The sequence below is a fragment of the Melanotaenia boesemani genome, chromosome 9 (genome assembly GCF_017639745.1).
Source record: "Melanotaenia boesemani isolate fMelBoe1 chromosome 9, fMelBoe1.pri, whole genome shotgun sequence".
NCBI classification, from domain to species: domain Eukaryota; kingdom Metazoa; phylum Chordata; class Actinopteri; order Atheriniformes; family Melanotaeniidae; genus Melanotaenia; species Melanotaenia boesemani.
The window spans coordinates 9,563,688-9,635,776 of NC_055690.1; the positions used below are offsets into that span (position 1 = coordinate 9,563,688).

The following is a 72,089-nucleotide window of genomic DNA, read 5'->3' on the forward strand; positions in this document are numbered from 1 at the left end:
AATATCATATACATATTGTCAAATTTGGTAAACATTACAACTTGCATATTACAGTATTTATTGAAAACATCTTATGTTTCAGACCTTCAACATCTATTATTTTCCCTCTCCTCACTCTTTACATAATTATCTAAAACAATAAAACAGAAAAAAGGATTTGAATCACATTTAGACCTTTCTTGTTTTACACTGTGTCCAATAGACTTTGGGCATCATTAACATAACAAGCTCAGAATGATAGAGTCTGAGGAGCTGTAAGACAAGAGCCATAACAGGACTCATGAACATTTCTGCTGTTTTTTAGTGTTTCTTGCTCTTGACACTGCATGGTTAACAGGTAACTTCACTTTAACACACCTGAATTAAATGAATGGCTCGTTGACGTGTTTACAAAGAACTTGATGAGGAAGTTCATTAATCTGAATCAGGTGTGCTGGAGTAGCAACATCTAAAAAAAAAAAGAAAAAAAAAGTCAAACCCCTTCATCTGATAAAGTCAGAATGATTTGGTCATGGTGACTAAGAGCATGTGAAACCTGACGCTGCGCATCACTTGATTAAAACCACACAATAACAAAAATCCCTACACTGAAACGTGTCTGAGGCAGCATCGTTCTGTGGGGATGTTTCTCTGCAGCATGAAGGGGACCAGGAGATGGATGCAGAAAAACCAAGAGCAACCATGAGTGAAAATATTCTCCACAGTTTTAGGGTCCCAGCCTGGGCTGAAACATTTCAACAAGACAAGCAAAAAAACACAGGAAAAACACAGATGAGTGGGAAAGCTGCGCCGCACAGCACACTCAAACTCAACAGCTCCATCATCTCCATACAGACACAACTAGTTAATATCCTGATGCCAGATTGAATTATTTCTAATGAATTAGAAGCTGTTATTAGTCCCTCAGTGGGGAAATTGCTTTGTTGCAACAGTACAGCTGCAGTAAGCAGAAGCACACAGGTGATATCAAACAGCACACACACAAACGCAAATAACAATACACAGTATACGGTCTGACAGGGTGGGTGCAGTAGATAAATATGTACAAAAACACAGTTTACATGTGTTCTCATACAGATGTGATTTAAATATTGGCATCCTAACACTCCTTTGTGGCAAACTCCAAACTAATTAATACAAAGACTTAATACAAAGAAGATAGAGACAAACTTTCTGGAGCGACATGAACATGTCTGAAAAATGAGAGACTTGGTTCAGCTCAAAGGAACAGGGTGCCAAAACTTGTTTAACTTGAATATTTTCAGCCTTTTGCTTTTAATGATGTAAATGTCAGTATGTCTGAGTATATTAACACGATATTGAGAAAATTAGTTAATCCAAAGATAAATCTGAAACACAAGATGTAGAAATGGTCAACACATCTAGCAAAATGCTCAAATTTCATAAAGGGAACAGATGGGTTTTACCAAAAAGAATACATCCTTGCTCAGTTGTTCCTTTGCTGTTCTTTCTGAGCAATGAGAATGTTCCCCAATAGCTTTCTTCTCTGTCAACATGGTGAAAAATCATTAACTTTACTGCTGGGGGTGGGTGTGTGTGTGTGGAGGGGAGATGGTTATTATTTTTCTGAGCTTACAGTAGTAGTTAAGAGTCTGTCTATGAGGAAATTGTATAAACCTACTGGTAAATCTGGTTAAAGGCTGCAGGAAAAGATCCTGCTTTTCAACCATCAGGTGTGACCTGCTGATACTAATGAACAGGGGACATCCTAATTAACTCTGATTACGCCACAAAAACAAGACCAGCAAGTCAAACAAAGTAACACTTTTACATTTATTATCTCATAATTCTGTGCAAGAAGACAATGTACAAATAATCATCTGTAAATATTAAAATTTATACAATAGTTAAGGTTTGTTGCCACAAAATTAAACAGTAAATACATTCAAGGTCTGTGAAGGCATCAGCCACTCTGCAGAGTGATGAAGAGGAGCGCTGCAGGTGAGATAAGACAGGAAGGTTCTAAAATCAGTCTGTTTCAGGCCATCTGAGGGATGTGGTCCCAAATCATTTTTTGCAAGTTGTGGAAAAAAAGTCCACGAGTCTTCACTGATTTACAGACAAATAATTCAGTAAATAAAGGAATATTTAAAATACTTGAAGCTGTAAATTCAAATCCAACATCAAATAATATTCATCCACACACACTGATTGAACACAGGAGAAATTCATTTGCTTTTCTTAAATCTCTACATACATACAAACATCTGCTGTACACAAAATAAATGTCTATATCTATTAAAATACCACAACAAGCCGTTGTGACAAAGCCTGTACACCATGCTGGCTTTAAATCTGCAGCCTTTGCACTGCAGTCTGATTAGACCTAAAGAGAAACTGTGCAAAAGTCTCAGACACTAGTGGTATAGTCAGTTGCCATGGAAACACAGGTTTCTGTAACAGCACACCAGTGACTTCACAAAAGAAAGCCTCCAATTAGCCCCGTCACTGACGGGAGGGATAGACGACGTCTCCAGAACAGCACTGAAAACACACAAACACACACTTACACCTCAACATCACTGCTGTCTTCTAAAAACCTTCTTGTACACCATTTTCTTTTTCCCCTTCCAGTCTCACCTAAATTCATCTTAATTACATTAAAAACTGATTTTTTTTTTAGCAGGTTTCCAGCAGACAGCAGACTCGTGTGCAAATTACACCCCCCAAATGCCACAATACACTAAATAACATTTCATTTATAAGTGTACTTTAGTCCTCCTCAGGCAGGCCTTTACCTCCAGACATTTGGCCAATCAGAGCTCATCAGCTTAATCTAAAATAGCATGTGATAGGTCCTGATGCTGCTGAGTTGCAGCCAAGCAGGAAAAGTGCAGGCAATATGACAGTCAGCTGTCACCTTTGCTGTTTTAACTGGTGAACCATCTGCAGCCCTAACACCGCAGATTGTAAGCTGTCACAATCTTTCAAAACTAAAAGTTTAGTCACGCGTGAACCCGTGGGTCATCAGTCAAGTGTCCTTGTCATTGGAGAGGTGATGCTGGACCTCCGCATTGCTCATCCTGTCTCTTGGATGTGACGTTTGGACCTCTTCGTATGGGGGTGGGGGACTGTCAGGGCCTTGGTTGGACAGGAGGGGGTGGTGGCTGCTGTCCGACTCGCTGCTCAGGGATGACGGGTTGCAGCCAGGTGACTCCTGAGCCAGCAGGAGCTGTGTGGGTCCCGGAGCTGAACAGGGAGGGATGCGCTGCCCCCAGCTGCCGTACACCGCCTCCTCGTAGGAGGGGAGAGAGACAGAAAGTCCGTCCACCATCAGGTCCAATTGGTCTGAGGAGCGTCGGCTGCTAGGAAACAGAGAAGGAGTTAACCTAAGCTGAAAGTTCTACATGATGTGCAGATAAAACAGATTCGCTCCAGAGTAACAGATCCAAAAGAACAGACGGCCTCGCTACTTTCTGGATGATAGCATCTGTGACAATATGAGATCTAGAGTTTCAGAGATTATTGCTTTTCTTTTCCCTCACCTATTTGACTGACAGGGGTAGAGGCGGGACTTGACGACCAGGCAGGCGGTGGTGGTGAGCAGGAAGATGGAGACGCCCACTGCAGTTGTGGCCATGCTGGGCATCGACTCATTCACTCTGTTGTCAGACTTCATGTAGGGGCCATCTGAGAAGAAGGACAAATGCTAAACAATGAAAAAAAACTGCAAACGCTGATGTGAAATGTTATGTAGAAGTTTAGATTAGAAACTCATAAATAACCAGAATAGCTTCCACACCATCACAAGAACATCTCTAATGCTGTTAGAAAACATAAGAATGGGTGTGGGGTCAGAGCACTATGCAAAGTGTTTGCAGCTGAGTTGTTTTGGTGGCTCATGTTGGAAGAGTTTCTGAATGAAGCATGTGTGTGAGAAAATTCAAAGGGAACATAAACCAATTATCAGATAAAAGATTCAGTTTTTATTTGGTACGTTTCCATCTGGTTCAGATGGCATCAACATACAGGAAGTGTCTAATGGTTATTATGGTGGCTTTGCCCACTTCCTCTTTCGGCGCTCCAACTTCCTGTTGCAGCGCCTATGACTGAATGGCGACAGAGGAAGTCGGAACTTGTTTGAAGAGGGTGAAGCTGCTAGTTCCCCCGCAGAGTCTGATCTGTTAAGTAGGTCAAAATATCAACCTGATAAAGCTGCTGTTGGGTCACTATAGCTGAAAAAAAGCTTCGCTGCTCAGATGCTGCTCAGATTAATGGTTATGAGGATTAATGCTGCAGGAGTGAGATTACACCACCCTTAAAAGTTAAACTTTTCCTTTTTATTTAGCTGATTAAAGGCATTAAAATGCCAGACAACCCATGTACACCTGATGTCTGAAATAAGCCTTAATGCAAATTTTAACCAAAAGAAACAAGGAATGAGGCCTTCTGCTTCCTTTATACTGTAAACAAGAATAAACTGTCATAAAATGACTAAGAAGACTTTAAACTGTCAGAGTCCAAACAGTGGGGAGTAGTGAGTAGATAAACGGAGGTAGTAAACGTGGAACGCTGTCAACACTGCCGAGAAATATCATGTAATGTTTAAAGTTTCCCAAGAGCCTCTGCTTTCTGTTTCAGAGGAGATTAAGATGACACAACTTCCAAACTCCAGCCGGGCTGCCAACACATCACTACCTTATTTAACTGTTTTAGCTACAGTCTGAAACCCAGTACTAACATTCTTGTTAGTAACATGCACCAAAAAAGGTCACTTGGTACTCCAAATGCCACTATCCTGCAGGTTTTGAATGTTTTCCTGCTGCAACACACCTGATTCAAATGAAATGGATCCAACTGCTGGTTGTCAAGCTCTGTACAATAACTCATTAAACTTGAATATGTGTGTTGTAGAAAAAAAACATTTAAAATTTGCTGGACAAAAGCCTTCAAGGATCGGAGTTTCCCCTTCCCTGTTTTCTCAATAATCTGTGGAAGACTCATTTTTCCTTTGCTAACATCTCTAATTCACATTTCTTTATACTCTGTTTCTTGTTCTCTTTGTACTCTGTCATTTAAATTGATTTAGAGGTTAATGCTCACACCACAATTTCTCAATGTACTGGAGCTTGGGCACGAGTAAGAGCTTGTAAGTCAATTTAGATAAAAATGACTTAGATATGAGACAAATACTAATCCAGTCACAAATATCTGTCCTGCTTAATGTGTTTGTAAAAAAGGGGAATAAAGTTGTTTGGTCTATTGTAGAACTCATTATAGATTAATGGACAACTCTGTTCTGCCTTTCATTAACAAGGGCAGCTTCTTGTTTTGGACGATTACCTCTAAAAGATCTGAACATTTTCTGCACGCAAACATGAAAGGAAGCTGCAAAGTTTCACACTTAAAAAAGCTGAAAGAAAAATTATTTCACATTTGATCTGAACATTTATGAATGATTCTAACTGAAGTTGGAGTGACCCTCTGTCCCTCCTACTCAACATGATTAATCTTAGTTGAGCTACTTCACATGAAAGATTTTACACTCTGATCTGGTATATTCTGTTGTACCTTTTATGGGGATACATGCAGGTATCTCTGACCACCTCCCGTGGTGGCACCGGGAGATAGACTTCTTGATATTGATGATATGGTACCCGGGCTCACAGAACAAGCGGATGTTGCTCTTATGAGGAAAACCGCGGCATGGACTCGGATCACAGCGGAAACCTCCATGTTCTGGCAGCACAGGGTGAGAGCAGTTGCTCAGTCTGCCTGCAGAAACACAAAACACAGTGATGAGAGGAGCTGCTTTCACTTCTGGTTTTAATGTTCATATTGACCAGAGTTAAACCCGGTTTCTCCTCTCCCCTCCTCCATCCCTGCAGCAATGCTCAATGTGCATTTTTTCCTAATGGCTTAGGATAAACATTCTCATGGTGCTTTTCTCACTGCTTCCTTCCTTTCACCAGCTGCACCAGCAGAAACAGATTTGCTGACTTGTGTTGTAACTGTAGATTTCTACTGTGAGCAGACTTCCGATGGTTCAGACCAGCACTGGCCACCAGTCAACTATTCCCCATCTTTTGAGGATAATGTCATTATTTTGTGTAAATCCCAGAGATTTTACCTAAAGGCAGGGGTGTCCTCAGCTTGGTTGTTGTAGTGTCATTTGAATCCTTACTGAGATGTCAGGATGAGCATGTGATGGATGAAGAGTCCACGACCCCAGTAGGGTGGTGTGAAAGGACACTGAATTAATGTTGTTGTTACAAACTAAAGCTGACATGTGTGAATAAAAGCTTCTCTAGCGGGTTAGGATTTCTGACCAGTACCTATGCGAATTTAAGCTGCATACCAAGGACAAAAAAATAAATCCTCTACTTCACGTGTAGCCGAAACAACTTCTCTTTACTCATCTTTCACCCTACACGTCTGGAGGGTGTGAAGGTGGTTTCCACCACCTCCACACCCTCCTTAACCTCAAACGCCAACCCATTTAGAGTGGGACAAATGTGTAGCTGAGAGCTGAAACATCACTATATGTGCTGCAACCTGACTGAATTCAATCAAACACATTCAAAGACTTTTACTGATCTAAGAGAACATTTTGAAGGTTTGCCTTCAGCTTTATAAACTAAACTGTGACCTCCACAAGAACAGAAACTTTTGATGACAAAGAAGAAACCTGATGATTTGTTGCAAAGCTTCACAACACGTGTTGAGTCAAAAAAAAGGACAAACTCCAGCTTAAAGTTCATTTAATGCTTTTATAATTAGTCACAAACTTCACCGCTGCAGGGTTTTTTCTGTTTATCTTTTCAGAAAGATTCCATTGAAATTAATGTCACTGATGATTATTAAAACCTCTGCTAATAAATAAATGAATGTTGTGTCAACAGTGTGTGAGGTGTGAGCAGACGGGTGGGTTCAAAGGTCGTACCTGCAGCGAGTAGCGGCAAGGAGGCCAGGAGGAAGAGACCGCAGACCAGACTGACACGTCCACACGGCCGCGGATACAGGACTGATGCAGACATCAAACCAGACTTCCTGATGACACAGCAGAGATGAAGAGTCAGAGAGGGGGAAGAGAAAACACACGCAAATTCACCAGCAATCAATCAACTAAACAAACACACACACACACACACACACACACACACACAGAGTGTCTCTGAACAGGACGCAGATAACACACCTTATTTATCTGATTAAAACTTTTATTTACAGTAAATGTCCACAAATATAAATGACATCACAGGTGTGAAAGTTGGATGTTTTTTTGTCAGCTGTAAACAGGATGATGGTGTGAATCTGCCGTCATACACTCGTCAGCTGGTGAGTGTCAGCACACCTGCTCTGGCTTCTGCTCTCCGAGCAGCTGAAGCAACAAAACTCTTCATCTGAAATAAATCTTTATAAAGCAATCACATGTCCTCCCTCAGGTGCGACTCTGACAGCAGCAATAAACCCGACAGCCTCTGCAGCAGGTGTGTTTAAAGTGCAGCTGTGCCTGGATCTCATTAACAGATGTATTAGCAGTTGGCTCATCACGGTGCTTTAAAAGGTCAATAGTTTGACTTTCTCTTTTACTGTTTTTGATTAAAAGAGAAACCTTTGAGTTTCCACATCCCATCAGCACAAACACAACACGAGATGATGTTTTGAGGGATGAGTTGTATGTGTAAAACATGATCATTTTAGCTGAAGCCATTTTTATGTTCAATAAAGTAATTGATTTAGTTATTTATTTAATTATTTTGCAACATATTTTCTCCATTTTCAGTCACACTTTATGGTCTCTCAGTTTTTATTTGGACATTTAAGCACTTTAGATCCGATGAATGACCCCAAATGGTGCAAATGTCTTTTTTTTTTTGTCTTTTTCTGATGAAAACTTTCCAGTTAATATAAAACAATCAATTTACAAATTTCCTGCTCAAGTCATTGTAAATAACGCCTTATAATGAGATAATTAAATGGAGGAATGTGACTCAACACTGGCTATGTTAAATTGACAGAAGTATAAAAGCAAACTAACATCTTTATTTACAACCTATAATTACAACTAATCTATATTTACAACCACTGCTGCATGAAATCTGCAAATAAACTTGTTTCACAACTCCTGAAAGGGCACATTTCCTATAAAATTCTACAGACTTTTTATTTTTTTTCTGACAACCTTGTTTTCTTTTGCACAAGTTGCACAACTTAAATGTCGCTTACTGGATTTAATCTGCTCTCCCTGCTCTGTATAACTCTATTGTAGTTTGAATTGCTGGATTTACACTTTCTTTTCTAATATTTTTTTTTTTATTTTGTTTTTTCTTCTTCCCAAGATACATTAAAAAAACTAAAATAAATCTCATGAGATACAGCGAAGCTGCATCAGTCATTACTTATATTTTCATACTGTACTTCATTATGCACTTAACTTTAACACTACAAAGTTCGTCTTAAATGTTGCTCCTGCGTATGACGTTGAATTCTTATCTTCTCATCAGACCTTTCAACATGGCAGTGACGCTCTAAAAGCAGCCCGACTTCAACCTTTCAGTTAATTCATAGTGAAACTATCAAAACTGTTCACTGTTTCAACACTGCCCATTATTGACCAACACCTGACAGCTGCAACTAAACTTATTACACAGAAGAGAAACCCAATCACCGCAAAACTCTTTTCACATCACCATCCCAGAGACACACATCCTGTGATGAAGCAGGCCCAGCAGAACCAGATCCCTGTTGGCCAAAATGCCACAGAGTGTGAAAATAATGTTTGTGTAGGTGTGCTCAACTGCCTTTAATGTGTCTTGTGTGATTTCAATATAAGAGAGTTGCCAGTCATCTTTAGAGCAGCAGGGGAGGGCCCGGTGCCCCAGAATGCCATTGGCACACAATTTAAACCTTACAGAGGTTTAGTACAAACACACACTGAAACATTCACAGCTCCATCTTATGTGACCACAGTCTGCGTGGGAGGCCTGCATCTTAGTCATCATGGCCCTCTGTGGTATTATAACTTCTGCTGTAATGTTTGGCAAGTCAGAAACGAGGCGGCGACAGAATTATTGTGACAGCTGAAATTAAAAATGTCTTTTCTCCATAACTTATAAACTGATTCAAGTGTATCTGTATCTGAAGCTTTGATAAATCAGGATGGTCCCTCTTTAAACAAGCCTTACCATTTAAAGTTGTTAAAGCATGCGGCACAGGCAAAACGACTGCATTTGTCACTTTGGTGAGCCATTAATGTTCACGGTGAGCTGATACAATCTGCCATCCCTTTGTTTCACAGTCCTGAACAAATTCTGATTGAAAGACTTCACACTTTGGAGGATTTATGTCACTTTGAGACAGAGAATAAACAAAGCAGTGCTTGCACAACGATGCAGGTTTTGCACCGTTCACCTCAAATACCCCTTTATTGTTCAGTTAAAAGAAGCTCGCTGGAGTTGTGGTTACATGTGCACATTATATCATGGAGGAGAATGATTGTGATGAAATTCATGTTTCCATCCACGACAGCGATTCGTCTGCCACAAACACAGGAAGTGCCAGGTAAGAGATGGCAACACAGATAAAAAAAAAAAAGAGGCTAACTTTCAGTGGAAATCCCTGAAAACGTGCAGCAGGATAGACAAAAAAAGGATTATCAGTTTTAATCCACTTTGATTCATTCATACGAGTTCAGTAAGACATGTTGAATGTCTTCACTTACAGTCTGGTTGATCACTATCTGCGGGGGAGACTCCCCTTCTCCAGCCTGAACTTTGCTCTTTCTGCTCTGCTGTGGAACAAACAGGCAGAAAGCCTACAGACGGCTTAATCTGATGAGTAAAGGTGACTTTTCTTCTCATTTATTACAAACCGACTAATGAGAGGGTTCAGACATCTCCTAAGAGATTAGATCAGATCAGTTCTTCGTGACTGTGCTAATTTTGTTATGTAAATAAATTTATTTAGCAGATAACGAGGCCTTGTCTACAGTACTGTGACAATTCTTGCGCCACTCATTTCTTGATATTTCCTCCCAAGAAGCTATACTTCTTGTAAGATTTTAAATCAATTCAAGCAACAGGCATTCTGAGGGTCTTCAATTTTCCTTTGGACATTTTCTGATTTTCACCCATTTTTCAATAAGAAAAAGAAAAAATTCTAGTTTAGGATTTTTACAGTAAAAATAGCTAAAACAATACAAATAAAAGGGAAAAGCCACCACCTCTACACTTTTTCTACACATAGATCTTTTTCTCCAGCAGACTGTTTCAGTAGAAGCACAATTGCTCAGTTTAATGATGCACAATGAACAAGGTTGTTTTTCTGCCATCAGTTACACCTGCATTTCCAGCTCAACAATGAAAAACACCTTCAACAAGTAACAGAAGTGTTAAGAGGATTTTTTTTTTTTACGCACATCTGCATTTTAACAAAACACAGACCATCCCTTCATCCACACAATGCACAGACAGACATAGCAACACAGTGAAGTGCTGATGCTGCATTACTGAATGGGTCATGGGGTGCAGAGAGGGGCTCATTTAACCCAGCTCCTGTCCTGAAGCGAGCCATTTAAATGTTTTCTGACCTGAATTATAAATTGATCATGTTGAAAGTAAATAAACTATAAATCTGGAATGATATCAAAATCAGCAGTGCTGGTCTCACACTTCCTCCTACATGTTCCTTCAGCTAATTATCGGGTAAAATCATATTCATCCTGTCTGCCTCCTCAGTTCCTTAATATTCATGTTTATTTATTTTTTAACCTGTAGCAAACCCACATCCAGTGGGCAGGAGGATCATTTCTCCTCTAACCAGACGGAAAACATACTTCAGCCAGGATTAGGGTCAGCTGCAGTTTTCAGTCTCTGGTGCTTTCAAACTGACCTTTTTGTTCAATAATCTGTCAGATCATTGCATTCTTCTGCAGAAAGAATGAAGCATTTTATCACTTATCAATCTAAGGTTTAGTGACAGTAGAGATATACTCAGTCCAAGATTTATTTCAGCTCAAAACAACTCAAATGAGCTCTTCAACATTCTCCAGACCTCTGTTTTGCTGTAAAAGTCAAACAGGAGTCCAATTTAAGAGGCGGTGGAACCTTGTCCCCTTAGTCCAGTGAGACTGGACCCTCTGAAAGGTTTCTGATGCATGGTCTGCATTTGAAAACAGTTCCTACTTTGTTCCTCGGCAATATCAGCAGGAGGGGAATATTTATCATGATTCTGGTGATTATTATAACCAGTCGTTTCTGGTGGATCTCACCTTTTACATCGAGAATGTAAACATACACTTTGCACTTCTTAATAACAGGTAATGTTTCTCTGCATGAATGGAAAACTGAAATAAAAAAATACAATAAACGCAAACCGTCCGTGCGTGTTTCTCACGCACCAAACCGGAGAAAATAAGTCCGTGTTTAATTTCTCTTTATGTTTTAATCAACAGCTCTGACCGCTGCTTTCGCAGCCAGGTAAAGTTACCTCCTCTTGTTAAATGGAAAAAAAAGTCTTACCTGAGGGCCGATAGCGAAGCAGTCGCTGGGGGACAGACGCAGGCAGGCGGAGGTGCGCGCGGACAGACGGTCCGTTGTTCCGTTTACCGACAGGTTGTAAACACAAAGTGAAGCAGGAACGAAGCTCCGCGGTGAGCTGACGGTCGAAGCTCCTGCACAGCAACAAGTGAAACCCTCTGGGCAGCTCTTTACTGACTCATGAATCAGCTGTGCTTGACAAGAACACCCAGGCTTTCTATTGGCTACTGCGCCCGCTAAACTCCGCCCATCGCCTCCGTCATATTCCGGAAAGGAAATTGTGGCCTGGTAAAACTAAAAAAAACTTAAAATACAAAGATGTTGGTGTGGTTGAATTAAATTAACTCTGAATTCTCCATAACATATATTCCCAGAACCCTTAAAAAGGAAATAAAAGGGCTGAAAACGAAGATGATTTACTTCGCCTCTTTAAATAAGTTCAAACTTAAGACTGCTTGCAACAGACATCAAACAATGTATATAACTTTTTTTTTTTAAATTTACGGCTATTTATCTAAAAAAAAAAAAAAACACTTAAAAAATCCTAATGCTAATGTTGAAATAAGCAACAGCATTATGAAATTATTGATATGATCAGAGATATTTCAGAGGACTTATTGTCAGATGGAAAAAAAAAGATTTAAACATCTGTTTTCTTGATTCTGCAGACAGACTGGTTTGAGTATTTCTGAAGCAAACCTCTTGAATTTCCACCAGGATGAAGAAAAGCAAAAACATCCACCTAACAGCAGCTCTGTGAACAGAAATGTCTCCTTTGGTCAGGCTGGTTGGATCTGACAGACAGAAGTAATTCAGACAATCTCTCTTTACGCGGTGCTGAGCAGAGAACTGGTTACAGTTCACCTGTTACGTCACGCGAGGATTTCTGCTCCCATCAGAGCAGAAATATGAGGTCTATGTAGATGCAGGCTCTCCTGCACACCAAATGTTGGAAAAATGCATCATGATCTAATGAATCTCTGTTCCTGCTGAGACCGCAGATGTTAACTTTAGAATAAACAGCATGGATCCATGAAGCCGAGCTGCCATCTGTCCAGGCTGCTGTAGCTGTTTCAGGGGTCTATGGGTGTTTTTTTTTTTTTTGTTTGTTTGTTTTTGGCACATTTATGTCCAGAAAAGTAATCCCAGCCAAATTCAGCTCAAGCTGTCATGAACACCATTGACTTCACTATCTCCTCGGTTGGCTGGCAGATCTATTCTTTTGGGATGTGGTTGAAGTAAATTGGAAGCTAACAAATATGTAGAAAATATGTCATAAGTAAACTTAAAAATATTCAACACTTTGTTCATAACACCAAGAAGTGGAGCAGTTTGGTAGCAAAACAAGGTGTGACCCAGTTTCACTGTGTTGTTCACACTGTTTATACAAACATCACCACGCGTAGCAGCAAGAATAGATTCATCTTCTGATCTGAATGACGTGATCAGAATTGTGGACAAATCAGCAGACCTGTATTTCTGTCATGGTATCCCAATTGTCTTTAGCTTCCCTGTTTGAATCAGTCACAACTCTTAAAGACTGAAAGTAAGTGAAACCTGCATCATATTGATGCATTCTTTGTTGTTTACACCTGAGGTCAAACTAGCAGATGTTTTTCCTCCATGTAGATTCCAAACAGTGAGTCCAGACTTAGGTTTCATGTGTGTATGCATCAATTTTAGCTCCAAATACACAGTTTTAACAAAATGCCCAGATGTCTTCCTCACTATTTTTATTTACTTTTTAGCTTTGAGCTCCACACAGACACACACACACACACAGAGCTGTCCTGTGGGGATAATAGCAGTTGTTTGGAGGGGCCCATTCATGAGGCTGACAGCTCACGGCTGCAGTCTGCAGAGCCTCGCCACTTCCACTGACGGGTAACTTGGCGGATGTGCGAAAAATACATCGTGTTGACTCTGTTGGTTGCACGGAAAAAGTTTTTTAGATTTCCACTGATGTCTGCGTCAGACCATCGATCATCAGCAGGCAGGTTGGAAGCTTATTATTCAACTATGTGACCACACTGTAACCATACTGTAAACTGATTCACAATAAAAAGTGGAAGTAGTGCATGCAGTAAATCCTTCATTCATGTTTCTAAACAACATAAATCCTCACTGACAGCATGATAACAGAAAGGAGTTCAGAGTTTCTGAAAATGGTTCTAATTATAGACTGTGTGGATGTAAAAAAAAACAAGACTCTAAAGTTAGTTTGTATGCCCTGAAGCCCTGAGAGATCTATGTATACATGGATAAATATACTGTAGCCATGGTAACGCTGAATATCTTGAACTTCAGCAAGTCTTTCATAATAAGAGAGCAGAGGAGATTTTTTTCTTCTTCTTTTAGCAGATGTTTAATACAGATTAATACAAGTAAATTCAGTGTGCTGGTAACATTCACCAGCAGTGTCCTGGATTGTGTTCAAGTAGCACTATGGAACGTTCTGACCTTAAAATGAGCGTTTCTGACGACTTTTTTTTTTGGCACAGTGACATTTATCATGTACATTCCTGGCGCTGTTGTTACCTAGCAGTGCCCTGCAGCTGAGAAACCCCACAACACATCTTTTCCTTCCAGCAAACTGCACCACTTGACAGCCGAGTTCCACTTCATCACACATTCTAGCAACTTGATATCAACACACTTGACTTTTCTGAAAGTACACCATGGTTGATTCATCAAAGAAAAGTAAAAGGACATTAGAGGAAGAGGAAGACAGAAAAAGACAGTGCGAGGGATAAAATAGTCAACATTGGACTGACCCTTACTCAGAGAAGAGACAGGATGCAAGACGGAAGCAGAATGAGCTTCCGTAGGGGGCGAAAAGGGTGAAAATCTACTAAAGTTCAGCAACGTGTCCTTAAAGCCACCATTTCATGTGAACTTACTAAATCTTAGAATACATGCAAACATGTTCATTTCCTGGTCCCGCTATAACTGCTGTGGTTTGTGATTAGTGTGCAGGTGCCAGGCTGCAATTGGGCCAATAATCATGAACTCACATTGGATTGGCTTGTGGAGGATCCTCCAGTATGAAGACCTGAGACAATCCCAGATGAGTTACTCATCTTACTCTCCTCCCAGTTTGTCATATATAAGATGTTTCACGTAACTTGATCCAATAACATAAAATTTTCTTTTTATTGTCCTTTTTGCATGTTTTTAGACTAGAACGGTAAGTTTGTTTTTTGGTATAGGTTATCTCTTTTCTTGCTTTGTTTTGGCCTTGACCCATCCTGAAGCCATCCAGCTCCATTTAGACTTTGGGATCACTTATTTCTTGAAAATAAAATTTCACAGCATGAAAATTTAACGTCTTTATGGAAGCTCGAGACATTGGGATGATGGGTCCTTTTCATGTTGTCTTACTAACATTGTACTTACTGCATTTTAAAACCTGGTTTTTAATTTAGTCCCAACATGTAAAACTTTAGAAAAGGGACTTTTCATAAGACTGTACATCTCTTGTTGCTATAAATGAGCACCTTCAGTTTCAGGCAAAAAAAAAAACTACACATTTAAGTCCATGCAACCCTCATTTAAAACACACAAGTAAAACAGGAAACACACAACATAGGTCTTTTACAAAAATTGTATTTGCAAAAAACATCAAATTTGCAAAGTGAATTCTATGTTTTTACAATAAACCAGTGACATTTACAAAACCACATTTGTGCAGATACAGTTGCTTGTCTGACAAAGGGTGTCAATACTGCAACATATCGACAAAAATCAGCTTTCAAAGCAAAGGGTGAATCCATGTGAGTCACAACCCCTCCACACGTTACCGCACAACTGGCTGATTAATCACTGGTGGCCATGGTTTCTGGTAAAGCCACTATGATTATTCAATGTGGAAGCTGGATGGAGGCCCTGCAGGGGTTTCGCAAGAAGCTGGGGCACCAAAAAAATTCTGCTTAGCAGGGCAATAAACCCTGACCAGCAGCATCCCAGTGGCTAATAAAGGAAACCACTGAAAACCTCTGGAAGCTTAGCTAGGAGAAGCTCAGCTTCATGTAAGTTCCTTTTGGACCAAACCTTGTTTACAACTGAGGTGAGGATATAAAAACCCAATCAGAAGTAGTCTCATCAGTGTGAACTTGTGACTGAGCACTCTCACTTTAAACTCATCTCATTGATTTGTGGAGTTTTCTTACACACAAAATGAGAAGTGTGTTTTAACAATTTTTAAGTCATGTTGTGATTAAGGCCTGAACACACACATTCACAGAGGCGCACACAGCAGAAGTATCTAAATCTGACAGCAGTGAACAGATACAAGACTTCACATTAATAAACATGATGAAGATGAAAATAACCAACAAGAGAGTATTTATGCCTGGAAGACACCAAACCTGTTCACTTATATCAATAAATGTTAATTATCTAGGGTTTAGCATTTCAAATCAGGGCCTTATTAATTTCAAATAATTTAAGATATAAAGGCAAATTGTCATGACACAAATAGATCTTTTCCAAGAAAACGTGGAAGCTGTGAAGATGATCTGCAGTGTGGACTTAAATCAACTTCTTTTATGTCTAAATGGTGTATTCTAATCATTTGTTGGTCTATTAATTTTTTACAGAGCTCGTCAGAGTACAGCAGGAAATACATGACTGACGCTTTTTCATCAGAAGGCGAGTTCTCATCTCAACAGTTAAGTCGGGATCAACATTCAACATTGAAATAATGGATTTAGAGGAAATGCTCTCCTAAAGCAGAAAATTAACTATCAAAAGCCAAACAGAACGATCTTACTACAGCTGATAGTCCCAGCTTCCTTCAGCTCTGCTGCTGAGTTTTTCTTTGCAAGCAGGAGGCTGTGAGCATAAAACATATCAACACATTTGTACTCTGACTCATTACTGGCCTGCTACATATCCGACCACAAACAACAGATCCTGAAACCAGCAGATGAAAATTTACACTCTGGAAAGCTGCCAAAGAGACAAAGTACAAATGCCAACAACAAACTTCTACTGAGCGGCTGTTTTGGAAAAGATAGCGTGTTTATGATTAACTCGTATTCAGTAAACTCACTAAATAAGAAATGCAGAATTTTTACAGAAAAACAACCAAAGGGGCATTGTTCATTTGTTTTTAAATCCACCATGACAGAATGGCTTCAGCTATGGGAACTCAGCTCATGAGTCTTATTCAGAAAGAGAAAGTCATGTTTATTGGGGTTAGGGTGCAGACTAATGGAGTCGGCATCATCACATTAACCGAATGACACACCTGTACAGAACTCCTGCTAAAAGTGGCGTAGAAACCATTAAACCAAACGAAGACGGCATCAGTTCACAGGTGGATTTATTTTCCTTAAACCAGCTGGTTGTGCTTTGTAACAACATTAGAAAAATAAAGCATTAGTGTTGATTAAAAGCTTATTTTAGCTGTATCAACCAGAGAGCTGAGTAACTGTTCATCTACAGCTGCTGTAGTGTATGTATAGTAGTACGAAATATCTAACCATGTGGAAAACTGCACGGCAAAGTACAATGTCCAATGACAAAGCTGCATGTCCTCACTCATGTTTTACAGGTCTGGCGTATTTCTGACGGAAATAAGTGTCTAAAAGTCAGAGAAAACGTGTTTGTTTGTTGTGTTAACACACTGGTTTGTGACGTCTTGACTGAAGTCTGGTCTAATGACGAGCGTCTCTGCAGCGGCTGAACTGGAAGACATAGAAGGAATGGAAACAACAGCCTTGGCTGAGAGGAATGTGCCAGCAGGCGGTGTTTATGTGCATCTGCTCTCAATACCATGACTTCATCTTCTGGAGAAATGTGCTCACTGCTACATGATTTATCAGCTTCTGAGTCACCAGGCAGAATTAAATAAAACTAAAATATTTGGTCCATGGTTTTGACTCTTCAATGGGCAGATTTTTTGCATACAGAAAGAGAAGCAGTGGGAAGACATTCCAACTGTATATGGGCAATTTAAATCTAAGAAATCCCATTTTTCCTTGCAGCTCTATAAATCTCTGGGTTATGTTCACTTTCCCTTTAAAGTTCTTGCTGGATGACAAATGACCACCATCTGCTTCTTTCTTGGACTGGAGACAAAGGGGATTCTGGAGAGTCTTGTCGGTTCGGCTAACTAGGAATTAAGCAAACAAGTGGTGAACAAAAATATGATAAGCAGTCCTCTGGCACCTAGTGATTTTCTGAAAACAGCGTCATGGTGTGCTAGCTGCAGAAGAAATCTGAGGAAGCTGACGTGCACCACAGAATAAACTCAACTCGCCGACTGCCCAACAAGCAGCTTGTGTTGGTTTTGTTAAAGTTAGTTTTCTACATCAAAAGAACAATTAGTGTGTGAACTGAGCTTCCTCTATTTGTTGAAATTATTGGAAAAATGTACTCTTCTAAATATACTATAGTAAAAACCAGCTATTAAAAAGAAAGTAAAACAGGGCTGCGACTCATTTTGACTCAGTGTTATGTGATTGTGTGCTTTGTGAGTAACATCTGGTCCAATCTAAAAAACAAAATTAAATGTTTAGTGTACATTATTTGCTGAGCTGAAATCAGCTGAGTGCAGCTTCTATCTCTCATCAACAGTGCTTAAAAACCATCTCACTCTAAAATAAACCATAAAACAAATTATAATAAAAACAATTACAAAATAGAGATGGTAAATGATCAAAACTGATATATCTCTCTATGTATAATGTACTTACACAGGAAAATTAGGAGGAAATAAAAGAATTCATCTGCTACCACGACTCCAGTGTTTACCTCTTCACTTAGTGTACATCTGCTTGTTTACAACAGGAAACTAGGATTATTATGGCTACAAAAAACAATCATACAAAAAAAAAAAAAATACACAGTCCGACTCATTTCTGAGTCAAAGGGCTCCTCTCTCAGTAGTAAGTTCTGGCTATGATGAAGACTGTCCGGGATCTGCCATTGAGCGGAGCCTTGGTTGTGGAAAAAGTTCAGCTTCCAGATTGTCCAAAGGTGAGAATAAAAAGTTGCTCTGGCTATTGCTGAAAGGAATCAGCCTGTTGGCTTCTGGCTCCTTCAAAACATCCGACTGGTGTGCAAAACACCACCTTCACACTTAAAATGCAGCTGCTGTCCAAAAGAAAAAGAATAAACAAGCCAGGGTTTTTAATCTGTCCAGCTTTTGCTTCTCAGTTGCAACAAAAGTCACTCCACAGGCGAGTTGTGGCTGCTCTGATGCTCCTTCATGACTCCAAACACACTCACACACACGCAGTAAAACACTGTAATTAGCAGTGTTGGCAACATGTAGTCACATATGATTGCACACGTTCACACACACGCACACACACAGACACACACACACACCACCTTATTGCCTCTTATTTAGGAAATGTATACTCCACATTTCAGTGACTAACGTAAGGAAAAGAGAATACTCCTGCACATCCGCTTCAACCTCTTTTCTGAATGCTGTGCTTGAAGAACAGGCCTGTTGTGTGACCTCTGCAGCCTTTCCTCTGTGTGCAGGAGTATTCTGTTCCAACTCAGTCTTCACACTTTCCTCCAGAGTCCTGAGGTCTGAGTGTCACATTTCATCTCATCTCATCCTGTTCTGCCGCATCAGAGGCACGATGCAGGACGGCGGCCCCGCCTTCGCCAGGAAGGGGTGTTTGAGAAGTTCGCTGGCTGTGGCCCTCTGAGCCGGGTCTCGCACCAGCATCCTGTCTAGGAAGCCTTTGAGCAGAGGGGAGACCTGGGGTAAGGAGAGAACATTCTGGTTAGCTGGATGTATTTTATTCATAAATACCGCACAGACCAAAAGAGCTAAAAATGTTGCAGCTCAAGAAAGCCTCTTCAATAGTTCAAGAAAAAATTTTTGTATAAACAAATGTGTGTGTGTGTATATATATATATTAGTGCTGGGCAACGGTTAAATTTTTTAATTAATCGCATCGTTACGCGCAAAATGTCTCTTTCCTTTAAAAAAAGGCCTACAGCTATAAAAAGAAAATGCAGTAAGTTTTGGTTTACAAACACGACATCAGGGGTCTCCAACCTGTAACTCTGGAGCTGCAAGTGTCTCTCTGGATCTTCCACAATGTCTCTAAATAAGTGGCTAAAATATTTTTTTTAAATTTATCTTTCTTGTCATTAGGTTGGAAACCATGGACTTTTTTTTTTTTTTCTTTCTTTTACATCATTTTCCACAAATATCTACATTCCTTAGCAGAAAGTCTGTCTGTCCTCTTTATAAAGGTTTTATGTTTTTATTTATTTTAAAACCTTAAAAATGGAAATAAAAATTTGGTTCTTCAAAAATAACAAACATCCTAAGGTGGCTCTTCATTAAAAATATATATTAACTTGCCTTTTTGAAAAGTCTCGTAACATTTGCGTCTCTAAAGTAGTTTTATTTAGCTGGCTGAGGGAAAATGGCTCTTTGGATTGGAAAGGTTGCAGACCCCTGCACTAAACACATAAACAGGTTTAGCAGAATTTTCAGATAAAATATTTCTTCATATATATTTATAAAATCAAATATTTATGACAAAGAAGGATGAAATGTTCAGGATTTACTAACTAAAAGGTAAAAAGTCAGCAGGATGAATTTAAAGCTGTGAAGCTGCTTCCTTCTAAACACAGAAGAACAAATATGTGATGAATATCAGCATCAGGTGAACAGACAGAAAGCAGGATGAGAATCTCACAGCGTCTAAATGGTGAGGAGAGAGAAATATTCACAATATGCACAATAACTTCCATCCATGCACCTTCAGTGCTTCATTATCCAGGTTTCTGGCCTATAATTTCTCTAAACTTTAATTTTCAGCCTCCGCTACCGGGAGTTAAGGGGTTAACATCTCATTCCGGGTGTAACGTCAGGTCTGTAGATGTAACTCTAAACATGCGTGGTATCCACAGAAAGTCCAGAATCTCAGCTACCAGCTCAGTAAAACCATTTCTATCACCAACAAACACAGTTAAGACAACAAATTATTTAAAGAGCAGCTACACAAAGTCAGAAAAATATGTAAACACAAATGATGTCTCCGCGTGTCCACCCCAAGGCATGAACATGAACAAACGACTCCTCTACTGAAAGCTCACATCTCACAGATTCCACAGCTGGAAGTTTCATCTCGCTACGACCAAGATTCACCGAACCAGAGGTAGAAGAAGACCCGATTTATGCTGCACGTTTGTAAAAGTCAGAAAGCATGTCTTACCTTTGCTGTCTTGCATAAATTAAAACCGCGTTTATTAAAAAAAATAATAATAAAAAAGGTTTCCCGTCCAAAAATTACAATGTTCTGTCCATCTGCATGTATTTTGACAAAGAGAAACGTCGGTTCTTTTTTTTCTTCTTCCTGTTCCAGACAGAAAACATCTCTTTATTTTAATAAACCCGCTCTCTCCCAATCACGTCAGACGCACAGCTGCAGCAGGGAAGGGAGACATGGACGCCATGTTTCTGTCATCAAAGCCAGCGGCCAGCAAGAAAAAAAAAAAAAAAAAAAAAAAAAAAAAAAAATTTAACGCGCCATTAAAAAAAATTAATGCCGTTAATTAAGCATTGCATTAAAGCGCGATTAACGCGTTTACGTGCCCAGCACTAATATATATATATATACACATATATATGTATATATATATGTATATATATATATATATATATATATATTTACAAGCAGTTAACAAAAAAGTAAAAAAAAGAAAAACCTTAACTCTGAGATGGTACGTTCTTACATTGTCACAGCTGTATAAAGAAGAATTAAACACACAACTGATAAAAGTCTATTTTAATAAATAAAAACTTCTAACTTTTTGAAAATCAGCATCTTAGTCCAGTTCTGGTACTTTTTTGGGGTGTCTGAAACACCTCTTATGTCATCTGTACCATGTGCATTTGATTAACAGTTTCATTCATTTTAACAGAACTGAAAAATGGGAAATATTTTTTATTTCTGCTGAATACAGAGAAATGGCCCAGCCTTTGTACAGTACCACAGAAATGGAGAAATGATGAAACAGAAAAACTGTTAAACCACAGGCTGAACCAGCTGTAGATGTCTTTCGGATGTAATCTGAGGTCCCCCAACAGATTAAATATTAAGAGACATGAACTGAATGTGGTCTGTAAAAATATGTCAGTGCTTTCTGATTATCACTACTTTTTGCACTAATTGTAATCTAGATTAAAACAGAGGTGAATTTAAATTCCGAATTGTGGAGTTTTGCAGTCTCACATGCTCTGCAGTCGATGTCTTTGTTCATTCTGCTACTGAACAGTGTGTTTGAGAAGTTAGCCACAATACTTTTGTCAAATTAGCTGCTAAATCTGGAGCATGACTGTAATATGGTTATACTGATTACACAGCCACACAGTCTTCCGTCTCTGTGCTTAAGCTGGGAAGAGCACCGTTAGGGACAGAAAGTCTTGAAGAGAAAGTCGTTAAAATTAGTGCAAAAGGACTTTTTTCAGCTGGTGCTTTTTTCTTCTATTAAAGTTGGCAAATGGTCTGAAAAATGTATAAAAGTGGCTAAACTATTTTGGCAACTGAACGGTTAAGTAAGCATTTCCACTGTACAGGATAGTGTATTGATCTGGTATGTGTGTTTGCAGAGGGGTGGGGCCAATGTAACATCTGTGTGGGAGACCGAATCAAAGTGCTGCTGCAGCTGATAGCATAGACTAAGATGGTGTGTTGGTTGCTAGTTATAATTGGACAACTGTAAATATACCGGGCTGCTCGCTCGAGCATCAACATCATGTGGGAAACCAGGTCTTCAATAAAACGCAACAAAGCAATCAAATCGATATACGATCATGGATTAATAAAACATTGTCCAGCTTTAGTCTTTGTCCTTCTACCTTGTGCAGGTTCTTCAGTTTGGGAGGCAGGTTGTCTCTAATCATTTTCATGGCTTTAAGTGGCGGTTCGTTGAAGTATGGCGGCTCTCCATCCACCATCTCTATAACCATGATACCCAGAGACCAGATGTCTACCTGGAAACAGTGAGGCAAGGCAGTCAACAGATGGAGGAGACTGATGGTAAAATCTGAGCTGAATCAAACAGTGAGTGATACCTCAGGTCCATAAGGCAGTCTGGATATGAGTTCTGGGGCCATCCAGTATGGCGTTCCAACCAGAGACTTCCTTCTCTGCACTTCCTTTGACACCTGGGCACAAAAACCGAAGTCCGAGAGCTTCACCTGGGGACAGACCAAACATTGGGAGGGGGGGAATAATAAAAAATAATAAATGAGACAAATGGCATGAGAAATGGCTGAGTAATTTTTAATACAAAACACAGTTTTAACATTGCATTTAAAAACTAATCAACTTTTTTTTCTATTTAATATTAGTCAAAATGGTCAGAAATCCTTTCAGTTTCAGTTAGCTTATATGAGAAACAACTTCCTTCTTTTAATTCTTCAGTCAAGTTGTCCAATGCATGAAATCTGCACCCCACACCCAGATGATGACAGTCAGTCTTCACAGTCATCTGCCTTTCTCAGAAAGTTTGTACAGGGCTGGTTATCTGGTGAACCAGACTCTGATGTTGATCACAAGTTGACAACTAATGTCATACCGAGAAAACCCTGTGAACAAAAGCGATTCTCACATACGATCACTTCCACAGACCCAGAGTGTAGCCTGAGCTTCACAGGAAAAAAACTTTTTTTTCAAACCTACAAAGCTGGATTTATAATAATCCAAAGACGTAAATATTACCCAGAACAAATCCATTGTTTGAACCCGTTTCTAAGAGGTTCCACACCAACTTGAATACCCGACTGGGCACACAGGTGCACTCAGTCACAACAAACACACCCAACCTTCTGCCGAGAAACACTTCAGGCTTGGTTAAGTCTGCTTCCCCTACCAGGCCAAACACGATCAACACCTCACACCCAGCCCAAAACCAAAACACTGCAGCCACAGCATGCAGCTGTTTGTGTGAACCAAGGACAATTTGAAGGTCTTCCTGTAAGCTACCATTAAGAAACAAACATTACACACTGCACAAGGCAAAATCAGAGATTTATTTCAAAACATGTTAAAAACTACAAAAAGATGTGCTAAGAATGTGAACTGTGTTTGCTGAATGGGTTATCTGCTCTAGTTTTTGGAACCAGATAGAATCATGGCCTGATGACGCAGCAGAGGATGCATTAAGAACACCATCTTTAATATTATGTCATTAATATAAGAGCTTATACCTAACCTAACTAGTTCCCAATAACATCTAGTTATGAATCTGATATCTAGTTCTCTCTAACTGTAGACTTTCTATGCTGCCTTCATTGTGCAAATAATTTTCCTCAGTATCTGCAGAACTACCTGGGATTCTTACTCAGACGCCACAGGAAGGATGGGATAAACAGCCGGATTAACTATTTAAGTGCTGAGCTTAAGTTACACTCTACATGGAGACGCAGATTGAGAGCTGAGGACCCCCACCAGCAGCTGAATCAGCAGTGACCATCTCACACCTGGTAGTTTTACGAGCTCTCACCAGAGAAAGCTGGGATAAACAAACAACATCTGTTGCCGTTAAACATCTGCTGCCAAGTTGTCAACACAACATACCTGTCGATAAGCGCAAGTTGCCTGATATGCATAGTTCATTACGGGTTACTAATGCATCAACCACTTGCCCAAATGTCTTAAACACCCAATTTAAGTGTCTCCTACTTAAGTGTCACTGTGATGAACCATCTCTATATTTAATGTTTTGGTATTTTGATATTTGTCCTCTTAGAGCTACCATAATGTAGGCAGATTTTTTTGTGGAATTTGTGGTTTTTGGGGTCAAATATTGCTGTGGAGCAACTGTTGAATGATGTACCTGGTGTCCCTGTAAGTTTGTTGTTATGTAGTTAAACTATTCAGCTTGGCAAACCCAGTAAGCTTGGTGACAATACTATAACTCATTCTGAAATCAAAATAAAATTAAATTAAATAATATTTGGCTATAAGTATGCACATAAATAACAAATTTCCATGACTTAGTTATCTCATTCCCTCACGTTAGTAATGTGGCCATGAGTTTTTTAAATAGATGTCACCAGAGGACATTTGTAAATACACATTTACGTTTGGCTAAAACATTTCAGCTGGTTTGAGAACTGAGCCAGCACCTTGAGCAAACACAGAATACCCCAAACTTCACAGAATGAAAGACAGCTAACAATTATAAAACCTAACTTGATACAGTCGTCCATCTTTGGCTTCAGTGTTAAGGCCTGTCACCTGACTGACAAATTTAATTGCACTAATTTGCCCGATTGAGTAGTTAACTGCAAATCTAATTTTGTAAATAGTTAAGCTTTATTTAAATGCAAGTCTTTAAATACAAACCTACTTTATACAGACACACAGCCTTCCGTTTTAGGACTGTGGTACAGTGGGTAAGCTGGGTGTCATGTAGTTATGGGAAGAGGCCTGTAGCAGAGAAGTGCATGCTGACAGAGGTGATTAAACTTCTTGTAATCAACGAGTAAATTACTGTTAGCTCAATGTTGCTCACCGTGTTTAGCACCTCTGAAGTGTAGAGACCTAACAGATGCAAAGCTGTGCAACTGACTTAAACATTAAAAGTAGGTCAGAGAACATTAAAGGCGACCAGAACACAAACTTTGATATGCTTGAAGTTGATGTGTTGATTCCCACTAAGCACTGTTTGCATGCCATCAGCTAAATTTAACTCTCTAACCCAATGGGTACAGTGCGACTTCACCAGATGGTGAAAACCACAACAATGTATTTTTATTGTTAGCTAGAGTGAACTTAATTATACATTAATGTCTATTAACCTTACTTTTTCCAACATAATTATAACTTGCATACACAGGCTTAACAAAATAAACACCACTAGTTAACAAGTGTATATAGTTATAACTGCAACATTTGTTAGTGCACTGCATATATTTCCAAGCAAATACTGTCTCAATGTGCAGAATGTAAACAAGTAGATGAACTGTACTCCAGAACTGTGGACACTAAATATCTTCTGATAAAATCAAGCAACATAAAATAGATTCTGCTTGATAAAGCACAACAGTGTAGACAGCGGACTTTAGTGTCACTGTGTCAGTGCATTTAAGGTGCAGACCGAGGCTACTGGGGAAAACCATGGCTCATGATTACATAAAACCACAAACACTGATCAGCTCTCATCAAGGACACTGTGGTTTACACAGCCGATCTGCACATCAACTGTGTGAGATGCATGGAAGTTTATGTTACTGCAGTAACAACAGAGGCAGCTGAAACTGCAACTGGGCTGTATCTTTATAATTTCATCTTAACTTCTACATATGAATAAATAAAACTTTGTGGTTTAAAAAACAAAAATGTGAATGAAATGGTAGACATGCTCATTCAGCACACATAACATTTTTAATCATCCAACAGCCACAGTCAGTCAGTAGCAGATAAGGTTTTGTGCACCAACGAGCTGACTATTCCGCAAGAGGCTCGTCTTAACTCATCTTTATCAAATTCTGCAAAGGCACCAAGTAAATGACACCTAACACAGACAGTACTGCAATATTATGTCACATATTACCTTCAATCGTCTCAAATTGACCAAGACTTTGACACTGAAGCCCAGACTGCAGTGTTAAAACTATCCTTCCTGACCTTGAAACATACAAGTAGCCAAGTTCCTTCTTTTCTTGGTTTTGCTGTGCAACTATAGTCTCATTTTCTGTAGAAAGCAGGAACTTCCTGTCATCAGAAAGGAAGTGATACAAAATCTAACCCAGTTCTCAAATAATGTTTAAAGTGGTATTTGGTTGCCTTTATCAGCCACTATTTTCCTTTTATTGTTGTACAAGTGTGAGTTTTATCAGTAAATATGGTGGAATTCAGAGTTTGAGTGATAATCTGTCAGTCATGTGCATGATATAAAACTTCCTGAAAAAGAACTTTTTTAGACACATAACAGGAAAAACTTGTGTTAATGTTAATAGTATCAACGTAAAGTGCAGAAAACAAACCAACTCTGCTATGTTTGTCCACTTAATTTGCTACATTCTGCATTTGATTAAATTGTTAACTTTAAAAACCAACTGACTATACTCCAATAACAACCTCGTACAAACTGATAATTCATTCCTAAAATGCCTAAAATACATCAGTTTCATTGAGTGTTATGTGCACGGCAGCATGAAGAATTGCACATACCCGGCCATCATGAGTAAGAAGGATGGAGTCACTCTTTATGTCTCTGTGGATTACTCCCTGAGTGTGAAGGACAGACAACGCTTTCAGGACAGACAGACACACTGTGGCAATCTGCTCCTCATTCATCCTGGAAGGAAGACAAGGAAATGAATCACTGGATCAAAATAGAAAATATCTGCTATTTTGGCAAAAAACAAAAATAACACAGGTTATGTGGTTTCCTCTCTGCAAAATACAATAACACTGCCCCCCGATGGACATAAATACCTCTGCAAAAATTAGAAAAATACTGTCATGTTTTAAATAAGTATCTCTCGATTAAAGATACTACACTGTAGCAGATCTAAGAAGTGAACATTTTAGGCATTGCTTTGAATGCGTGTCATCAAAAGGTCAAAATCAACCAAAAGGAATCAAAACAAGCTTCACCTTGTAATTACTAGTACAGGGTGCATTTTTATGTAATTTGTTTTCTGCTCTAATATATGCATTTTTACCAAGATTAAAGGCTTGAGAAGTTTTCAAATTGAAGTGACCAACTCTAAAGACAGGTAACATGGCAACTTCACACAAAAAGTAGTTTAAACCAATTTTAAAGCCGAGTACACCCACTGAAATAAGCTGATTAAATTCCATTGCTTATTGCCCGTAGTAGCATGTTTACCCTCAGTGTTTTTATCACTAATGTGTTCAGAACTGGTCCAGTAGCTACCACTGCCTCCTCCCTTTCATTTTGTTGTATTTACACGTTTGCCAACGGGTGTCCTGCAACTCTAATGAAGGGAACATGAAGGGATGACATTACACTGTATCCTACAGGCTGTGTTAGATTAATTCTGATAGTCACAACTTTCTGAGACCATTATTTTACTATTTTTTGACTGAATTGTGGATGTTAGCCCACACAGGAAAAGTGATCTGCCAGCTGTCTTACAGATGGTAGAAATCGATCAGTAATGTCTGTCTGTATCAGCCACCCACTGTTATCAGCTTCGGAGCTTTCATGTAACATTTTAGGGTCAGTAAATTTGAGTTTAAGTAAAGACAAAGTTAGCTGTGCCTGGTCTTGTAGTCTTGACCAATTCAACTTAATCAACGTGTGTATCCTGTTTTGTTCCCATAGATACTGACGAGAGCTTGAGCGAGTAAATACATGTAACAGCAGTGTCATTTAACCAGGGGATTAGTTATGATGAAAGACTTTCCCATTGCACTTCAAAGTCAGATGTTGGTGTTTGTGGGTTTTTTGATCAGCTTAAAAATGGCTAAAAAAGCCATGTAGCTGTTCCTCTCTACAACAAATGATGTATAAAGTATTATGTAGTGAAATGCCAACAAACAGTGTGGTTTGTTAACATTTTGGAGAACTATCCAAGATTTTTAATTGTCATTCTACATATTTAACATGAGGGGTATGAAATTACAGTCTGCAGAATGGATGGTGAGGCATAGCATAAAAGGCAAATACAACAATGCAACTAATATAGTAAAGTAGGAGATAAAAAAGGGTAAAATACTAAAATAAGATTAAATTAAATAAATAAAAGATAAATAAAGAAGTTGTGAGCAAGGTATTGAAATGCAAAACATTATTGCTCTGTTTATGTGATATGGTGAAATACAGCACATAGTTATAATTAAGCTTATTGCACATTATACTGGAGCATGTTGTACAAAAGAGGATTGTGCAGGATTACTACTGAGGTAAATGTTTTAAAAAAAAATGTCTGTCTCTGGGAAGATGAGTTGTGATCTGGCTTAACAAAAAATTAAAAAAATTAATTAGTACTACATTTACCTATCAGGTGTTAAGGACTTGAAATTGTGACTATGACAGCAACTGATAGGGATCAGATTTGTTTCATCCGATCACCAGGATCGGATGAAACAAATCTATAAAAAAGAAGATGACATGTCAAACTTGCCACTGGTTTTGCCACTATCATCACATTTCACATTTCTTTCTCACCTTGTGTGTGTCACGATGTCAGTGAGAGCCCCTCCCTCCAGAAACTCCATGACGACCCAGAGTTCATCCCCAACCAGGTAGCTGTTGTACATCTCTACGACATTGTCATGATGATAATCGCGCATGATCACTACCTGCAGTTTCCAAGGAAACAAAGGGAGACAGAGGCAGGCTTTTACATTCCTGCAGCAGGCTTGCCTGATTACCCAGAAGGTGGCTGCAATGACTAAAATGTGCAGTGACAATTATCAGCTGATGTGAGAGTGAGATGGAGCCACATAACAGTTCAACCTCTCATTCCTCCTGAGACGTGTCGGAGGGAGATTTTTTTTATCATATCTTTACGTCCCAAAGATACGAGATCTTAGTGTGAAGAAAGATTTCACAGCAAGTTTTGATGCTCTGCTTTTTTTAGAATTGACATCTGTGTAAAGTGGCTCATGTCAGCGACATGTGGAACACTTTCTTTAGTCACAATTTATAATTTGTGTACACAAGAGTAAGGTAGTTATTGTTTTGGTTTAAAAGGCAAAAATTCCTAATCAGAATGTGTCTGATCACACAGTGAAGGTAATGAGTTGACACTGTGGCATCCTCCTTTGTTGAAAAGTACTTATTCAGGTATAATCTGCTATCAGATGAGGAACTTCAGATTCAGCCTGAAATAGTTACTGATTTCTCACCTCGTTGAAGAGAAGTTCTCTGCGCTGTTGTTTCCTCAGGTCCATCTTCTTCACAGCCACCAGTTTTCCTGTGGTCTTCACCGTGGCGATACACACAATTCCAGTGGATCCCTCACCTATCTTGATGTAATGATCCAGGTAAGTCCGTGGATCGCCAGGATCAACCACCATCTGTAGTGCTGCTCTGAACTGCTCATGTGAAACCCTCTGGGGTTCTCTCTGTGGAGAGCGGCCCTGGGGCGGAGCACTTGATGCTGGGGGCCCAGAGGGCACAGGGGGCCGTGGAGCTGGAATGTTGGGATGAGGGGTGTGTGGGTGCTGAGAGGCCTCGGATGTCAGGCTGGGGTGCGAAGTGTGATGAGAGTGCTGGTGGTTTGCAGGGGGCTTGGAGCTGGAGGAACCTTGGGTAGGGCCACTAGAGGGGCCGTTCTGAGGGGACGATTCATGGTGTCGGCCAGCCTGGAACAAACACAAGATAAGCAGCATTTACTAACACAAAAAGCTGCTTATTACAGTTGGACTTAGTACATCACTGAAAATATTTAAAATAGCACATTTATGCTGTGGATGTGGATGCATATAATCCTCCATAAAAAATAAAAATCCAACAGTTTATAAGAGTTTGTTTTTAGCAAACAAATAACCATCTTTCAGCATGTGACACATTTTTTTTTTCTTTTTTACTACTTTATGGAGCAGTCGCTGGTAGAAGAATTTTTTTTGGGATTATAAAATAAGTAGAACTGGGCATTTGAATACGTTATTGAGTTAATGCAAACTAATTAATGCAGACAATTATTTTATTTAGTCTGTTGCTCACTAATCCTGGGGGGGGGGACAGTAGTCATCACACATCAGTATTTGGGGATTGTGTCTGGTCATTTCAACCTCTACCGAATCTCTGCTCTCAACTTCACAGATTATAGAAAGCATGAAGCTTAAAAAATCTTTCTTTAACAACAAAAAGTCATAAAAAACAACTTTCCCTCCCAGTCCGATGGCTGGAAATTCATCATTAGAATATTTTTCCTTTTGAGTTTAGAAGAAAGGCAGGTTCACATAACTTTGAAATTCATACTGAACATCATACAATTTAACTGTAAATAAAACCTGACATTTTCATCCTTCTTTTTTAGAAATATTTGATTTTTTTTACATTACTATTCAATTTGAGATTTATAAAAAAATACTTTGACAGCTACAATGAAAAGAGAATACTGCTGTTAAAAAGCACTATTTGTTTAAAGTGTTTGTAAACCACAAGTTACTGCATTTTTCTTCATATAGCAGTACTTTTAAAAGAAAAGTGTACAAAACACTGCTTTTAAACTCATTTTTAAATTTTGTGCAGTGCAATTGATTGCAATTAAGAATTTTAATCAGAGACAAACAATAGACCATCGTTATAAATGCTGTAGGAAAACTATAAATAATATACAAATAATATACAAAAACATCAATTTCTATTAAATACTCAACATTTCCAGTTTCCTGACTTGAACTATGTTTTGATATTATCATAAATGTATAACCAGTTGTGAATAGACGGTGACAAGAGTTTTCCTCCATTAATCACTGGACTCCTTTTGTACTCTCCTGTCTCCCTTGTAAAACATCCTCCCTTCGCGGATGATGTCTTGCTTGTGTTGACACTCCTTACCTGTCCTGTGGGGCTGCGTCCACCTTCACTGTCAGTCCTCGGGTAAGTATTAAATGGCCGTGTTGTCTGTTGAGCAGTCTTTATCACCCCTTCAGTTATTGGCAGGTTTGGGGTGCGGATGTTGGGTCCTGAGAGAGGCCTTTTGTCCCTGGGAGACTGAGGGCTGCTATCTCGTGCCACATAGCTGGATTTTGGCCTGTGGTCACCTGGCTGGTCCCTGTGACCCAGCTGCTCCTGGAGAGAAAGCCATAAATAAGAGGAAGGCAACAATAGTTTAAAGTGTGATTACAGGATCAAAATGTGCTGTTATTTCCTTCGAGTATACGTTATTTATGAAATAATGAATCCACAGATTTAGGTGGTAAACAGAAATAGGCAGAAGCTAAATTAAAGAAGATCCTCTGTAAGACAACGGCAACGTAGAATACTCTGAACAGAGAGGTAAGAAAAAATGGGGGTGTGGGTTGATCTTCTGTCTGTACCTTGTCCCGGTCTCTAGGCTCTCTGTCTCTGTGAGGAGGTGGTGGGCCAGTGCCAGGTCTATCCCTGTGGGCCCTACTGGGCTCTTGCCCCCGAGGCTGTTGCTGGGGCCGCCCCTGAATTCCCTCGTCTCTCTGAGCAGGACGGACTGCACGCTGACCATGGTGGTGGTCAACTCCACCCTGGTGGTCTTGCCTGGGTCTATCTCTGATAATCAGATTGCCAGTTGGTATAGATGACTGTGGTTTAACAGATCTCTGGTTGGTATTAACAAAACATTTACTGTATCCAATAATCATTACGCCAGTATCTGTAATACAGATTTTAAAAAGCACCCCCAGCTGGAGGTGTAATTTGTACCCTTACCTTTCGTGCCTGTCTAATTGGGAGTAGTGTCTGTGGTGAGGATCTCCATTTTCCTGCCCTCCTCCTCCACCTGAAGAGCTAGAGTCCCGGCGGGGCTGGATGGGAGGACTGCCTCTTCGTAAGGAGTTGGAGCGAGTCACAGACATGGTGTCAAACTCATCCAACAGCCATGTTAAAGAGCCATCCACGCCCAATTTGCTGCCACGTACAATCGTCTAAAGAGTTTTAGAAAACACAAAATAGAATATATACTGGATGATCTAATGAGAGCTCCTTAAAAAGCTTGTATCCTAATCGGGGACAATGTTCAGGGACAATGTTGAAATCCATTATCTTAATGCTAAAGGATCAAGGACTACAACTAGGGATGGGTATAGTTAGGACTCATCAACACCAATACCCTTACTGATACTGCTATCTTTAATTTAAAGAAAAACCTAAATGCACAAGAGAAAAACTTAAACAGTTAACCAGCATTATAGGCAGATGGAAATTTATTATAATAGTTATTTTTCTTTTTTATAACAAAGATGAAAACCTAGCAGGCAGTACTGCTGAAGCAGAATTTACCATCAAAATGCTTTTTAATTTGCATAACAGACAGACTTTGCCTCATGTTAGTTCAACGTGTCTTCATTTGTTTTTCTAGGATCTGGATTGACTAATTTACTCACTACATTTTGGACTTTGTTTATAAAAACTGACACCATTTTGTCATCTCCTGTTGTAGCTTTAACCAATATTGTACATACAAATGTGCAAAGCATCAATGTTGTCCACAGCCAAACAGCCTTCATAGAGTTATACAATGTCTTGTCATGTTACTCTACAGCATACAACATACATTCATGGTATTTAGATCACATTTCGTGGGGCAAATCAATACTTCGGCGTTTGGGCATGACTGGGAACAATGTACACACTGGTAAGTCAAATATAACTTATTAATACTACAGACTAGGCAAATATAGTCTGCAGAGGCTACCAGTGAAGATAGACTTATCCCAAAAAGCCACTAATACTCTTAATGTCACAATTATCAAAAAATTATAATTAGATCATGTCTTACACCTGTGTTATATCCCTATTTGTTTTTAATGGTAAAACAGCCCAAGATGTTTATGACACAATATAGTTGGGTTAAATTTCAGATCCTTATTCTCACCTTTCGTGGTTCTACAGTAGTGATGACAGTGGCATCGATGAAAGGTTTGGGCCTTTTGGCTGTGTCTTCGATGAGGGACTGCCATTGCCGCGGCAACCCCACAAACTTCTGTTCCTGCTCGTCAAAGTCTGTATGTACACGATGCTCAAAGTTAGACGGAGCAGAGATCTGGATACGAGACTTCTTCTTTTTGGTGAACATGATGACGGGTGAGGCAGCTGCAGCCCAGCATCAGATCTGTGTGGAGAAAGGAGGAAAGGTTAGCAGGATCAAAAAAAAAAAAACAGAAACATGTAAAAATACCAGAAAACTATAAGGAAGAGCGCATAAATTGTATCATACTGTAGTTCTGAAAATTTTCTCAGAATGCACTCTGGAGTTGTTGGAAAATCTACAAAACTCAACTACTGAGCTGAGTAACACCACTTAAAGCCCATTTAACTAATTCTCAGTGTCCAGCAGCTTTGACAGTAACAAAGATATTGTAAAAGTAATGTGTAAAACTCACATTACCTCAACAAAAGGTAGCATGCATTTAATCAAATTAACAACCACTGAACTATTTTAGCACACAGTGGTGTGGTGGTTAGCACCGCAGCCTCACAAGAAGGTCGCTGGTTCAAGCATCGGCTGGAGGGAGGTTTGAACCTGGGGGGCGGTGGCCTTTCTGTGTGGAGTTTGCATGTTCTCCCCATGTATGCGTGGGTTCTCTCCGGGTACTCCGGCTTCCTCCCACCATCCAAAGACATGCATGTTAGGTAAACTGATCTTAAATTTTTCCCTGGGAGTCAGTGCATGTATGAACGGTTGTCTGTTTCGTTCTGTGTTGGTCCTGGGATGGACTGGTGACCTGTCCAGGGTGTATCCTGCCTCTCACCTGCTAAAATGCTGGGATAGGCTCTTGCTTACCCACGACCCGTATTGGACAAAGAGGTACAGATAATGAATGAATAAACTAGTTTATTTCAGCTCACTGACCATTAATGGGCCTAGTGACATTAAACATTAAAGGTCACCAGTCCGCTCAACCACTGTAAACTCTATTATGAATTACAAGATAACTGCTCTCCAGCATTGCCTGGGAATCACACATCCAGTTTGGAGGAGATTACCAGAGAGAATGTCTTCAAACAGCCATTTTCTCACCATCATTGCTGCTTTCTGACAGTTTCAACCACACTTCTAATTACAGCTCAGTATCACTATGTGTTAATACACATATATGATGTGCATGTAAACACCAAGGTACAGGTTTGCTGCAGAAAACTCACATTCTGTCAGATAAAACAAATGCATATTGTATTTAGGCTGTAATAAGTACATCAGAGAGTCAGTCACTGAGGGCCACTGAGCACTTTTCCCAGGCTTGCTATCTACACATTCAAGCTGGTAACATTTTCCCTTGAGGACATATGTGATGGTTGCAACAGAGTCAGTGGGAGCCAGGGTGTGGTGCTGTTCCTCTGGTTGGGACCAAAGGAACAGCACACACCCTGGCTCCCAACCAAAGCAACTTTATTAGGATGGGTGCTTATAGTGCAGTCATATTCCAAGGCCAAAGAAAAACATCTAGATCTGTACCAACAATGTAAGAGGGGGTTTCTGTGACAATTTTAATTGAATTTGGCATTAATTTTTACATATTCAGACAACTGGCACTGAAGAAGTTCCTCTGCCTGAGCTTTTTGCCTCAGCAAAGGAATAAATAATGACAGATAAAAGATGAACGCCCAATATCTACCAAATATTTACTTGCATATAAAAACAGGTGAATTAGCTGAAATAAAATATCTCTTTTTATCGGCATGCTTGCTGAAACTCAGCCGTCTGTGTCACTGAACCTGAGATGCATTAATTGGCCAGTAAAAACATCGGATTGCCCATAGCCAGTCAAGTTGAAAATTGCCTCTTTGTGGTCACAAACCAAGCAATTGGTGCATCCCTAATATTTAGTACTGTAAACTCAAAGGCAATTATCTGCACTGTGTCGTACTACTGTGAGACAATTACATTAAGCTCGTCCTCAACAATGTCTCCTCGTAGAATCAAACACATTAGCCATTGAAGGTTGATGAAATGAAAACCTGCAGATGGAAAAGAAAACAGCTGAGAGACACACTGTTGATCAGAAGCAGATTCAAGCAAAGAAGCTGACCAGACGCGTCTAAGAAGATTGGTTGCCCTATTCATTGCAGCCACCGGATTCTCCTGGTTTTCAACGTTATACTGTGCCCAGCTCACTCCATTCACTCTTAAAAAAAAAAAAGACAAAATTAAAAACAAGGCTATGAAAAAGATGCACGAGTGTGAGGACAGGCAGATGGGAGGTGGGGCGGGTCATATGTTAGAGGGGATGAGTCATGCTGCTGGGCCTTACAGACTGTAGAGTTAATAAAGTCTTTCACAGCAGGAGTGTTTGAAGTTAAGGAAGACCCACCCAGAACCACACTGAGAAAACTGAGGTTTGCAGCCAAATATGCAGAACTGACGGAGAACTTCAATCCAACATCCAACAAAAACTACAAATACTTCAGCGTAGCTCACAGTGCAATACATCAGTCCACTTACAAATACAAGCAGTTGATGTTCGAACACACATGAAACTTGTCATGAAGAAGGAAGACCCCACAAACACTATAAACATTATGGGGCGTGGTGTGCTTTTGCACAGATTTACTGTAACCAGAAACAATTATTGTGACAGAATCTTATTGAAAACATAAATCAAAAGGGAAAAACCATCTGTTTTTTAAGGTTCAACAATTTTCCAAATGCTGCATCACTATTATTGTAAAATGTCTGAAAAACAAAAGATAATTTTCTGCATTTGTCATGTCTTAAGTTGCAGATGTTTAAAAGTGCATCAACTCAAATGTAGAAATACAAAAATGACTTTGCATCATACATACATCTCCTCTACAATGGATATAAGGAATACATACAAATATGAACTCTGTTACTTTCCTGGCAAAACAGCGTTCCTCTATGAAGGTAAAAATGTGCCAAAATGAACAAACTTGTAGATTTGATGTGAAAACTTGTAGAATACAATGTGAGAAGTTGCGCATCAAAAATCAGAACTTGTATGGCAAAATTTTCTGCTGTAAAGAAAACTCACACACACGTGAACTGAACTTGAAGTTAGAGAAAAAATAGTCCATCTGACAAATTATCTTCCATAGTTTACTTGTAATTAAATTTTTTTTCAAGTGTTCATTTTGCTTTACAACCTCAACTTAGCGATTACAACTTCCTGAATCTGCTGCTGCAAGTCACAAATGTGCTCTCGCAAGTCACAGCGTGATAAAACTGTGGCCTGGCTTTTGGCTCATTCCTTACGAGATATTTGTGCCAAAACTAACTTGTGTCTGAAGATGTGAGAGCAGAGGAAGGGGGTGGGGGGGGTGCGGGGCTTAACCAATCAGAGTGAATGGTTGTGAGCCCAACGTGGGTCATCAATAGTTGAGCCAATCAGAGTGAACGGTCGTGAGACCAACGTCTCCAGAGTTTCTCTTGTCGGACCTCTTGGCAGCTATCGCTAAGGCACACCAACCTGGGGTAAGTTACTTCATTAACCATCGTTTTGACTACCCTATTGTGTGTTTTAGGAGTAAACGAACATATGCTCTAACAAAATGTATAAAGAATTACATTAAGATCAAGTGAATACGCTCTTTGGTGTGTATGAAAGGTGACTGCTGGCTAGCTGAACACATCTGAACAGTTCTAACTTATAAATGACCAAAAACATCCTAAAATATCAGGAACACTTTCCGGAAACATCTAGGAAACCTGAGCCAAAAGACTAAGTGAAAAACAATATTTAGTGCTGTTGCATGGAGCCAAGAAATAATTAGATTTGATCTAATTAGTCATGAATAACAAACACAAACAAATGACAAAGCAGGAAGTAACTACTATAGCTTTTTCAGGGCTGATCCAATTCAAGAGGACCAGTGACCACTATTGAAGTCAAACTATGAAACAGTAACTATGAAGTCAAAATGTATTTGGCTAAAGTATTGATTATTGATCACTTACATTGTGTCAACTGAAAGCCACACATTAAGCACAGGCTAAATGTCCCTGCAGATTTCAAACGTAGGATTAATTTCTGTATGAGGGACATGGCTTCAAGCAGAGTTTACAGTTACAAGCTACACAGCTGTACAGTTTAACACTAGAATAAAAATTAAGCTGCTTCGCTTATTAAATACTACATGGAAATCGCAGGCGTTGAAGATCACCTGTACATGTAGACCATCTATGAACAGGCCTCTCACAGACCAGGCCCATAAAATAATCAATGACATGATCCATGTTCTGCACAGGGAGTATGAGCTGCTGCTGCCGTCGGGGAGGAGACACAGAGTCCCTCGATGAAGGTTGAATAGATTTAAATACTTGTTTGTCCCCGGTTCATTTAGGATTTTAAAGATCAAGGATCTTATTTCTTATGACTACTGTTTATTTATTTGTTTTATTCTATTTTTATTTCTTAGTTTTATCAGCTTATGGGTGCTCCTTTATGTAATTTTCTAAATTGATTTTTATTATATATCACTGTAAATAATCTGAATTTTCTGTACATTTTTTTGTATGCTTTTATGTTTGATGGTGAATGCATGAATTTTATTGTTGTTCATCATCACTTCATGACTAGAAAAGCTCAAAACACTAACATGAAAAATTAAAAGGACTTCTCAAACCAGCTGCCTTGTTTTCACCTGCATTCAACTTAGAATAAAATATCATCACTGCTTTCCACCTTTAAGAAACTCACTCTGCCTCCACCTATATGCACAATCCCCCTCAATCCATCTCACTGCTCCCCTATTCCATTTAACTGTTAGCCACCCTCCAACCACATTTCACTTTGGCCTCCCAAATTCAACCTCTCTCTTCCTTGCTTTCTCTGTCCTAGCATTGCTCCATTGCCACCCATATATGCCTGGCTGAACAGTGAGAAAGCCTGTCCAGTCAGTCGTCCAGAGCCAGGCTGATGAGCTCTGGCTGAAGCTGCTGTCTTCTGGCCTGATTCAAGTATTGTGCATGGGTGGTCTGCACGCTGAAAGACACCATTAGTCAGTCTAATGATGGAAGTTGCACTATGGAGGGCTGATTCTGAACAGGAATCAGATCCAGATATGTATAATCTAGTATGGATTAATTAGAAAATATACTTTTTGACGCAGGCCAACTTTACCTACAAAGTGCCCTAGGAGGTGTCCTTAATCCAAATTTCCCCTTTAAGTTTTTATTAAATCTAAATGTTGTCACCACAGCAGCAGCAGGCATGTGATTTATGTCCAGTCCTGATGGGAAGGCCAATCATCAGTCACAAAAACTAGATATCAAATAAATCGACATCAACGAGTCAGTCTGAAACATGTCTCATTGACTGGTTGAAACAACTGAAAACCCAGAAACACATATTTAGTGAAGACAACAGAAGTATCCCTAAAACATCTAAATCTAGACATTGTTAAACACCTTAAAAGCAAAAGGTAGAACAGTAACTATGGCTGGAATTAGCAGTTCCATGTAATTCCAAACATGCCACATTTTCTTTGTTTGAATTTTAAGGAATAACAAAAAGACTATGCGCAGATCAATCCCACATTGTGCTGGAAAAAAATAAAACAAACAGGTTAAGCTAATTTAAACTGAATCAAAAAAAGACCTGGCTTACAAGGGTGCTTCCCAACTGAAGAGGATCTGAGAGGGTCCAAAAATCCCTGTAAGAACATCCATATACCATGAAATTTGCTGTGACCCACAGGGGCATGTAGACATATAGGATTTGTAGTGCACATGTGCAGAATACTTCAACCTGTACATGCCAATCTACATATATGGAACAAAGTATTCCAAACAGATATAATAAGTAGGCTTTTGTTCATAACTGAAGCAAATCTTGGAATTCAGTACAAGCACACAGAAGTACTTTCCTCTGAGTAGTAATGAAATGTAACTGTAAGGTTCCTGCATTTAGACAAACTTGTGGCTATTCTGAATATTTGTATCAAAGTTTGCAAGGTGCACTGAATTCATCTTGAGGTCTTGCACAATTTCTGTACAATGGATCTGAGGTGTACCGTAAAGCCAGGTTTAAGTGGAGAATTATTAATTTAAACCTTTATCAAAACAATACATACGGCTATTACACATTTACAGGCCATTCATTTAATTTTCTACTAGATCTCTTATGTAATTCAACAAATGCAAAAACATTTGTATGTTATTGAACTGTGGTAAGAAGGTTAATTGGAGGCATCAAAACGCTTGTTTTCATTCAGGCTGCAATGACAGATAATCTCTGGAACTTTGAAGCTGACCTCTGACACAACTCTGACACACTAACATACAAAGTGACAAATCATACAGCAGGCAGCAGTTTTCAATTCACAACTACTGTTGTGGTGCTCTTACATTAACTTGCTGTTGCTGAATCAGAGGTGATAATTAATAGCCAGCAGTCTTGCTACTGCAAATATACACAGGACCTCTCTCGCAGCGGTTCCCAGATTTATAAAGTGCTGTGCAAACACACTGCACACTGAGTGACCTTGAAGCTACTGAGTGCCCCAACTACTGTTATTTTGTTCAGAGCAGTGTGTATGTATGAGACATTTCCAGTTTTAATATTAAACTGAGTGAACCTCTTTACAAACATCTACTTTGTAAATAGGATGTTTAAAGTTCTCATTATGAACGTCATCTTCCAGATGACAGGCATGTCATGTTCGTATTACTCCAACATTAACAATTCAGGTCAACTAATATGACTTATTCTTTAAGTATTCAACAAATAAGTGGAAAACTATCTGAAAATATCAACCCCTTCCACTCTGTGCAAACTTGACCTACGTTTGTTAAATAACATAAAACAAAAGAAAAAAGCCAAACCCATCAGCAGGGCATGTTTAAAGACAAAGAGTGAACACAAAGTCACCACCCTCCCCCTCATCTCCATGTGTCACCAACACTTGTGCAAAGAAAGACAGATGATGGGACAGTGCAGTCCAACAGCTGTCTTGACAGTCACAAATATATGTGCAGTCAGTAACAGGTTTCAATGACAACAGTGTGGGAGAGGAGGGAGACGGCCATGCAGTCGGTTCCCAGCCGTGCAACAGAAATCATCCCCCACTATAACTCTGCTTGCTTTCTGCTGCCCCTTCGCTCTGAGCAAACAATAAAGTTATTGTGCTTTTTCTCTGAGTCATAGTTAATCCAAGCCGTGAGATTTCAACAACAGTCGGTCGCAATAACGAAGCAGTGAAAAGTTAGGACGTCCACGTATAACTTGTTTTCCACACGAAAAAAAGACTCAGTTAAAAGCATAAAATAGTGCGTGAAACTTGCCTTATGTAAGTGGGAAATACTCACTTCGAACCGCAGGTATTCCTCTAACCAGCAGCAACACACGGTCCACCTGATCTCATGTCGGAAACGCAGCTGAGGAGAGGAGAAAGAAGGAGAGGAGAAAAAACCCAACAAGCTCCCTGCAGCTGCAAAGTTGTTTCCGGGAAGAAATCAAACTGCTAAACTGTCGGCACGACTTCACACAGCAAACTGAAACGGACACGGCTAACGAGCTGGCGTGAAAAAATACACACCCACGAAGTGGGGCGATGCTGTAGCACTGGGCTTGTAAATACGAAGTGTGTCGCATTCCTATGGTTTCAGCAAAGCGCGGCCCAGTATCATGACGTCACCGACACACAGAAAGAGAGAGATTAGCATGGGCTGGCATGGGTCTATTTACGGGGACATACTGAGTCAAATACATGCCATAAATCAAACACCGTGACGCCTTTCCCTTTCCTCTACCTCCCTGTCACATTAACAGAATCCGCGGTCGCAGGTGTATTGTTACCTGAGCGGTCACGTGATCCAGCTTCAACTATTAAACTTCCTCTTACCAGTTTTATTTCCAGTGTTGGTTCCGGCTGACAGGGTTGGGAACCTGACATCACTGATAAACCTGGTCATGATTCTGATGCCAATAAATGTTTTTTTTTTTCTTATATGATTTTATAATTGAGATTTTCAGCTGCTGGTATATATGTTCGAGCTGTTGCACTGTACTGCTGCCCTGACACTTTGTTGTTGCATGTTTCTTATTCTAATCTAAATTACTGGCTTTAAAGGTGCTTATTGTTGTATGAACTGAAGACTGTCAAACTGTATTAACCTGTAGGGATATAGTTGTCTTTGACTTTGATAAGTAGCTGAGCAGGGTTAATGTGATGTAGTCGTTTTTTAAAGCAAAACAGTTGGTATGTAAAAAACTATTCTAAAGCTTATGGTGTCTCTTTACTGTATGTCGTCCTGACAGCCTTAAACTGAGGGTGATATAAAAACAAACAAAAAAACACCCAACAAACAACACAAAAACATAAATGTGGAGAAGATAGTGTTCTTTTAAACTGTATCAATGGAATTAACACTGACCTTGTAGTGTAGTTGAAATTTATGTGACTGCCTCAAGAAAAAATATTAACAAGCAGTGAGTCATCATTTATTCTCTGAACAAGGAAGTGCAACACTTTCATTTCACCTACAGTCAAGTAATTTAGACGAATGAGAAGACTAGGCAATGCATTAAAACATTTTTGTTGTTTTTCTTTGCTTTGGTCACCTGACAATACGACTCATTGCTGCACAAGTTCTGACTGTATAACTCAAATTAGACTGCTGGTCCGATCACAACATGCTGCTGTGAAATACTGCGTCTACCTGCTAATATAAAGAGATCTGTCACCAAACTGAGGAAACACAGATAGTGAGTCAGGGTTAAATGACATGATAGTATCAGAAATGTGAGTAACAATGTTGGCAAAATCTGTTTACATTATATTATTTCTTAACTGGAGGTAGACAGAATTTATTTTGAAAGCATTTAGTTAAAAGAAGCCAAATTTTAACTGTGTCCCACCTTAAAGTAAAAGTTGCTTAGTTTAAAAAATGTGTGAAAGAAAAAAAAGATTTGGAGAAATAAGGTAATGAAGTTATTTTAGTGAGTACAAAATGACTGCACAACTTATACTAACAGAATAAAACAATAATTTAACATCCAAAAGAAGTGAACAGATCTTAGTATGACAGCAGCTCCTTAACAAAGCCAGTCTGAATACCTTATAACACATCTATTATCTACAATTGAACAGAACACAAAGTGTCAGCCTCAATAAGGAAAAGACTTGTTGACATTCCTTTGAGAGTAAAAATACAACAGGAACTGGTCCACTCAACATATCAGAGCCAGAGACACACAAACCTGCCAATCCCAAGGCTAAGTTCAAACAAAGCACGCAGTGTTGCAGCCAATAAGGGCCGACTTTCAGAGGCAGGTTGTGGAATGTGGAAAGGTCAATGATAAAGACAGTAGAGAAGGCAGTGATAGAGCATACAAGGTAACGTACACATACTTGAACTCAAATATACGCAGCGAACATTAGATATCTTGACTGAAAAGTGACCCAAGACGACCTTCGCTAACTGTGCATATTCTGACTGATAGAAAGAAATATTTCTCACAAGATTACATGAGATGTCTGCATTAAACTTCAAGGATGAATGGGAAGGAATTAAACCACTTTACAAAAATATAAATATCAATTTTTAAGAATCACATTGGAACCGATTGATGGCTATGGAAAAACTTCAAAACACTTTGTCAATTTTCTCAAAAAAACAAACAAAAGAGAAAAAACTATTTGAGAAAATTTGCTCACAAACAGACTAATACTATTTCTCATAAAAGTATAAACATAACATTTAAAAACAAATGTGTCACCTAATAAAGGAGAGTAAGAATAACACTTGGCTGATTTTAGGTTTAGAGATTAACCTCTTCTTGACGAGGCCTATTTTTTCTGCTTTCTGTTCAAAAAGACCTAAATTAAATGAGGTGTGCAGCTGTATGTTTAATCTGGGCCTTAAAGTAAAGTTGAGAAATGTGAAATTTCTACAGAAGTGCCAGAAGCAAGACATTTGGTACTGTCAGAGTAAAGTCACCTGGAAGACAGTAGAAAATGTAAATTATTATATCCTCCAAAAAGAAAATAACATTACGTTCAGAGAAAACAGATGATAGCAGCTCAATTCCTCTAGTAAATTAATGTCTGATGAGGAGCTGTGTAAAATGAAAAGCTAAAAAGAAGTGAACCTGGGCAGTTTTACAGATGTTTCATAGGGCTGTTACGCATGTAAATAACTCAGGACATCATGAGCTGATATGATCATTGAAAGCTCTATCAATGGTCAGTCAGAAGAATCAAGGGGTAGCCCCCAAATTGATCTTAGGGGGCAATCACACTAGGATAGTCCGGGGGACTTGGTTTGATTGGGCAGGGATATCTGAAAAATTTCACACCCCCCCTTTGGTTTGGTTTTAGTTCAAACTGCACTTAACCTTTGCTGTGAAGCCGTGTAAGAATATTTCCAAACCTTGCGATTATTGCAAGGAATGTTCTCGCCATTCCAGCGCAGCCAGTTATAGAGATTTTTCCGCTGCTGGTTATGTGATTCAGCAACTGAAAACACAGCTGAAACCAGGGATGGGGGGTGATATCTTGTTTATGCAGCAATCACCCAATCAAATGAATAAAGTTACCAAGTGGCAAAATAACAGACTATAGGGAGGCAGACCAGTGGCTCAGCGCAATATGCAAGTTTAAAAAATGTTACAAACAAGTTCTTAACATGTGGATTGGGCCCAGATTTCAATGGGAGACTTCAACAGGTTGGGTTTGGTCATGCTAATGGTTCAGATAGGTGCAAAATGGTAAAACTGGACCCGTGCAGGACTCTGGTCTTGGGGTTCCTAATTTTACTGTGGTGTGCAGAATATACACGTTTCTCTGAACACATGACGCGGCTTTGTTTTTCTCCTACCCAAACAATACTCTGCATCACTTTCTTTTCTTATTAATGTTTATTTGCGGTTGGCATGTGTCACTTTCTTTTTGGTCCACTGGGTAGTCTGTTTACAAGTCAACCGTGACCCCTGGCTTTCAAGCAGACCAGAGTCCACTTCTTTGGTCTGCATCAGAGCGCAGCTGGTGTTCACACTGTGCTAAACAAATCGTACTATTCATGGAAGCGGACCACGGTTGTTTAGAGCGAACCAAACCGCGGTAGTGTGAACGGACCCTAGGGCACTGAAGCACTACAGCTGGGAATAGTTTGGATAAAAGTTAAATATTTCTTTTTTATTAATTATTCATTGAGGATTTTTTTTTTTTTTTTTTTAACACACTCTTTTGGCACAAGTGTAGCACTGAGTGCTTGACCATGTTGCAACATGAACATTATGATTTTTGAAGGAAGATCATTAAATAAAAAAATAAAATGTCTGTCTCCAAAACACACAGTGATGGATATTTATAGAAGTTAAACACAGATTAAAAACATTTTTATGGGTTGCTGATGTTCATGCATCACATCACTGTCTCCGAATCACAATGAAACAAGTGGAAATCAAGTTTCATCTGGTAGCACTCATGATCTTTCAACTTTAAAAAATAATCTGATATCAAATTCAGATTCCAGTCCTGTGACTAAAAAAATACCTTGTAATCAACTGCTACAAATTTTTTGTCTTGTTCCACATAGCATACTGTAAAACATGTGACTCACAGCAGTACCAGTCATCAGCTGCTCCACCATCATTACATAATGATGTCATGTAGTGGAAAACAGAGGCAATGAGATGATGATGATGTGCTGAGGAACATCACATCAATCTCCCCTCTCATTAGGGAACCCATTCATCATGTAAGAATTATGGCCTATGAGACACTGCTGTGATATCCAACACACTTTTATTTTAACCCCAGGAGAGGAAAAAAATAAAACAAATAAAAAAATAAAATGCAATCAAATCAGCCACATGCTGGTAAATATAACTGCAACAATACTACTCTGTTAAGACATGAAGTTAAATTGAGTAATAAACATTTTGGATGATTTTAACCCTGTTAAAAAGCAGGATCCTGAGAAATGATCTTTCTCAGGATCCTGTTAACAGACTGAGCTAGAATAATCTGGATGTGTCATCCAGATTATTCTAGCTACTAGTGCCAAAACTGTTAACAAAAGTGTTTTTTTCACCCCTCGTTCCCCTCCAACTACAACACACAGCCATTCACAGGCATTGCAACACCAGTACAAATGAAGTGACATGCGGCTGTCATCCAGAAGTCTCTTTGTTTTGTATTTGTTAAACCTCTATGTAACCAGGAACATGCAGGCCCAAACACGATTTTCAAGTTAAATGAAAACCACACACGACTCAACAAAACTTCTTTCCTTGTTCCTACAGTTCAAAAAGGCACTATGGGCCATTTTGAAAAACATTTAATCATTTGGTCAACAAAAACTATGAAAGTGTTATTTTTTCTGCGAAGCAGTCCATAACTGAAGGATTTGTCTTCACTGCTGTATCAGACAGTGGAGGCTGTGTCTGAGAGTTAACGCCTTGTAACAGAAATTATTTGCAATAAAGTCCAAATTTGAAGATATCAGATGGTTTTGATTTTCAAGGTCATCAGTATCAGAGGCTGACAAAATCTGGATTTGGTTAAGTTTTGCAGAAAGTTTCAAACCCCACTCAAGTTTTAGATCCTTATAAATATTATAAACACTTCAGTTTTTTTTTTTTTTTTTAAATGGCATCTTGGTCTAAACTGGTTAAATAAAACATCTAAAATTCTCATAAATGCATCACATTCTTTAACTGCACACAATGCTGGCCTGAAACTGGGTGGCTGAAACTTCATGTCAGAAATGAGCATGTTATTTTTATGATATGTAACATCCATTTTTATTCGTGTGGTGTCCTTCCTCTGTTCCTGAGCACCTACAGGGCTGTGTTGATGTTGGCTGCTGCAGTCATTCCAGGGGATTTTTCTTCTTCCTTGAAGGTAATAAGCCAGGGACTCTCTCCTTGGCACATGGGAGAATCATAACACCGTCTGATTGTCTTTGTTTTTTTATTCCTTCCCTATACCTCCTCTTCTCTACCCAAGCCAAGGACTTACTTAATCCAGCTTATATTGATCCTCGAGACTCTTTAAACATTTTTTTCTAATAAAAAAAAAACATTTGGAAAGGTAACTGGTTTTCTACTAATGCTTTTGCATATGAAAAATATAATCAAGCTCAATGTGAAGATCTATGCCAGGAAAATCTTAAAGAAAAGTTCATTAACACCAAATTCTTCATGCTGTCTTTTCAGAAACCTTTATTTAAAAAAAAAAAAAAAAAAAAAAAAGCATTTTAATGATTTATGACAGAATCTGGCTTCTTTAATTGCAGCGTTTTCTCCACAGGTTTGTTTTTGTTGCCTGTAAGTCTTCTTCAGAATCTAGCTACTGTTAGCTCCACACCTCACCTCCCCCTTCACTTCTCTGTAGTCCCAACACTTATCCCTACCTGTACAAAAAACATTGTCATCTCTCGTTTCCCTCCCTCCATCTTCTCCCTCAACTCCATTTCTCTGTGACACTTAGATCACCCCCACCTTTCTATTTTTTCTTTTTTCTGTGAAACCTGATAGCAAGAGAAAGATGAAACTTTTAATGTTTCCATGCTTGCTCATCCACCACAGCATAAACTCAACCAGCAAGGACAAAAAGAGGACAGTAATAGGAGGAGATATTTGAGATACATATTAGATACAAGTTAACTTAAAACATTAATCACTTACTTGATATAAAGCCAAAGGGTATCATAAGAAGTCACAAAGACTGAAGTGATGAGTCAAAATTATTTGCTTTATCTAAACAGAAGTGTTGGAGCATTTACTGGCCAACTAGACACTAGTTAGATGTAAGTTTGGTTAGGGTTCATTAAAAGCATATATAGCAAGATGCATGGTGCAAACAACTTTTGTTTCCCTGAACTTAGTCATTTTTTTTCTCAAAGCACAAAATAAAAATATATTTAATCTGTTTACATCATAATCTTAACACACCACGTTGCTCACTTTGTGCTGCTGATTTTCCATGTTTTTACTGTCTACCTGTCCCCTTTACGTACTGATGTGAAAGCTGTTTGGAGATCATAGAAGAAGCCTGAACAGCAGCTGTGTTTGGCTCTCTACATGAGGGACTCGGGTCAACTGGCATCAAAGTAATGACAACATCCCCCCTGCCATCACTTCTGCCCCCTGCTGGACATATCTGTCAACAGCAACCTACACTTCCATGTTGTTTCACCTTCATGATTCCACTTTCCAGCTGAGACCCAGCATAAACACTTCTCTAAAGCTAGGGCACCTAAAACCTAGACCGCAAAAGGTATCATTTCACTTTATGAACTTCATGTAAATCATCTAAAACTGTCTGGGCTCCTCAGCGTTGCCATTTTTTTAATGAATGTGGCTGTTATTTGATGCGTTTATTGTATAATCTAAGGCAAAAGCAGTGAGAAAAACCTAACAAACCTTAGCAACTGCATTTTAGCTAAATATACTGAAAACTGCTGTCTGAGCTGTGGCCTGAGCAATGCAAAATTATTTTCAAATGCAAACATCAAGTAATAAATGTTTTTATCGAGTCAAGTAGCCCAATATAACCCTTGACTAAACAACTAGAACAAATGGCTTCTTGGACTGGGACCATACCTTTCGGCCTCGAAATGCCTTTTCAAGTTAACTAAGAGGAGAAAGCCTCTTTAAGTTTGTACAGCTGTATTTTGGTGAACAACTGTGATCACTAATGTTTCACATTCAGCAGCAAAACAAAACACAAAGGCATTTGTTTGAGCACATTTTGGATTTAGGACAAATGAAAAAGGAAACCTCAACAACTCATAGGAAACAAGTTGTTGCACTGGAAGCAAAAAAAAAAATAAATAAAACAAAATAAAAAAAATCAGTGGTCATCTAAGGTTGCTATAATTCTAATAAAACACTATCAGTGGCATAAAATCAATTGTTTAATTAGTGGCCATAACTGTGTGCATGACAAACACATTTCAATGAAAAAAAATTTAAAAAGTGTAGCAGCACTGTAATGCTATATAATAATCTGCAGTGTATTTAAATCCTTGCTAAAGATTTTTTTCCCCCCTAAGATCAAATCTAACACAAAATTATTCTTATCTATTAGTGCAACTTGTCCTGCTTTCCCCCCAGTTTATCGGTCCATGTTGTTATCTTTGCTGAATTATTTGCAGAACATGATGTAGACATGGATGCTTAGGTATGGTGTATAATAGAGAACAGTGACCCCTCCATGCAGCTCTGGTATCCCAGGAATGTGCGGTGTGCCCAGCACCAATCGCACAACCTTCCTAACAAAATCTTTTTCCCCCTCTACGCCTTCATGGAAACCTCGGGGACAACACTCATACTGTGTGTATAACGGGATCTTGTGTTTTTAAGAGGAGAAACAAAAGGAATACAGATAAAAGAAAATATGGAGAAACGATCAGAGACGAAGACGAAGCAATTTAATCGAAGTTCAGGCAGACAATATCCTCTTTGCTGCTACAGCCTGTACGAGGCTCAGACATGAGACCACCCCATTCCCTTTGCACAGGTGAAAAACGGAAGTTTGACATGGTCGTCGCGAGGAAACGATTAAACTTAGAAATTAAGTTAAGATTTAGACAAAAGGTTTAACGGGGCAAAATAATCTAATTTTACCAGAACCAGCTTGTACCCTGGACAAACCCATCCAACGCAAGCAGATACACTTAGCAAAAACACACCCTTCACGTAAAATTAGCGTTGTGTGAACACAGCTTTTAATTGTTTGAATTACTTTCGCAAGTGACTTATCGCCCGTCATCTTGGTTAGTTATCAAAAAAAACAAAAACTTTACTCTTAGTAATAGGAAATTCCTCTCATAACACACAGACACAGAACTCCTCTGGTCCCCTCAGATCCAGGCTGTCTAGAACTGAAAACAGCTAACGTTAGCCGCTGTTAGCGACTTTACGAGAGCCAAGGCGCGTTGTCAGCTAACGCACAACGCGATTTAAGTACAATTATCAGAGCTGAATGTGTTTACTTACCCAGAAAGTTCCAGGAAAACTTTTTCTGCTGCCTCCGCAGGATGTTGTTAAACTTCCCTGTGCTCAGTAGAGCATGAGCAAGCTAACTTTGGGCAAACTGTATGACATTAGCCGAAGTATTACTTTTCCGGCGCCATGTTGAACAGGGAAAAGAGTACATCCGGGAAACTCCAGCAGAACACCATGGAAACGGATCAGCGACGGCCCCTGGGATAATTTCTTAGAATTTCTCATGAATTCTTTTCATATGTTTGCTCAAGAAGACTATTGGAAGGTGTATTTGGTCAAATCAAATTAATTAAAAACATTAATCAATGTTAAGAGGGTCAACATTTTCAGGAAGGTGGTGGTCAAGAGTGGCATCAAAGGTTTCACACAGTCTCCTTTATGACCCTTGTTATAATAGTTATAATAAGAAAGAACGTTATAATGGGAAAAGTATAACTGAAAACACATAATTTAAGCTATTAGTTATTATTATTATTAATATTATTTAATTTAGTCATAAATCTAAACAAAACTCAGTTGGAAGCCGTGCAAGCATAATTCTTCTTGCCATATGATTCAGCTTTAGGAACAAAGGAGACTAATTTGGGATATGTTCTGCAAGCTGTACTCTGGTGATTCACTTTCTTTTTGATAGATAAAAACTTAAAGGTATTATGCAAAATTAATTTGTCCTCATAGCCTGTGTATGAGGCCACAAAAAGTAGAAAATTATGTCACCTCTCTCACTGCGAATGTGTGCTCAAACCTTATATTAAATATTATAAACATATTATTATATACATTATATTTCTATTTGATATCTTTATCAATATAAACATTTCTTACTTTTTTACATTATTTATTTGACATATTTATGCATTCATTGAGCTTCCAGATTACAATGGATCTACAACATCACAAAACATTTAATCACAGGTATCTGAAACTGAAAAATACAGTATTTGACATTACGATTACAGTAACTTTTCAATATGTATAAGTTATTTTAAATTTACATACATGTACGTGAGTTATCCCTCTTTTCTATTTTTTCCTGGAGTGTCTCCAAATGCCCCAAGGTTTATGATACCCCCTTTTGAGAAACTCTGATTTATTTCAAACCTTTGCTTCAAAGAGTTTTTATTTGTGTTCAAGTAAAACTGAGAGGATCAGCAGTGTCACAGCTGAAGAAAAGACTGGATTGGTCACAGATTCATTAGAAGAAACAGCAGAGGCGCAGATGCAACTGATGAACTAACAGGCTCCCATTCGACCCATTTCCTGCTTTTCCTGTTCGACAGAGGAGTGGCGGACAGGAAGGACTGCAGCTTCTGACAACAGATATTTGGGTTTAGTTTGACTGCTGGTTGGAAGCTTAGCAAACATGGAGCTGGCTGCTTGACCATTGTGGCATCACTTGTCAGGTATTGTTTTGTATCAACACAGGGGTGTGCTTCTGTTCATCCTGCAGGTACTGACTAAGAGCAGAGAAGAGGTGGGTGGAGGTAGAGGAAAGGTGACTGTACAGAAAAGATGGAGAAAAGCAAACTATAAGGGAGAATAAAATGGGAAGTTGAGCTCTCTGAAACAGAGCAGTTGTATTTCATATAAAGTCTGTAGAAAAATTACATTTAACAGTTCTGTAGCAGAACAGGGGGTGGTTCAGACTGTTGCCTTATAGCAGGGTTTGAATCTCCCACAGTCAATAAACATTAACATCAGGTTAATTAGTGATCCTAATTTGACCCTCAGAGTGTGATTCTCTGTCTCTGTGTTGTATACCACCATTCCTTTCCTTATGTTTCCTTACCCACCCTACCCCAGACTTTATCCTAAATAGGATTAATTTGGAAAATAATCTAATAAAGAAGGCTCTCTCCAGCTCTTAAAAGGTTCAATTGCAGCTTGATCAGTCAAGCCCTTAAGAGGTAATTATAGTATTATATTTAATACAGATTTCTTGACTTTCTTTTTCATTATGCCACAGACAAACAAAGATGGAAGCCATCCCCTCTTAAAGTAAAGCAGTTTACTGACTGCTGTAAATCTTCTGTTAACAAATGTTAATGATTTGCACAATACAGAGTCTCTGGTCCAGGAGTCTGAGCGGACAGGATGCCACACATGGCTTGTTTTTATGTCATCTGATCCATTCGAATTTGTAGGGATTATGGTTTTAACAGCAGAACAGTAGTCATGAAATTTGACATAACTGTTGGTGTACCATGTACTTACATAAAAGGAGTAGTTCTAGAAAGATGTAAAACACATATTTTAATTAATTCATGATAATATTGTTACAATAATTTTACAGAGTCTATTTAGTTTTCAGTTTAGTTTTTCCCTAATATGTATGGTTATAACTTTGATTAATTATGCAATTTGGTAATAACAGTTTTCTGCTCTTATTTTCAATCTGCAGTTTCATTTGTACAAAACTGACACCCAGTGGTCATATCTACATACTGCACCCCCATGGCCCTACTGGTGTTCAGAGGCTTTTCTGTTGGTTCACGTGAGAAAAAAACATTAAAAAAACACAAATATTTAACACTTTAAAGCTAACTATAAAATCAGATTGGCCCTATAAATATATCTATATTTGAAAGGCTAATAAAACTTCAAAACCATCTAAAGTCAACCATTCTACAGAGAGAAAGATTATTCACAATCGGAAAACATTCCAGTTGTCAAAGTTCCCATGAGTGGACGTCCAAGCAAAATCAGTCCAAGGTCAGAGCGTGCAACGCTTAAAGAAACAGCAAAACCCCCAAGAGTTACGTCTCAGACACTCCATACACTCTCCAGGCACAACATTCAACACTGAGCATGTTAAATGTTAAAGGTCTTGACAGTACAGTTGCAAAAAGATTGAAGAAGTATGCCTTGTTTGGAATGGTTTCTCTAAAAGTACATGGCAGCACAGTTTAGGTTTGGAAAGCTGTATCTGAACAAACCACAAGACTTCTGGAACAATTATTTTGGACAGACCAGACCCAAGTAGAGATGTTTGGTTAGAATGCAGAGCAGCACATTTTGAGAAAACAAAACACAACATATCAGCACAAACACCTTATACCAACTGTCAAGCACGGTGGTGGAAGGCTGATGGTCTGGTCTTGTTTTGTAGCCAGTGGACACTTTGCAGTCATTGAGTGGACCATGAACTCCTCCACATACCAAAGTTCTATTGAGTGAAATGTGAGACCATCTGTCTGACAGCAGAAAGTGGTTTAACAGGATTAGTATGGTAGAATGGTAAAGGCACTGTACTCATATAGTACTTTTCTAGTCATGTCAACCACTCACAGTACTTTTAAACTACATTTCACATTCACGCACACACCCATACAGCACTGCTACTGTTAAGTGCTTTCTACTATCACTCACATTCATATTCACAGTCCTGATAAACATATTGGGAGGAAAGGTGGGGTTCTGTGTCTTGCTCAAGGACACTTTGGCATGTAGTCAGGGAAAGCCAGAAATCGATCCACCGACTTTCCGGTTTGCAGACGACTGCTCTTCCTCCTGAGCTACTCCTGAATGAAACACAGACGTCAAAGTCCTCCTTATATTTTCACTCCTCAGCCCACAGTTACAGAAGGTCAGAAGGGCGGACGTTACTAGTCGTCCCAAAAACCTGTTTCCAGCATCGATGAGATCTCTCCTTGGAAGTGATGGCACCTAGGTTGTGGAACACTCTTCCTCTTTCCTTTCGCTGGCTAGACATTGTTGATATGTTAAAAAACAGTAAAGATTTGGCTTTTTAACAGGCTTTTAGTTAGACAATGGGTTTTATTATTGTTTTATTATTTTTATAGTGATTTTTGTTTTAACTTGTGTTTGAAATCTATTGTTTATGTAATGTAATGTTTTGTTTTATGTGAACTTTATTTGTATTATTGTATTTACCTTGTTCTGTGAAGCACTTTGTAATTATCTGTGAAAGGTGCTATATAAATACATTTGTTATATTATTATTATTATTATTATTATTATTATTATTACTCCTGTTTGAAATGCTGTGGTGGGACCTACTCCACTTATATCCACATTACACTAATCACATATTTTATTAGATGTGAAGTTCAAATTTAGGATTCATTTATGGTTGATCTGTATGGTGATAATTTCAATGGGTGTAAATTCAATTTTTGCCTCCTGCTTGTGTTGCTTTTACATGACACAACTTAAAACTAATACAGGCAAGGCTACATGTTGTGATTAAAATGTGTGACTAAATTACTCCTCTCCACAGCTCAGCAGCTTGCTGAGCAGCTTCACTGGTTTCCATCTTCCTCTAAAGTAACAAAAGCCCTGATTGGGCTTTGCGGAGCAGCACGTCATCATCAGTCCTGCCAGCCATCACATGATGGCTAATTACTTTAACAAGAGGGCAAGTGTGTCGGGAAAAGGGCATGAAGACAAGAGAGACAATTCATTGCAAAATATAGTCAGCTCTGCTTCATCACATCTCATAAATTTCTAAATTTACTGCCTGAAGATCGAAGACTTTTATTGACAAATTCAAACATTAATCATCCTCATGTTCACAGATATGCATAACCTTTAAAGTTTATCAAGCAAAAGTATTTTATGCATTATTTTAAGGTCAATCTCCATTTACTTGTCATATCTTTTACTGTTAAACGAATGTTTGGGTAAAAATCTGCTGCAGTGCAGCCGGATGCCTGAAGATTAATGAGCTTCTGGCTCTGAACCAGTAAGCTCGAGCTTCACACTGCACTGTAAATCTAGAAATAAATGGAAAATTTGCTAATGGGGTTATACATTCTTAGAAACTTTAACACAGCCTCACTGGAAGAAATTAGAAAAAGCATTTTTAAGGTTAATATCTTGTTTTATAGAACTTTTTTTAAACTATTCTAGATTAATTTACTTCCTGACTTTAGCATCAGGGGAACTAAAAAGATGTGTCTGATGGGAGGACTCTTTCAGCCTTTACCTGTCAGGTCCTGGTAAAGTGTTGTTGGTGACTTAGCCTCAGCTTTTGTTCATCCGTACGTCAGTGCTTCTGTCCAACACTGTGGTTAAAGGAAATCTTGCTCTACACCTGACACACATTCCTGTCACGTTGCAGTCAGGAGGCCTGAGAGGGAGAGCAGCTTTGTGTTGGTTCAGTCATTTCTCATCCCCTGATGCCCTCAGATGAGCTCATGCATCTCAGCTGAACTTTACATTTTGTACATGTGCATGAGATCAGCTTGGTAGAATTACTACATGGTGACTGGCTGGAAAGAAGGAAAAATGCATCCACTCTCATGTATATGAGCAAATTTACACCCTTTAGATTTTTTTTGTATCCACATGGCTTTTGGCTACACCATCACAGGTGCAGCTTATAAAGACATTTAAGACCAAATGCTGCAGAGTTTGTGGGGGAACGGTATAACACCACTGCAAAACAAAATGGGCCCAGAAAAGTCCTGTATCATAAAATGCTGCATCAGAGTTTATGTTTTTATCAAAACAACATGTCTTTACAGGACTGACTTTACCTGGAGCTGCCTGAAACACAGAACACAGACCTGAAACTAGGGGTGTGTGAAGGGGAAAATACTTGAAACCACCTAGAAACAAACAACAAGAACTATCTAAAACCAGAAAGACAGAAAAAACAATGTGACAGGAAAAGGTTGAGAGAAAGTTGTCATTGTGACCACAGGTCTGTCCATGTCTTTGACTGTTTGGTTATTAAATGTATTAATTCTTAATTAACAGCAAAATAATTGTTATGTGAAGTCCTCGTGACTGCAGACCTGGCTCCAGTCCCAATCCCTGACCATGCATATCATTGCTGCATATCTTCCTCCTCTCTTTGCCCACATTGCTGTCTCTCACTACTGCTTAATCAAGGCCACAACAGCCCAAACAATTTTTAAAAATGCCTGCAGAAATCAATGACATATTTTAAAGAATTCATTGAATGAAAATTAGTGTGATAAACCATTCTAAAATTAAACGGTCTCTTTCTTGAGTCTGAGTGAATATTTACGCCTTGTTTGAATAAATATAATTGAGACGTTTAGTCAAATTAATTATGATTATTTAGTAAAGTATAGACAAAAACATAATGCCTCTGCACACCTGAACAGAGCAGGCGAAAGAGATTTAGCAGCAGGAGTCCAAATAAGAGGTGGAAAAAGCCCTGATCCATATTTCAGGCGTGCAGTGTAAATGTAGCTTGTAACACCTGAAGGTTATTTAGTCAATGCACACCAAGGCTTTGAATTCGTGCATTTATACAGAGAAAGGCTCTAGCTGCATTAAATCACACCAGTAAAACTCCTTGTTTCAGTTTTGTGCATAACCTTCTTTACCAGCTGCCTGCAGACATAAATAATTTCAGCTGATGCCATTTTGCAGCATTTAAAGGGAAACTCCTCCCATCTGTAAGATCATGCAATTTGAAGATAATTTTAAAATTCATTCAGGATATTCACCTTTAACTAAATCACATTAATTCACAAAAACTGTAAAGTGAGCAGAGTATTAAAATCAGCATACATGAATGATGATGAGTTTGTACTTTAAGTGATCCCTCCAAATCTGAGCTGCAGATGTTGGCAGCAGAGAAAAAGGAGGGCACTCTGAGCCCAGGGACTGGTGGAGAGGTGTGAACTGCAGCAGAGTGTTTGTTTGTTGCAGCTGCAGTCCGGACAGGATGGTGAGCTCTGCTGAGTCATGCCAGGCTTGTCTTTAGGTCACGGCTGCTGCAGCTTGAGAGGAAGAACCACTGCTGACAACTTCAGCTGTTAATTTAATTATTGATGGAAGGAGGTGCAGGCACTCTCAGACTGTCACACTGTTTGAGCTGAGCTGTTAGAAATAATGCATGGAGAGAAATCCTTGGAGCACACGATGATGGGATTTTGTGGGTGTGTGAGAGGTGATGACATTGACCTGTCTGAAACATATCTCTGATTTTATCAAGAGCAAATGCTGGTTAACAAGGACTCAAACATGATACACCATAAAATCAAACTATATACTATTCTTCTGCTTTTTTTAGTCTGTTTATGTAAGAAATATCATGGAGATCATCTTTCAACTTTAGAAGGACCAGGAAGACCACACCACTCCCACTTTACATCAGCGGTGAGTGGGTGGATGTGCTGGACAGCATCAAATTCTCGGGACTTCACATCACTAAAGACTTCACATGGTCTCTGAACACCTCCCACCTGGTTAGGAAAGCCCAACAATAACTTTTCTTCCTCCGCAGGCTTAAGAAGGATGGCCTCTCCTCTAAGATCTTTGGGAATTTTTACAGGAGCTCTGGAGAGCATCCTCATTCATTGTGTCACTGTGTGGTATGCCAGCTGCATAGAACAAGAAGGACTTAGCCCGGGTTGTTAACATGGCCCACAGGATCTTAGGAGTGGAGCTCCCAGACCTGGATGCCGTGTACGCTGGACGCCCACAGAGACAAGCTAAGCTCCACAGCACAGACAGAACTCACCCCAGACACTGCCTGTTCGTTCCCCTTCCATCAGGAAACGCTGCCAGACAATAAAAATGCAGATCAACAGACCTCCAGAGCTGTGGCCTTCATCATCCCATACTCCCAACTACCCCCCATGCACTCTTTACATCACAGGTGTCAAACTCTGGTCCCCGATGGCCACTATCCTGCAGGTTTCTTGTTTCCCTGCTCCGATTCACCTGACTGAAATGAATAGGTTATTGTGAAGAAGTTGACATGAAGTTGTTGGATCCATTTGATTTGAATCAGGTGTGTTGGAGCTGGGAAACAACAAAAACCTGCAGGGTAGTGGTCCTTGAGGACCGGAGTTTGACACACTGTAACATATGGTCTATATTGCTATAATCTTGAATATCTACATTTTATTTTAATGCACTGTCCTTTTATTAAAAATAAAATTAACTGAAACAAACTATGTCATATTCTTCCTTTCATATTTATATATATAGTTGTATATCCCCAGTTTATTTATCTATGTTCATTATTTATATATATGTATATGTGTATATACTGTTTGTATATGTATGTATTAGGTACATGCCCTTCAACACCTGTGTGTTGTTTTTCTCTACCTTGCTTTTAGTTTACTTTTACTGGGATGTTTTCATTTTCATCTTTTAATTACTGTTGCTGCTACAATGACTGTCACCAATGAAATGTCAAGTTTACAATGACAAAGCTGCTTTATTTTTATCTTTAGAGCCACTGTTTCTTTGTAGGTTAAAAAAAATGCAGAATCAGAAAATGTTCTTCAAAACCTGTCAGTCTATTTGTCTAGTTGACATAATTTTAAAGTAATTTTTTTTTTAATTATGTGTGAATAACTTATTATGAAAGTTGTGAGTTTCCTTTTAATGTTTGTAAACTAAGATGATACTGATACTAGTGGAACATTGATGATAAGAGTATTTCTCTTTCTGAAAGCAACAGTGGACTGTGCTAAGTGGAAATAGTTTTCAAGTTGTTCCTGATCCATGTGGGTGTATTGATCATGGTGATATGAAGATTTATCCTGGAGTGCTGCCTGAGGATTCAAAAGTCACGAACATCCAACACTAGTTTCCGTACTTGACCTTACACCCTGAGATTTCCAATATTTTGCTCTGTAGTTGCTGAAATATCAAAGCTCTTGTAATTGTGCATTATTCTATTATTATTAGAATCACTTATTTTCTTACACAAGTACACATTAATGAGTCATGACCCATTCTTGTCTGGAAAGAGAAGTCTTTGGAACAAAATGGAAAGAGGAGGTGGTGCATGGAGTTGTATTTAACAGTCCTGCGTGGTTTTTTTTGTTTGTACCATCATAACACAACCAGGACGATGGTGATGATCATGCTTCAGTATTACTCGCTGCACAGGGAAAACATGCAAACTCTACACCATGGGTGCCCAAAGTAGGGCCCGCGGGCCAGATGTGGCCCACCAGCCCGTTACGTCTGACTCGCCAATTAGACATCAAAACTATTTTGAGTATGTCATGCTTAAAAGATTGACTCACACGCCGATGACATACTCACCTTGTCAGCGAGCCAGGTGCAAACTAACATGTCCAAAGTTTAGCTTCATGTCCTGCTAGTGTTAGCAACATGCCTAGCTGAACATACAGCTTGTTGTTGACATTTTGCACTGTATCTGGTTACAGTTTAGTGCCTGTAGTTATAGTTTGTTGTCCTTCTTACTATGGCTTTATTGTTATTTTCCATATTGTTGTTTGTAACGTGTTATTTGAACTAATGGAAAAGAATGCATTTGCATGCATGAACAAGAATTAAAAGAACTGTGATTTACACTGTTTGGCCCGCAGCTCACTGGTACATTTTCACTTTGGTCCTTGGAGGCAAAAAGTTTAGGCACCCCTGCTCTACACTGAAACCAGGTTGTGCTAACCACAACATCAGCTTCCAGCCCTGAATGTTTTCAACTTTTCTGAAAGATCTACAGATCCCAAAAGCAGGATGAACAGATAAAGTTTTACTAAAAGTGCTCACAGAAAAAAGAAATCATTTCTATCAAAAGCAGAAATGTTTCTTGTTTAAACTTAGTTGTCATCAGATTGGCTGTCCCAGTTAAATAGCCCCCGTTTATTTCCAAGCAAGATGACAAGAAAATGTCTGCAGTCGCCTGTTTTACCTCATCTGTTGACTACAGTAAAAATAACGACACACACACACACTGGAATAAATGCATAGTTTATCATATCATAACAGTATATTCTAAAGGCTACATTGTAAATAAAACAGTCTAGTAGGTTTAAAGATTGTAGCCTAAATTATGAAGTGAGGTGAACAAACTGTGTCATCGAGTAGAAGTACAAACGTGACACTGCATTAAATACTTATGCTTTTCTCTGAGGCAACGAAAGACTAAAAAAAAAAAAAGAGGTAAAACTGCTGCAACTACTTAGAGCACACTGAGTGGTCACCTTGCATTTAATCCAGCTACTGAAGATCACAATTTAGGCTATGTCTGCTACAGTACAGCATCGCTTTGAGTTCCTCCTCATACCTGAATTACAACAGCATCCTGCTGTGAAAAGAAAAAGAAAAGGCAATCATTCTGCTGCAGGCATATGTTGAAAAAGAAGTGTCCGTTAGTGCAGAGAGGTGGATGTCCTGAAGGAGTTTCAAAGGTTTTGGGGGTGCTCTTAAGAGGGAGGATGCAGTTGGGTCTTTGGGGGCTTGTCTTGGTTCTTTTTTTTTTTTTTTAAGCATTCTTTGAGATTATTTGGGGAAATTCTCAATCGTTTCTACAAAAGTTATAAGTTCCACAGAAATATTCTTCTTTCTTTCCTTCTTTCTTTCTTTCCAAATGACTCCCCTGGATCTTTGCTAGAGATGTTCCTCATGATAGATTCATGGGTTTCTTTCAGTTTTCAGTACTTAAAAGGCATGTTTTAAAGTTAAAACATGAGTGGATTACTGAGTGGACCAACTGGGCACAGATATTGCTTTCAAGTACTCTGATTTTACACATCAAAACTTTCTTTACTAAGTTTTTTGAGAGTACTACTATATGTTTTAAAAAATGTTATATAAAATCTCCAAATAAAGAGTCAGTAGTCAAGTTGTGTAGTGGTTCATTATGGGTTTGAATGCAGAAGAACAAAGAAAAGAATTCTGCTGCAGTGAACTGGATCCTGGAAGACAACCTCGCAACCATACCTTCTGTATATGTATGAAAAATAAAACAGAAAAAAATTTATATATATATATATATATATATATATATATATATATATATATATATATATATAAGTAGAGGGGATTTTTTTAACTAAATAATCTGAGGTTAGATTAGCGTTTTAGTCTTTTGCAGGATGAATTAATCTGTGACCTGCTGTAGATTTGATTGTTATATCTGTTCAGGTGTGTGTCAGAGTGAACTTTGTGGCAGGAGCTTTAAAACCAGACAGCCTCCATGTCCACTGAGGCCTGAATAATGAAATGCTGCAGGAGCTCTTAAATACTTCTGGTTTACCTGCAAAATGTCAGTGGGTGTCCTGGGGGAGTGTGAGGCCTTTTGCATGTCTGTACCCAGGGGGCTCAGCGGATCAGAATCCGCCCGTGATTTAAAGAAGGATTTCACATAATTCACTGTTCCTTCGCATGCAGATCAACCTTCCAAGAAAAGTAAAGAACGTAAAACATCCTTTCGCTGGAAAGCAGGGCGAGACGTGACCTGCAGGTCTACGAAAAAGAAAGCTAAAAATCTGTCGGGGGAGAAGGGAAAATAACCCCCCCACCCCATCTGCATCCTGCATGCGGGGATCAGTCCGCATCCCAAACTCTGGCTGCAGTCAGGTCTCTGTGTGCTCCATCCGCCGCTGCGGACTCCTGTCAGGTGTGTGCGGTCACCTGGAAATTATGTGCGTGCCATTTGGTTACCCCAAGATCGGCGTGCACATGGTGCGGTTAATATCGGTGCGGTTCACTGTCTCGGTGCTGTTGTTGCCCGGCTTGTCCGGCGTCCAGAAAATCACATAGTAAATTACCAGGATGAACGCGGCCACGGACACGCAGAGAAAATAGGCGATCGCCATCGCCACTTTCACCCAAATCTTAGTTGACATGTTGGCGTGTTTGGCCCGCAGCTCGCCGGGATAGCTCGGCCTCCGCTTCATGTCTCCGTTCAGCTTCTCCGGGGTCATGTTGACTTGTCTGCCTGCCGCCTTCATCTCGGTATCAGCCCCAAAATGTTAATGAACGGCTTTTCCTCAGCTGGCTGTGGTCTGTTCATTTGAGTCCGGACAGTAAAGACGGCTCTCCTTTCCACGGCTCTCTCGGTTTCTGCTGCGGTGTCCAAAAGGCGGGGCAGCTGCTGGGTTTCCCGCTACCTTCCTCCGGCGGTCAGTCCACGAGACGGTGGATCTCCCTGACCTCCGTGAGTCCTCAGTGCGCACCGGGGAAAGTGAACTCAACGATGCTTTCCAGGCATGAGCTAGATGGGACCACTGTCAAGCTGCTGGTAGTTAAACATCTAACTTCCGGTTACAAAATAAACACATAGATAAACAGATGATCCCTGAATAAATTTCCACACACTTTAAAGTAACAATAACTTTTCGACCTTGAAAATATGCGTTTCTGACTTGATTTGACAGTAAAGTGACATTTATTCCTGGAGCCATCGTTGCCCAACAGAATCCTGAAACTGAGAGACCAAAATTCACCAACTTTACAGCTGAGTTTCTCTTTCTGCACCAGCAACTGGATATCAACACACTGGGTATTTTTAAATATGTAATGGCTGATTCATCAAAGAAAGGCAAGAGGACATTAGTGGAGAAAGAGAGAAAAAGACAGAGATAAAGGGCCAGAGCAAGAGATAAGACAAGTGTCAACATCAACCTGACTCTCTCAGATAAAATGTAAGATGCTAAATTAGCCGTCGTTAGGAGGCTTGTCACTGAGAAAACCTGCCAAAGTTAAGTAGTGCTTCTGTAAAACTGATAGAAACTAAACCAGAGTCAGTAAAGAGAGACTGGAACTCCAACATTTGTCTTTGGGGTGTTTATGTGGGCCAGAGGTAGGCAACTCTGGCCCTCGAGATCCACAGTCCTGCAAGTTTTACATGGAGTTGCCTACCCATGATTTAGACAAAGATAAGAGCATTGCAACACTGTGAAGGCTGACAATGAGGGAAAAAGCTTTAAGACAAAACAAAACATTTATTTCTACCATCAAGAAAAAAATGTGCATCAAATAAGGAGACTTAGACAGAGCATTGTTTTCCTAAACTCAACCAGTTTGAAACTTACAAAAAAAGCGACAAAACATCACATTATTGTAAAAATGAAATTTCAGTATAGTTATTGTAAACTGATAATAGAACTTACTTTGTATATGTGCAGGTCATATAAAACCCAGACAATGTCTTAATGTAATTTATTTGTACTTGTTAAATGTGAGGTGACATTTTTGTGTCTATTTCATAAAATGCAGTTCCTTCGTAGAGTTATTGAATCCACTGACATTGAAATCAGTGAAAAGAACACAAATTTATGGAGAGAGAAAATGAGAGAAATGAGAGAAAAAAGAGAGAAATACAGACAAGATCAGCATAGGTCCAGTCTAAGGGGAGTCATCCTGAAATTTGATGCTCCACAATATACAAGAACAGAATACAAATAAATTATGTTTGTAAAAGAAAGGTTTCTGGTTTGAAAATTGTTAATCTGGTCACACAAATGAATTCAGCCTTATTTCACTTCACACTGGCATTTTGTTCACAGCAACCAACATGAAAATAAATTAAATCCTAGAAAAACACAGAATTAAGAGATACAACCCGAACAATTAGACATTTTTCTTATTTAAAAGTGAATTAATTTGTTTTTCAGCTTCATCTTAGCTTGCTTTGTGTGATGAATACACACCTGAGAGAAATATGACAAAGATTATTTATATTTCAGTTTTCACTGGAATATATAAATAGAAATTTTATATAATTTTTTTTTTTACTTGAATTCAAGATTAGTTAAAATAACAAAGAAACATTAGAATGAACAGTATTGCTTTTAATAAGCAGTGCTGGTGGATGTGATTAATCACACAATTAAAAACTTGAATATAGTAAATACATTAACTCTGCTTGATGACTCATAGTTTATGAGGACAGAGGGAATGAAAAAAATCTTATTCTGAAGGAAAATCTGCTCCGTTTCCGGTCACGCGCTGCATTTCTCCGTCTTACTTTATGTCGCTTCGGACGAGGAGGAGCTCAAAGTACGCAACATCCAACGATTGGGTCATAGTTTGAGAGAAACGTCCCGCAGCAGAAGATGGGGGGAGATTCAGGCGCAGAGGTCCCTCATCCGCACATTTACACACATCTTCTCTTCCAACCTGCGCAATCCACAGCCCATAAACATCAGAACCAGAACTAAAACCCTGCTCAGATCAGTCAGACAGCAGAATTAAAATGCAGGCTGTGCACAGGGTGGATGGGAATAAAATCAGCCATTCCTCTTCTTCTTGTCCTCCAGCATCAAGGTCACAGATTCAAGCACATCAGCATTCTGGATATCCGTGCAGGGGCAGAACGAGGTGTATGTTCGTGTTTGATGCAGCCAGATTATCAGCCTACATTATCAACTTTGTGAAATAATCTGCCATACTATCAACCAGACTCTTTTAAGCTCAACATTTGACTCTATAAAGACTCAGAAACAATCTTGAGACATGCAGGGAAACACATTTATTGGCTAAACGAGCAAAAACAGATAAAGCAACTGTAATTTTTACATCTGAGCAACAAACATCTGAACTCCTGTCTGATGTGTGAGCTTACATTCATCTCATCAATGGCTTTAACACTTAAAATAATTTCTGAATCATGCTGGCGCTGATGATCTCACACAGCTGGAGGCCACACCAACAGGCAGAATTTGATTGGTTCTCAGATAAATCTCAACCAGGAAGACACCAGGCAGATGACAGTACACTGAAATAATTGCAGTCTTATAAACAATCAGTTATCAGCATCAGAGAAACAGGTGAAATCTATTAAAAGCATCCTCAAAGTAAGCACCCTGGTCTGGATATTGTTTAGTATGTTGGGAAGAAAATAAACAAAAAAAACAAGCAAAAGAAAAACAACAACAAAACATCTATTTGAACATTGCACATCACAAAAAAGTGTAATGCATCACAGATTTTTGATTAATCTGATCATCTAGAAAGAAGCAGGAGGGTGCGCTCTGATTGGTCAGCTCTAGTGGCCTGACCAGGTACAATCCATCATTTCAGCCGACCTGAATTTAAACTTCTTGACAAAGCAATTCAATTACGACCCACATACTCATGTTTCAGAAAAAAAAGCTTAAATTTAATTTGATCTAATGCAAAATAAGTCTTTACCTTTTACAAGATCTATTTAAATTGAAACCATCTGTATAGTGGCAGCATGTGTGCAAGATAAAAGTTCAGGTAAAAATAAATCAACAGGAAGTGTGAGAGATGCGACGTGTCAGTGTGTTGATTAAACTTTTCTCTGGAGTCTGGGCCAATGATGAGGATGAAACCTTATGCATGTTCCTGCGCCTAAACCTGATGGCTGAAATGGATCAATAGTGAATAAAAAGGTAAACAATCTTCATCATCATCTGTTATAAATTAGCTTCAATCACACTGGTTTCATTTTACAAAAACAACCAGCTGTGGAATCATCATTTCCACGAAAAAAAACAAAACAAAAAAAAAAAAAAACTGTACAAATTGCAGGTTAATTTTTTCCAAATTCATTGATTTTATTCCTCAGAGAGAAACCAAAAAACCACAAAGACATTAAAGCAACTCAGTTGTCGCGGCGTCTTGAAAGCCCACGACGTGCTCGGCCACAGCGGCCGAGCGAGACAGAAAACTAAACAGAAACTCAGACAAACCAAACCAAAGCCCTTGGTCTGCCCAGTACGAGAAGGTTTCATTCCAAAACAAGCAATGTAATAAAAGAGAAATTAAATGGAAAACCACTTTAAAAATATATTTTTTTTCAACTGTAAAACAAAAAGTACTATTTTTTCTATATCATTAAGTCTTACTTGGAACAAAATCCTGGACTGTAAAATCAAAAAATTCATTTAGGAGGCAGCGGTCTGAGATGAACACTGATTTCTTTGCATCTAATCACATGATCCGATTGTGACACCCCCCCAAAAAAACATGACTGGTATTTGCACAAATTTTACATATTTGTTAAACTGCGCCTTTAATCTTTACATAAATGTAAACAGCCAGTTAAATATTGCAGCATGTTGAAATGATGCAGCACATCAGAGTCATTAGTGGGATTGTTGCAGGGCTTACACATAATTCAGCACACACACATTTTTTCAATGATAAGGGGAACTCAGCATTTCCAACAAGGAAAAGAAGGTAAAAAGTAAAAGAAAGCATATAAGCCCATTATTTTATTACAGCGTCCGGCTGTATTTCATGTTCAACATTAATATATTTGGACATTAACTTACATGTGAGTAAAGTCAACAGTAGACGCTTTAAAACAGCAGATATGTTGACATGTCAGACATTTTTTGTTTACATTATTTAAAAAAAAAAAAAAACAAAAACATGATTAACACCATTAAATGTCATATCAAAACATCCGCTGTGAAAAAGGTTTTAAGTGGCTCCCAAAGATTTCATCAGTTAACTCTGAACAGAAACAACAACCTTGATTCTGTCGATGTTCTTGCTGGTTTGATTTACCAGACTGTTGATGAAGTTTGCTTGCGACGAAGAGATGGCTGCTTCCCAGCAACGATTTCCAGCCTGATTCTGTGTAACTAAACATCTGCAGACTGTGTAAACGTCTGAGTTCCTACTTACAAGCTAAATTGAAAACAGCATTAAAGTTGCAAAACTAAAGATGGACAAATGTTGGGCGGTAGAGTCAGGAAGACGGAGCCTCATCTCTGCTTTAGGTCAGAGGTTCTAGCTGACGTCGTTCAGGGATTCCAGTGAGTTAAGCTGCTCATATAAGAACCAAACCTTTGACAAAACTACTGTCCAGCTGCATTGTGTGTTATGCAAGCATTGAGTTTTAAAGCCATTAATCATAAATTTAATGATGCTAACGATCTACAAATCTGCATCTTTGGATACCTCCTTACATACATGTTTCTAGTGGACAGAGGATGCTTAGCGCACTTCATTCTAAGGCTGACCAGTGTCAAGATATTACTGATAAAGCATGTCCAATCAAACAGGATGTGATCATTTTCTAAAGCAAAATTTAAAAAGAATTAAAAGACAAAAGTAAACATAACATAACTAAACATATCCGTCAAAAGTTGTTCACAGACAAAATGGTCAGCAGAGAAACTTTGTTATTTTCTTTAACCATACTGGTTGTACAGGTCTGGCTTCACTCACTGTGGACTTCCTGGGCTTGGTCACCTTCTTTGTTTAGACCCATCAATCAAATAAAGGCTTTTCAATATATCTAGATACTCGCTGAGAGCAGCAAACATTAGTTCTGGTCATCATCCGAGACCCTGCTCTGAGCTCACTGATGCGTCAGCTGATTCTCGCTGTCAGGACGCAGTGAGCCGAGTTTCAATTCATTACGAAGAAGAAGAAGAAATTGCTTCTAAAAGACTGTAATGAGGTTGTGAGGGCAGTGTAAATTTTTTTTCCTTCTTCAGCATGTCTTAAATCATCTTTGTGTGAACATCTCTACATATAAACTAAAACAGATCATGCTCAGCTCATCCCCCCTTCCCCTGCACAAAACGTAAAGATCCCACGGTGAGAGTTAAACATTCATATTATTTTTTACACTGAGACATTTTACCTTTGATGTCTCAGAACTGAACAGAGTGAAGTGACACACTGAGGTGGATCAGACTTATCAGCAGCTCAGAGCGAGAGCACTAAACAAAGAGGTTGACCATGGAGGTGATGCTCAGTTATTCCTCATGATGGCTTGTCCTGTATTAAGATATGTGATGGCACTCTAATGTGAGTACTGTGATACTCTTCATCAGTCTCCGCCGTCATCCTCCTCAGCAGAATTTGTTCCAGCTTCAGCCTGTTGATACAAACACATGGAGGAAGTGGTGTGGCAGTCATACACGCTATGCAAATGTCTAGTGTTTTAATCCAAAGCACCTCACAGCAGCATCAGTGTGGACATTTTCACGCTGATCCTGTTCTAGACACCAGCAGCATTACTGATGCTGAATGGAAGAGATGATCACATACCCTCTGCCTCATCATCAGTACTCAATCATCCAGCTGTAAAAACGTTTCACAGGCGAGATGGAGGACAGCACATCCTCATCCTAAAGGCACCAATTAGATTTGACGCCCTGAATATAAAGGAAGGTTTTTAAATGCAAATACAAGGAAGGACTGATCGACAGAATTTAAATCTTTAAAAAAGACAAAGATCCCCGTCATGCTGAATAAATTACATCTGCTGAGAAATGATCATGAGATGGCTCTCTGAATTCACACAAAAAGCAAAATTTTTCTTAAAGTTATTCTCTCTACAACTTATAGATTAGCTTTTCTTTTTACTCCAGCTCAAATTAATTAATTATATGAAATTTAAATAAATAATGAACATTCTGTATTAGAAAATCTAAATAAATGAGTGTTTGAAGAGAAATCAGGTCTGATTAGAAATGATTAGACCTCTTATAGCATCACATAACATGCCACCCGGCATGAACACAGACACTAAAATCAATGTTTCGACTGGGACCAGAAATTATGTCTACAAGAAACAAGTTTAACACACAAGGAGTTGTGTGTTAAACTGCAGCCGAGTCGCTGAGTTTAGTCTCTTAGTTTTTCTTCTCAGATGTTGAGAGAATGAAGCAGAACTTGTAGCTGTGCTGTAAGTTGTTTCAGTACAAGATGAAGTAATTCATGCATTCATGTATTCTTTGCTGTGGAGCCTCAGGAACATCACAAGATAATTCAATCAAACTTCAAACGTCTCCTTTCTATCTGCCCTATCATCTGTCACGCAGGCGGCAGCTCATTTCCTCTGAAAAAGCCTTTTAAAAGCTTAATTGCACCTCTAATTTCCCTGGTTTCCTGCTCTCCACCCTGACACCACAAAAGTGTTTGTGCGTGCACATTAACACAACCACACAATGCCCCAGCATGAGCTCATCTGACTTCTGCTGCTTATCACAAATGAGTCATTAGAACAGTAAATTCAATCAGAGGCGCGTCTTAAACCAAAGAACAAAACAGCAGCAATCTTTCCTCACACTTAATCTTCCTAAAATATTCTTAAAAAGCAAAAGTCTGCATCAGTGTGTAATAAACAGACTCATCTAGACCTGATTTGTGGACAGAAACACAGCAGACCCTGAAGACTGTTTTTATTTAGCTAATTCAGACCTGAAGATCTTTCTGGAAAACATTTAAAAACTCACATTGTTTGAGATCAGCTTTAGCTTTAAATTATAATTAAAATTTAGCCAAAACTTTTTCCTCATGTGAACCAGCTCTTTTTGCAACAGTAACTATTTCAAGCCTCCAAACAACCATGACTAAATGTTATATTTTCATAACAGATACCTCTAAACGTCTTATTAGGCTCAAATTGAAAGACATTAAATAATTCCTGCTTTAGATACAGAGACTAACCTCACAATCAAGATTAAATCCCGATTTCTGTTTTCAACTTTTCTTTATAGTTTTTAAATTATATTAAGCTTAGAAAAATGTAAACATAATAAAACTCTGACATCAGTCAGTGATAACGACCCCAACAGGATGCAAGTGGCTATAAAAGCAGGAAAATGACTGGAAGTCCATCCTGTGGTTTTTTCACTCGGATCACTTCTAAACCACAATGTTCAGATGACAGCTGGAGAGATGGCCCGTACGGACATGTGGCCCAGCGAGGAGAGCAGAATATTGATTAAAACCGAGGTGAGTGATTCCCCTTCCCACTGAGCTGAAAATGTACACACTAATGATTCATGATACCGTGAAGTGCTTTGGATCCAAGTGCTCACACACAAGACAATATCATGTGCAATTATTTATACTAAGACTGGTTTTGTCTGAATCTACCACTGCATTTGCCTGATAAACAAGAATGTGTTTTTATGAGATGATTGAGGAACTATTGCATGAAAAGTACACAGTCATGTTCAAACATAAAGAGGGAAAGGACAACACCTAAACAGTAAACATGGCAGCTAACATTAAATGAAGCTGCATGCAGAAAACAGCTCTGATCAGAAGACTCTGAAACAGATGCTGACAGTTGGTTGCATTCATGGCAAAAAGGAGACTTTAGAAATTGTAGGCATTTTATATCCCAGAAGTTAATTATTTTACATTTATTCATAATTCAGCTTAAGATCTACAACCATGCTAACTTTAGATAATTTCATGTTTTTAAATCAATTCAGTAATTGTTCATATTTCAGTTACATTCATTTAGTAGATGCTTTTATCCAAAAGGACTAGCAGTCATTGGACATAGGTGAAACATCTTGCAGGCTTTCATATGTAGACTGGGGAAGTTTACGGGCCCAAACATGACAACTAAAGGATGAGCAGTCTACTTCCTGAGCAAGAGCCACCAAACATCCTTGAAGCTACACTACCAACATGACTAACAAAACATTCATGAAGCAGAAAGAGGGTAATTAAGCTTTAATTTAGTTCTGCTTGTGTGTATATTTTGTCATTCCCGTTGGCTGAGTCTGCCCTCATCTAAAGCCCTGAACCCTGCTCTGTTTTGCAGGATGGCTTTTCTATTTGGAATGAAGGGGTGGTGGTCATCTACTCTAATGACCCCAACACCTGGCTGAAGAAATGTGTAGCCAATACTACTTATAACCCAAATGAAAAAGGGGTCATTTTTCCTTAAAAACATAAATTAGGATTGGACCTTCGCTGTGATTCTATGATTCCTTGTTCGCAAGTTCGAATGAAAAAGCAAATGCCCACATTTCTCAGTCCAGGCTCAGTGATAAAGAATCTCTTTTCTGGAAACATTTGGTTTTATAGTTGCCATGAAAGAGCGCACAAAGGCTCAAATCTTACTTTGAATCCTCTTTTTCTCTCTTCAGTGGTAAAAACTCATTTACTTTAAAATCTTGCATTAACACCAAAACAGCTGTTGAAAAAGAGAGGCTCATAACATGCAGCATGTTCATTCAGTCATATGAAAGATGAGCACAAAAACGGAAAATGTTTTGCACAGTGAGGAAGAAAAGAGGAGGAGGGGCAGACTGCCCCACAGTGAAGGAGCAAGTGTTTTCAGTCCATCAGTCAGGAGCAGTTTCAAGCAGGAAGTGGGGTTCTGATTGGTTGAATGAGCAGTGTTGTGACAGAGAGGTGCCCAGATCCAAAAGCCATGCAATAAAACTGAGCGTGTGAGGTAAACACAAATTTAAGTGAATCAAGGCAAGAAACAGCCCCCATCTTTATTTAAAAATGCACGTAAAAAAGCAAGAGTCACAACAAAAAACATAAAGGCAAAGATATCAAAGCAGCATGTGCACAAAGAGGTGAAGACACTGAAGCGTAGGGGGGCTTTAAAGCTGCATAGGGTTTATTTTACAATAAGCCACCGTCTCAAAGTTGGTAATAAAGACCACACCTGAAGACGTCTGCTCTGAGGACTGCGTTTCTTCTGCTGCCGGAGCTTCGTTGGTCTCAGCAGGTGCAGCAGTGTCGTCTTCTCCTGCTGCCGGTTCAGAAGAGCTCTGCTCAGCCTCCACAACAGCTGGACAGGAAGGAGAGTCGGGTTCATGTCCTGTCAGGGAGGAAATTAAAGTTAATGGCTATGCAACATGCAAATTAGGAGTCTGTTAGCTCCTCCCTTCAGCTCAGATTATTTTAAACCTGCAATCTGCTGCTGGACTAGCCTGACATCGATGTTCACAACCTGAAAATGAGTTCTGAGAAGAAAAATGTTCTGAGTGGGAAACCAGGTGACGACAGCTTAGAGAAGAAGCTGCATATGTCTGTTAACAGATGCAAGGAACTGGTGTGAGAGCAAGCTGCAGCAGTTCAGACAGAAGACTGAAAATCCTGCTTAATGTGGACAAGCACAGACAGAGGAGTGTTTTCTGCTAGAAAGCTTCTCAACCCACAAGTATTGAAGTAACAGCCACAATAAGACCTTCTTTAATTCTCTACATGTCTAGGAAAGGAGATCTGATGTCAATGACCAACTTAAACACTGCAAAAAAAAATGTCTGGTTTTTGTCATTGATTTTCTTCCACCATGATCTTTTTTTTTTTTTACTAAACAAGCATCCTCTGTCTCAGTTTTACACTGACCAAATTTTTTACAATTGTTTTGTTTAATACATTATCCAGCATATTTGAACATAAAGAAATTATGTTAGAAAGATGGAAAGAGATTGGTTTTCTTCCACAATAAAAACAGTTTGCATGTGTTTATATGCAAACTTGCAAAACTAGGATCCAAAAGTGAACCTCTCTAAACTCGAGCCTTGGTGTAACCATAAACTGTATCAGGCCTGAATACATTAAATTAGAGGTCTGTGTCTCTGAAGAAGCTGGTTCATGGGGGATTCATTACCTTGTGATGGTGCTGCAGGTGTGTCCTCATTCACCATCACTGCCGCCTCACCGGTCTCTGAGGTGGCTGCGACAGGTAAAGCAGAGGGGGCGGGGTCAGAAGGCAGTGATGCGGGGGGTTCTACAACGGCCGCCTCTGGTTCTGACACTATCAGAGTCAGCTGTATTTTTTCTGATGGAGAGGAAACATCTGTGGCTGAGCAGGGGAGGAAGATGAAGAGGTAATGACGTAGGATGGAAAAGGTAGAGAAAATGAAGACGTGGAGGAAGCGATGGAAGAAGTGAGGAAGAAGAAAAAGAAAGGGGTAAGTTAAACACAAGGTAAATTGGACAGAGTTATAACGAGACAAAAAAGATTAAAAAAAAAAAAAATTCAGAGACAGAAGAGAGCTCCATCGCTGCAACCAACTTTGAAGACTGACACGAATCCAAGAAAAAGTTCAGAAAACAAGCAGTTCAATCCAAGCAATGGGGAGAACCAGTATGATCGAACAATGAGCAAAGTGGAAGTCTCTCTTTCTCGTAAAACTATTATAAAAACGTAGCCATCAGCACAGAAGTGGGTTGGCTGTGGCTCATGAGGCACATTTCTGTCTGTGCCGTCAACGGAAGCGCTCAGGATGCAAATAAATCAAGCTTTTTTTGTAAATCTGATTTTTAGGACAAGGAATCTGTACTGGTGTGTAAAAATAATATTAGATTTGTATGATATCCTTACTGGTTACTGTGGTAATTAATGCATCAACAAAGAGGCAATATATTTAACCTCCATTCATGGCATCCTCCTTTGAGCGAGTGTGTCAGCTGTAAAATGCTGCTTAAATGAAACAATGTAGTTTTTCTTTGGTAATTCTGTAGTAAAGAAGTAAAGAAAACCTTTACATTTATTTTTTGTCAGTCCTTTATACGAGTTCTCCTCTTTAAGTTCTGCTACAGCTGAAAAAAATAAGTGTGCATAAATTTCTAACTGTATATAATCTTGAAAGCCCATAGCACTAAAGGTAATAAAGATTATTACTACAAT

The 72,089-nt window shown here is 39.0% G+C and overlaps 3 protein-coding genes and 1 long non-coding RNA gene across 12 annotated transcripts in view; all 4 read right to left on the reverse strand.

The window, feature by feature from the left end:
- Positions 1–1,780: 1,780 nt before the first annotated feature.
- zgc:152863 (uncharacterized protein LOC562658 homolog) lies at positions 1,781–11,666 on the reverse strand. 2 transcript variants are annotated; one of them, XM_041995414.1, is made up of 5 exons: positions 11,484–11,666; positions 6,905–7,011; positions 5,533–5,736; positions 3,507–3,651; positions 1,781–3,323 (listed from the first exon to the last, which is right to left on the reverse strand). In XM_041995414.1, the coding sequence occupies exons 2-5, from the start codon at positions 6,996–6,998 to the stop codon at positions 2,993–2,995; spliced, it is 774 nt and encodes a 257-aa protein (XP_041851348.1). In that variant the 5' UTR covers positions 6,999–7,011; positions 11,484–11,666; the 3' UTR covers positions 1,781–2,992. The 2 variants fall into 2 exon arrangements, with proteins under 2 accessions (XP_041851348.1, XP_041851347.1); XM_041995413.1 differs by having other exon boundaries at positions 1,781–3,326.
- Positions 11,667–18,643: 6,977 nt separating this feature from the next.
- pak4 (p21 protein (Cdc42/Rac)-activated kinase 4) lies at positions 18,644–49,175 on the reverse strand. Of its 4 annotated transcripts, none has more exons than XM_041994804.1 (11): positions 49,031–49,175; positions 32,995–33,231; positions 31,830–32,044; positions 31,466–31,670; positions 30,984–31,211; positions 29,324–29,782; positions 28,641–28,774; positions 26,672–26,798; positions 22,564–22,689; positions 22,348–22,482; positions 18,644–19,227 (listed from the first exon to the last, which is right to left on the reverse strand). In XM_041994804.1, exons 2-11 carry the CDS (start codon positions 33,193–33,195, stop codon positions 19,072–19,074), a joined length of 1,986 nt encoding a protein of 661 aa, XP_041850738.1. In that variant the 5' UTR covers positions 33,196–33,231; positions 49,031–49,175; the 3' UTR covers positions 18,644–19,071. The 4 variants fall into 4 exon arrangements, with proteins under 4 accessions (XP_041850738.1, XP_041850734.1, XP_041850737.1 ...); XM_041994800.1 differs by having other exon boundaries at positions 30,984–31,217; XM_041994803.1 differs by lacking the exon at positions 49,031–49,175 and adding an exon at positions 40,387–40,692 and having other exon boundaries at positions 30,984–31,217.
- Positions 49,176–58,707: 9,532 nt separating this feature from the next.
- On the reverse strand, positions 58,708–60,149 carry LOC121646101. Its single transcript, XR_006011560.1, has 2 exons — positions 60,012–60,149; positions 58,708–59,060 (listed from the first exon to the last, which is right to left on the reverse strand). It is a non-coding gene; the product is annotated as an uncharacterized LOC121646101 (long non-coding RNA).
- Positions 60,150–63,215: 3,066 nt separating this feature from the next.
- Positions 63,216–72,089, reverse strand: part of ccdc9 (coiled-coil domain containing 9) — a 26,672-nt gene continuing 17,798 nt past the window's right edge. For 4 of the 5 annotated variants that reach the window (XM_041994917.1, XM_041994916.1, XM_041994914.1 and 1 more), the window contains 3 exons: positions 71,067–71,261; positions 70,116–70,271; positions 63,216–66,563 (listed from right to left, as the gene is read on the reverse strand). In XM_041994917.1, coding sequence (XP_041850851.1) covers positions 66,559–66,563; positions 70,116–70,271; positions 71,067–71,261 — 356 coding nt within the window. In that variant the 3' untranslated portion in view covers positions 63,216–66,558. The remainder of the gene's footprint in view (positions 66,564–70,115; positions 70,272–71,066; positions 71,262–72,089) is intronic. The other variant, XM_041994918.1, reaches the window with a different exon arrangement.

What these genes read in the sequence shown, in the direction of transcription:
- pak4 (XM_041994800.1), bottom strand. Translation starts at nt 33,195, where the DNA reads ATGTTCACCAAAAAGAAGAAGTCTCGTATCCAGATCTCTGCTCCGTCT. An exon ending in GAGAACTTCTCTTCAACGAG is followed by an intron (nt 28,775 to 29,323) that starts GTGAGAAATCAG and finishes TGGAAACTGCAG; the next exon opens with GTAGTGATCATGCGCGATTA. An exon ending in TTCTTACTCATGATGGCCGG is followed by an intron (nt 22,690 to 26,671) that starts GTATGTGCAATT and finishes GTCTGTCCCCAG; the next exon opens with GTGAAGCTCTCGGACTTCGG.
- zgc:152863 (XM_041995413.1), bottom strand. Translation starts at nt 6,998, where the DNA reads ATGTCTGCATCAGTCCTGTATCCGCGGCCGTGTGGACGTGTCAGTCTG. An exon ending in CTTGCCGCTACTCGCTGCAG is followed by an intron (nt 5,737 to 6,904) that starts GTACGACCTTTG and finishes GTGTTTCTGCAG; the next exon opens with GCAGACTGAGCAACTGCTCT. An exon ending in TGCATGTATCCCCATAAAAG is followed by an intron (nt 3,652 to 5,532) that starts GTACAACAGAAT and finishes CCTTCTTCTCAG; the next exon opens with ATGGCCCCTACATGAAGTCT.